At 46.0% G+C, this 69,662-nt stretch overlaps 5 protein-coding genes across 6 annotated transcripts in view; 3 read left to right on the top strand and 2 right to left on the bottom strand.

Moving 5' to 3' along the window:
- The window catches only part of NCF4 (neutrophil cytosolic factor 4), a 17,838-nt gene extending 6,530 nt beyond the window's left edge, over positions 1-11,308 (top strand). Inside the window, exons 5-10 of the mRNA XM_035127722.2 lie at positions 2,777-2,904; positions 3,046-3,103; positions 3,854-3,952; positions 4,434-4,564; positions 6,704-6,769; positions 9,566-11,308. Of these exons, the coding sequence (XP_034983613.1) occupies positions 2,777-2,904; positions 3,046-3,103; positions 3,854-3,952; positions 4,434-4,564; positions 6,704-6,769; positions 9,566-9,794 (711 nt within the window). The 3' untranslated portion in view covers positions 9,795-11,308. The remainder of the gene's footprint in view (positions 1-2,776; positions 2,905-3,045; positions 3,104-3,853; positions 3,953-4,433; positions 4,565-6,703; positions 6,770-9,565) is intronic.
- Positions 11,309-13,810: 2,502 nt separating this feature from the next.
- Positions 13,811-34,354, top strand: CSF2RB (colony stimulating factor 2 receptor subunit beta). Its single transcript, XM_035128313.2, has 14 exons — positions 13,811-14,026; positions 17,877-18,051; positions 20,225-20,351; positions 23,553-23,719; positions 25,949-26,106; positions 26,703-26,883; positions 28,090-28,228; positions 28,322-28,482; positions 29,055-29,197; positions 29,288-29,450; positions 30,109-30,199; positions 31,114-31,183; positions 32,099-32,178; positions 33,289-34,354. Exons 2-14 carry the CDS (start codon positions 17,991-17,993, stop codon positions 34,352-34,354), a joined length of 2,607 nt encoding a protein of 868 aa, XP_034984204.1. The 5' UTR covers positions 13,811-14,026; positions 17,877-17,990.
- A 1,517-nt stretch (positions 34,355-35,871) lies between these two features.
- CIMIP4 (ciliary microtubule inner protein 4) lies at positions 35,872-52,030 on the bottom strand. The gene is made up of 6 exons (XM_035128522.2): positions 48,595-52,030; positions 45,548-45,623; positions 42,843-43,495; positions 41,452-41,602; positions 40,227-40,337; positions 35,872-39,629 (listed from the first exon to the last, which is right to left on the bottom strand). The coding sequence occupies exons 1-6, from the start codon at positions 49,204-49,206 to the stop codon at positions 39,538-39,540; spliced, it is 1,695 nt and encodes a 564-aa protein (XP_034984413.2). The 5' UTR covers positions 49,207-52,030; the 3' UTR covers positions 35,872-39,537.
- A 150-nt stretch (positions 52,031-52,180) lies between these two features.
- TST (thiosulfate sulfurtransferase) lies at positions 52,181-61,352 on the bottom strand. Its single transcript, XM_035128099.2, has 2 exons — positions 60,524-61,352; positions 52,181-52,680 (listed from the first exon to the last, which is right to left on the bottom strand). Exons 1-2 carry the CDS (start codon positions 61,119-61,121, stop codon positions 52,382-52,384), a joined length of 897 nt encoding a protein of 298 aa, XP_034983990.1. The 5' UTR covers positions 61,122-61,352; the 3' UTR covers positions 52,181-52,381.
- Positions 61,353-61,369: 17 nt separating this feature from the next.
- MPST (mercaptopyruvate sulfurtransferase) lies at positions 61,370-68,919 on the top strand. 2 transcript variants are annotated; one of them, XM_035128097.2, is made up of 3 exons: positions 61,370-61,490; positions 65,621-66,273; positions 68,179-68,919. In XM_035128097.2, the coding sequence occupies exons 1-3, from the start codon at positions 61,474-61,476 to the stop codon at positions 68,475-68,477; spliced, it is 969 nt and encodes a 322-aa protein (XP_034983988.1). In that variant the 5' UTR covers positions 61,370-61,473; the 3' UTR covers positions 68,478-68,919. The 2 variants fall into 2 exon arrangements, with proteins under 2 accessions (XP_034983988.1, XP_034983989.1); XM_035128098.2 differs by lacking the exon at positions 61,370-61,490 and adding an exon at positions 62,761-62,905.
- Positions 68,920-69,662: the final 743 nt, after the last annotated feature.

Genomic DNA, 69,662 nt, shown 5'->3' with positions numbered 1-69,662 from the left:
CGGGGGTGGGGGGAAGCGGAGATCGTGCTCCGCTCTCCCCCCACCCCCGCCTGTCACCAAAGATCGGCGGGCGCTGTTTGCTGGGCTTGACAAGCCCGGCAAACAGCGCCCGCCGACCTGTGCTGTGTGACAGGCGGGGGTGGGGGAGAAGCGGAGATCGTTCTCCGCTCTCCCCCCATCCCCGCCTGTCACCGAAGATCGGCGGGCGCTCCTAGCTGGGCTTGACAAGCCCGGCAAACAGCGCCCGCCGACCTGTGCTGTGTGACAGGCGGGGGTGGGGGGAAGCGGAGATCGTTCTCCGCTCTCCGCCCACCCCCGCCTGTCACCGAAGATCGGCGGGCGCTGTTTGCTGGGCTTGACAAGCCCGGCAAACAGCGCCCGCCGACCTGTGCTGTGTGACAGGCGGGGGTGGGGGAGAAGCGGAGATCGTTCTCCGCTCTCCCCCCATCCCCGCCTGTCACCGAAGATCGGCGGGCGCTCCTAGCTGGGCTTGACAAGCCCGGCAAACAGCGCCCGCCGACCTGTGCTGTGTGACAGGCGGGGGGGGGGAAGCGGAGATCGTTCTCCGCTCTCCCCCCCACCCCCGCCTGTCACACAGGACAGGTCCGAAGATCGGCGGGCGCTGTTTGCCGGGCTTGTCAAGCCCAGCAAACTGCGCCCGCCGATCTTCGGTGACAGGCGGGGGTGGGGGGAGAGCGGAGCACGATCTCCGCTTCCCCCCCACCCCCGCCTGTCACACAGGACAGGTCCGAAGATCGGCGGGCGCTGTTTGCCGGGCTTGTCAAGCCCAGCAAACTGCGCCCGCCGATCTTCGGTGACAGGCGGGGGTGGGGGGAGAGCGGAGAACGATCTCCGCTTCCCCCCCACCCCCGCCTGTCACACAGCACAGGTCGGCGGGCGCTGTTTGCCGGGCTTGTCAAGCCCAGCTAGGAGCGCCCGCCGATCTTCGGTGACAGGCGGGGATGGGGGGAGAGCGGAGAACGATCTCCGCTTCTCCCCCACCCCCGCCTGTCACACAGCACAGGTCGGCGGGCGCTGTTTGCCGGGCTTGTCAAGCCCAGCTAGGAGCGCCCGCCGATCTTCGGTGACAGGCGGGGGTGGGCGGAGAGCGGAGAACGATCTCCGCTTCTCCCCCACCCCCGCCTGTCACACAGCACAGGGCCGAAGATCGGCGGGCGCTGTTTGCCGGGCTTGTCAAGCCCAGCAAACAGCGCCCACCGATCTTCGGTGACAGGCGGGGGTGGGGGGAGAGCGGAGAACGATCTCCGCTTCCCCCCCCACCCCCGCCTGTCACACAGCACAGGGCCGAAGATCGGCGGGCGCTGTTTGCCGGGCTTGTCAAGCCCAGCAAGGAGCGCCCGCCGATCTTCGGTGACAGGCGGGGGTGGGGGGAGAGCGGAGAACGATCTCCGCTTCCCCCCACCCCTGCCTGTCACACAGCACAGGTCCGAAGATCGGCGGGCGCTGTTTGCCGGGCTTGTCAAGCCCAGCAAGGAGCGCCCGCCGATCTTCGGCTCTGTCCCCCGATGCGCGACGGCTCGGGGAAGCAGGCAGGGAGCTCCTGCTGTGTCCCGCGCCTTCGCCTCTCGCTCGGTCGGGGCTACACGACATGGCTTATTTTCGGGGTATGTCTTATTTTTCACCAACCCTTAGAAATCCTGTCATGGCTTATTTTTTGGGGATGCCTTAAAATATGAGAAACATGGTATATAGAGAATTTTATTGTATTTTTAATAAAATAATAATAGTAATAGATATAATAACATTTTTAAAAATGTAGATGAAGTCAACAGTTTTCTAAAATATAATGTGGGCAAATATAAGGTAAAGCTAATTTTGCTCTTACATCATCAGATCACATAATTTCAGGTCAGCCGTTATGTGCTAACCTGACAATTTTGGCCTAACTACAACATATCAGGAAAAGGCTAAGGAAACCTGCAAGAACTTGCCTTCTCACCAAGGGGAAATAACTCACAATGAATGGGTTATAGTCCCTGACCTCCCAATCAGACACTTAGGCCCAAAGTGCAACATGAAGCCTGCAGTTGTCCAACTCTGACCTAATTGTTGAGAGGATTCTGCACAGTAGTGGATATTCCTAACATGTTCAGGGATTATGTGAGGGGACTGCATTTGCAGTTCCCATCCCAGGGGTACAGAAGCCTTTCTCCTTAATGTTGTACATATATCAGTGTTTACGAAGTGGGGCCAATACACAAAATCCTACTCCACTCCCACATATTCATTGTAAGGTAAAAGGTAAAAAAAAGGTAAAGGACCCCTGGGTGGTTAAATCCAGTCAAAGGCAACTATGGGGTTGCGGCGCTCGTCTCACTTTCAAGCCAAGGGAGCCGGCGTTTGTCCACAGACAACTTTCCGGGTCATGTGGCCAGCAGGACTAAACCACTTCTAGCACAACGGAACACTGTGACAGAATCCAGAGTGCACAGAAACACTGTTTACCTTCCCGCCGCAGCGGTACCTATTTATCTATTTGCACTGGCATGCTTTTGAACTGCTAGGTTGGCAGGAACTGGGACCGAGCAACGGGAGCTCACCCCGTCGCGGGGATTCGAACCACCGACCTTCTGATCAGCAAGCCTAAGTGGCTTAGTGGTTTAGACCACAGCGCCACCCGCGTTATATTCATTATAGATGGGTGGGGTGGGGGTAAACAGGTCCAGAGAGATCTCCTGTTGCTCTGGAGCAGAATCATATCAGGGGTAATGCCCCCTATTCATATACCCCCCCCTCTCCTTTTCCTTTGACCTAGAAATTGCTTAGCTTTCCAGCCTGGTTGCTGCTAGATGAAGATGTCCGATTGTTTTTCTACCAGTCGGAGTTTGACAGCCAGCAGGTACCTCAGGGGCTGCGCAGGCTTCGGCCACGCACGCGTCGCGTGTGAGTATCTCCTCCCCAGTCTTTCTGCCAAATAAAAGAGACATCCCCCCACATTTGTTTTTTACCTGCCTGGAATTTAATCTCATAGCTTCATGGCCATGCCTCCAAATGACATATTGCTCTCCCTCTTCTTGGTGATAGCAAGAGCGTTTCACCCCAGGAACCTGGCTTTGACCGACTGGCAGCCCCGCGGGCAGAGGTGGGTACCTTATACAGCAAGTCGCAGAGGTGTATAATATTGAATTTCTTTGAATATATGGAATGTAGAGGCTCATCAACACTTCCCTTGTCCTGTGCCTGGAAAGCATGTGTCTGGGCAGTTTTCTGTGTTTCCTAGGTCTGGTTCCAAGCAGTTTTGCCTTTGCCCTGCTGCTTTCCCCCAGAAAACCCACTCTTCAGCACTAAATCGGGACAAACAGCAGTCCACCGAAAACCCGATTGCCATTTCTTCTGGTTCAATATTAAATATCAGGTTTCCTCAGGGGAAAGTGGTGGGGCGTACGGGGTGTGTGGATAAGCTCTATGTTTCTAATACCAAAAAGATTGTTAAAGTAACATAGCCTGAGTTACCCAGCTTGTGCAAAGAACTATTTTGAGAGCATATTGTTTCGATACCATGGGTCACCCTTGTTTGCGATTCATAAACTAAGCTTAAACTCTAGTTTACAATCCTGGCTTGATCCTAGCTTGTTTGGGAGCAACAACCCAGAGTGCTGGGTTTTCACGTTGTGGGAAACCAAGCTTAATTGATAGGAGAAATACAGTTGAAGTCAGTGTGTGTGTGTGTGTGTGTGTGTGTGTAAAATAGAATATTGAACTCTGTAATCTCATTTATTGGACACCCCCTTCAACGATTGGAACTATGGGGATGTGATCTTTATCTTCTGTGAGCGTGGACTCAGTCCATTCCTCCCGTTCTGTTACTTTATTTGTTTGGTTCTTTCAATAGGCACTGTTTGATTTTACTGGGTCCACAAAACTGGAACTGAGCTTCAAGAAGGGAGACTTGATTTATTTGCTCAGCAGGGTCAACAAGGACTGGTTTGAGGTAAATATCAAGGCCTTATCTGATCATATATTACTGGCTTGATTTCTAATGTCTGCCCAGCTTGGGGTGTGCTTTTAATCGGGGGGTGGATTAGCTTTATTGCCATTGCTGGATAGATAAAGCCATCACCAAATTTTGAGGATGGATTTGCGATTCCACCCCAGGTCAGAAGTGTGTGTGTGTTTTAAATGGACACTCCAGACAGCTGTGTTGTCATGCATAGTTTGCTGCTTTTGGGCCAGATTTTTTGTCATTAATGGCGCATCCATATTTGGGCATTTTACTTACTGCCCTAGTCTTCAGCAGCTCATTTCCCAGCCCCCTCATTCCCTCTTATGAAGGTCTCCTTTTCACTGCGCTCATCAGAGGAGATTCTGTGCCACGTCCATAGTCAACCAATTCTTGCCATTGTGCTCTCGCGCAACCATAGAGGCATGCCCCCCTTTTAAAGACATTGCTTGTCCCCACCATCTTGTCCCAGGGAACTGTCCGAGATGCCACTGGAATTTTCCCATGTGCTTTTGTGGATATCATCAAAGAACTCCCACAGGAAGAGGACACCATCAACTGGCTGCGCTGCTATTATCACGATGACAATGTCAGCAGCATCAGGTAATGCAGGGGTGGGAAAACTTTTTCAGACGCGGGGCCACCTTCTGTTCTGGGCAACTTTCTGGGGGCCAATAGTGGGTGGGGCCAGAGGCAAAAATGGGTGGAGCAAAGAATGTAAATTCATTAGGATAGTTCCCACATGCACCTCTTCCTATCCTCCCTCCAGAAAAACAGAAAGGCATTATCAGAGGTCAGTGACACATTTCAGCCAGGCGAAATATTCAAGGAGGGGCATTGTCTGGGGATAAGGGATATGGCTGGGGAAGATGGGTGGTTTGGGGAGAGTGCCGAGGGCTGGATAGAAAGGCCTGGAATTTCTGCTTCTGGGGAGCTATTGCAGCAACCTGGATTGACTATTGATTGATTGATTGATTTATATTAGATTTGTATACCACCCTTCATCTCAGGGCAGTGCACAACATGAAAATACAGGATAAAAACACAAAATACATAATAAAATAAAATACATAATAATAAAAATAAAATACATAATAAAAACAAGATCAACACCCCAGGGCGGGCGGGCTCAGCGCGCAGTGCTACTGCCGAGGGCACTGCTGCGCGGAAGAGCGGCCGGTGGGTGGGCAGGCGCCACCCAGCCTAGCCTGCAACACCCCCACAAACCAATAAAGCTCCCCACTGCTCCCCACAAACATATTTAAAAAGGGTATCAGATATTAATCAGCCCAAGGCCTAGCTGAAGAGGAGACTCTTGCCTCTGCTGTAAATTCAGCAGATGGTTTTAGGAAACTGCTGCCTCTTGAATCCTCCCACCTAACAATATGTGAATTAATAGTTCTGACATAGCTTGCAAGGTAGTTGTTAGAGATACTGGATAATGCACCTGATTCATTGCTCTGAATGTTGTTGTTGCTGCAAAATGATAATCTTTATCATGAGTTGGGGAGAGAACTTGCATATTCAAGAACCCCTGAAGTCCTATATGCCGAGTTTCCACAAAACCCAGCCATTTAAACACACACATGCCTTTCTTACTGGAACATGGGGTGTTTGTGTATTTTTCATTTAATCGCTGATACAATGTCAGGTTGTTTCCAGATGACCTGATTGTCGAGCATTTCTCCTGATTTATTTGCACAAAGTTTGCCACAAGATTCTACAAAATCTGCTGTTTGTTGAGCATCCTTTGTGTTTGGGTTGCGGAGAGGTTATCATACCCTCCAACATAGGGACATGCTAAGGAAAAGTGGGACATTCCGGCATCAAATCAGAAACTGGGATGGCTTCTCTAAATCAGGAGAGACACTTGGAGGGTTTGGGTTATAAGATGTTGTATCAAATAATTGTTATCCCACACTTTCTTGTGCATTTTCCCATTACTGCAGAAAGGCCCGATTTCTTTTTGGAATTGGATTTGTCCCACTAGAGCACCAACTCCACTTTAATGCACAACTTGGTTTTTCTTTTCTTTCTTTCTTTTTTGTTTAAAAAATATTTCTTTATTTTAAAAGAATACAAAAAGAAAACACAAGGGAACTAAAAAAATAATACAGCTCAAGAATCATACCAAGATTATACATAATTATACATAATTTTTTTTTAGAAGCACAAATACACATTTACAAATAATGGAATATAGAAAATAGTAGCAAGAAAAAAAAGAAAAAAGGAAAAGAAAAAAGACAAGAAAATATCACAAGAAAATCATAAGGGAAATTTAAAAATTAAAAAAAAAGAAAATTAACTTCCTATTGTTTGGGCATTGCTTTCCTTTTTATAAATTTTACTTTGTCCTGCTTTATCTTATCTTGTTTAGATTACATAGCTATCTAAATTTATTATCTAATACAAATATTTAAATCTGTCTTTTTCGTCTATATTCTATACTTTGAGGATTTAAAGGGAAAACCATAAAAAATTATAATAATGAATATTTTCTATATGTATTTCAATTGAAGCATAGCACCAAATTTGTATTTATATTTTATTTAATTAAATAATCCTCTACATATTTCCATTCTGCTTTGCATTTTTGCTTTGGGGTATTCCTAATTGCTGCTATCATTTTAGCCAAATTCATGAATTCCACTAGCTTTTCTTGCCAATCTAGGATCATTGGTATTTTCTTTCCCTTCTTTCACTTCTGCTGCAAGCTGTCCTTGTGCCTCTCTCTTTTAGAGACATATCGGTGGAGGAGGACCTGAGCAGCACCCCACTATTCCAAGACCTCATGGAATTAATAAGGTAAAAAACACAGGAAGAAAGAGCTCTCTCAGGCAGAATACACTGAAATCATTTGCTCTTGTGTGCACTTTGCTAAAATTCCAAATGACCTCTGCAATTGTATATGGAAAAGCTTTGCTATATTAGGAGTTGAATTGTTTCCATGGTCCCTTAAACCAAAATAACTTCATTTTTTTCTGTTAACAAGTGGAGGGAGTCTTCTGTTCCTTGAAGTTGTTTGTGCTGCTCTTCTCTTTTGAACTTTGAATGGGGAAATTCATGTCTTTCGTTTGCCATTCCAGTGTAAGTCTCTAGTGTAAAGTACGCTTACACTGCTATTAGTGCATATAGTCCCCTTACCGAATACTACGTACTGTCCTGATTTGCACTCCGCTTCCTTTATTTAGTGCCAAATTTAGCAGCTCATTAAACAGATAAATTGGTAAGTGTGTCCATTAGTGCTAACTTTAGCATAGGATCTTTCTTCCTGCTCATTGCCTTGTCCTTCCTGCTTTGCTTTTATTGGGATGCTTGATATGGCTTTGCGTATGTGCTTGTGAGTTAATCTGATTTTGGGCATGTGCACCTACTCAACTACTTTCACAAAGGAAACCTTAACTTTCAATCCAAAGGGCATAGGTGCCACAACACTAAAGGCCTGGTCCCTATTTTGTGCAGAATGGACATCCCTATAAGATGCTGTCTGCAGCAGGCCCTTACCTAGGGAGTGCAGTGTTGAGTAAAGGTAAATGTAAAGGGACCCCTGACCATTAGGTCCAGTTGTGACTGACTCTGGGGTTGTGGTGCTCATCTCGTGTTATTGGCCAAGGGAGCCAACATACAGCTTCCAGGTCATGTGGCCAGCATGACAAAGCCGTTTCTGGAGAACCAGAGCAGCGCACGGAAACGCCGTTTACCTTCCCGCTGTAGCGGTCCCTATTTATCTAATTGCACTTTGATGTGCTTTCGAACTGCTAGGTTGGCAGGAGCTGGGACTGAGCAATGGGAGCTCACCCCGTTGTGGGGATTCGAACCGCCGACCTTCTGATCAGCAAGCTGATAACCCACAGCGCCACCCACGTCCCTGCAATGTTCAGTACTGTAGTATATATAAAGATTGATAGGCTATTTCAGGTAGCCTGGTCCCAAACTATATAAAGCTTTATACACCCAAACCAGCACCTTGAACTTAGCCCAGAAGCTAATTGGTGACTCATGGTATAAACACGGTGGTGATATCCTTCCCCAAAGACCAACCTCAAGGGCAGCACCATGTAGAGCACATTGCAGCAATCCAACCTGGATGTTACCAGTGCATGGATGACTGTGTTATGAGAACAGATGGAAGAATAAAATGTAACTATTTTGAGAGAAAGAGAAAGAGAAAGAGAAAGAGAGAGAGAGCGCTACAACAAATCAGGAGAGGATGGAATATGTATGTGCTGCAAATCAGTTGCACAGCACACACAACTTCAAAAATGTATATTGTCCAAGGACAGCCAGGACCAATGATCCAGGGACAAATACTGCTTGCAGCTGAAGTTTGCTGATGCAGATGGAGCCTGAGAGCTGAATCAATTCTGTCACCATTTTTAATGTAGTTGACATTTGTGTGGAGGACCACAGGAAACTTTCACATGCATGGAAACTAACTTGGTTTGGCCTACTTGTTTGCATTTGTGTGTATGTGAGTGTGTGTGTGTGTGTTTGTGTGTGAGAGAGAGGGCTGTGGGTGTGGGAATGGCTTTAAAAGATTTAGACAGATTCATGAAGGCAGTGCTTTCAATGGCTACTCACCATTATGGCTACGTTCTTCATCCACTGTCCCTGAATTCCAGCTTCTTGGAGTTCTATGTGGGCAGAGGGTTGTAGCGCTCATGTCTTGCTGGCAGGCTTCTCACAGGCTTTCGGTTGGCCACTGTGAAAACAGGATGCTGGACTATAGGGGCCATTGGCCGGATTCAGCAGGCACTTCTTCCATTCTTAAAATCAGCCACACCCACAGGGCACTGTTTTTATACTTTGCCACCCCAGGTCACACTACAAAGCCTTCACACCTCCCTCCCCCCCCCCAGCTTGCTCTCCTCAGGAGGAGCTGCCAAGGCTAAACTCAGAAACGTTTGCTTTTGTGTATGGCTGCCCCCTGTGGCGAATGATCAGAATTTCATTTCAGAACATTTGCTTTGCAAAAATGTGTATGCTAAGCTCACAATTTACGTGAGGGTTCGGTTCCCTGGAACTGCACACAAACACCCAAAATGTGTATAGCCAGGAAGGCCCCTTAAACCCCTTTAAAAAAAATCCAACGAAGAAAAAAACAGCACTTACCAGCAAATGATGGCTGTGTAACTTAGTCTTCCTCTTCCGAGCTTGGTGTTGCTTCAGGGAATGAAATCACAACGGGGGTGGGGGGTGGGGTTTCACTAGTAGCCAGCTGAAGATGATAAGCTTAGCCGTGGTCCAGTTTCAGAGCTGGGGTCAGCTTCCAGATCACGTCCCCTTGCTCTGAGGCTACTTTTGCTTGTTCTCTGTGCTCTCGCTGGGCCCTATATCAGTCTCCGACTCTCTGACAACACCCAAATACTCTCCCAAGGTGAGTGCAGTTGCTGATAGGACTGTCAACTTCTGATATTTTTCTACTGTGCATTTTGATTTTTCTGGTGTTTTTCCAATTTCTTTACTTTCATTGGTAGCCTTTGAGAGGTCAGGGGTCAGGGGCCAGAGGCAAAACTGGCTAGAGCAGTGGCTTTACCTTTGTGCAGTAGGTTGTGGGTCATCAGGAGAAGCCATAGGATTAAAGTCTTTCTCTTTTTCCAGGCGAGCGTTTGCACGGGACGATATTGCCCTGAATTACCGTGATGCTGAGGGCGATCTGATCCGCTTGCTGTCTGATGAGGATGTTGTACTCATGGTGAAGCAAGGCAGGAGTTGGCCTTATGAGAAGCACATCTTCCCGTGGAAACTGCATGTTACTCAGCAAGATGATTACAGTGTCTATGACCCAGTGGGAGCTAGAGTCGCAGCACAAACAGCAACAGGACCATGATCCTTGTTGCTAGTGCTGCTCAACAGGGGTGGTAGTACAACAGCCTGGAACCCTGCAGGACTTTCTCCATATTTTACTACACATTTTCTTTGGTTAACAATATGCATTGCATTATCACAGAGGGTTATTTTGACTGTACCCATGCACCTCTCTTCTTGTAGGCTTTTTGGCTACTATGTTCTTGATTTAGAACATGTTCATTATTATTATTATTTTATTACTATGTTAACATAAGTTATATGATAACTGTGTTGGTATTAAAGGGTTAAGTTATACTAATCGCTCTAAACACTGAGCAGCTCAGCATCATTAAACATCCAGGAATGTTCGACAGCTTGTATAAATAGTCAGTTCCTTGCATGTGCTCTCTCTCTTAGTAGCGTTTTTTCTCTTAGGAGTGTTTTTTCTCTTGGTTGTTGTAATTATGCCTCAAGCCTGGACGCTGAGGCAAAGCTTTGTTTAAGTTTTTACTTGGCCAGAGATGAAGGTATGCCTGCCTTATCTCCAGGCTACGTTTTTTTTGTAAATAAAGTCTTTTGAGTTTGCAACGTGCTCCAGAGTTCCTGCATTTACAACTCTTGCTGACTAATCCTTACCCTTTGCCGTTGTGCTAAAACGCTCTGCTGAAAAGGAAGATTTACGTCCGGAAGCGCAACTGGACCGGTAACTTTGTTTACTTAAACACTAGCTAATTAAAGCTTATGGACACATTGTATTGTAGTAAAAAAGTTACTATAAGCATGCTCTGGGTTCTGTCAGTCACTTTTAGGTTCTAACAATCTCACGGTAGTATTATATTATGGTTAGCAGCTACAACAGTTTCCTCTAGCTCATTTAAACACGAATTTAAAAAATTCATTTCTCCAGCTATGCTGTCAATAAATGTCTTCACTCGGGTATCCATCTATATGCAAGCTTACATTTACCAAGGCATCTATTTATGTAGAAAGGCTAATTGAAGATGGGCTTTTAAAGAACACTCGTTTACAGCATTGTTGGTTTTGCTGAACTATAGAGCATGCCAAAGCACAATTCTTTTTTGAAACATCATTCCCTCTGCTTCTGATGCTTAGACTGTGAGTGCCAATGCTTATGCTGTCAGAATGGTACTGCCTGCACACAAGAGCAAGGTAGCAGTGGGATTGAGTAGGTGGCCACTACTGACTATGTTTCAACACTCCTGGCTGGTTTTTGTTAGTCTACTGCTTCAATAATCACACTGATGTACTTGGGGAAAGCGGGTTAATTGCTGAGAATTAGTGTGAGTTTACTTTTTATTCTATTCTATTGTATGTGATTAAAAAGAAGAAGAAGTTTATGACCTTAGAATTTGTTGTATGTCACTTTGAGAACTTTGTGGTATTCAGCTAACGGAGAAATCTCTGTGACTTCTTGCGGGACAGATCCCCTGCTCTTCTGAATATCTTGAACCTCTGGGCAGGACTCTGGCCTCTCTGGGGAGACAGAGTTTTGAGCCACAGGGCAGGCATGATAGGAACAGGAGGACGATGAGATACCAGACACATGTGCAGGGATAACATGCCTAGAGAATGGTGGTTGACTCTTGAAGACTGACAATGCTAGCAAATAAGACAAACAAGATTTCAACTAGACACGGAGAAGGGATTTTACAGGGAAAGGGACCTCAAAATATGGGGGCTGTCCCTGATACGTAAGGAGAGTTGAATTTATACCACCAGTGTAAAGCTAGGTGGATGTGGGTAGACAGCTTTCATTTCTTCTGTGTGTTTTTTTTTCATATCAAAATCCCAAAGTACTTTTATTTAGAAATAAAGGGAACTTGGAGCTGATACAAACATGAGTGTACTTCATGGCAGTGTGGGGGTGGGGTGGGGATCCAAAACAATAGCATATTGTGTTTGCAGCTGTGCTAAGCAGTCAGATTGAGAGAGCCAGCATGCATTCAAGGAAAAGGGAAGTTCTAGCCCAGAGGAAGTGGGATTGAGCAATTAATAACAGACCATGCAAACTGCCTCGGCATGGTTTAGGAACCACCCCCATTTTTTTTAAAAAAAATCACCTTACGTTTGAAGTGTGTTTCACTGATACTACCAAAATGCAATTTGAGTGGTGGATTCTCTGCAACAGAAGTACAACCTGGAAAGAAGATGTCTGTAAACAGCTCCCTTTAGGTACTGCATTGGATCACTGTCCTACTACCCATAAGCCTGCTAAATATTTCCTGGATGGAGGATTGAGGGCACTTTCCCCAGGAGGATTTTATTTATTAATTCCACAGCGCCCTCAAGTGTGCTGAGAGAGAGAGAGAGAAGAGAGAGAGAGAGAGAGAGAGAGAGAGAGAGAGAGAGAGAGAGAGAGAGAGAGAGAGAGAGAGAGAGAGAGAAGAAAGCACACAGGTATAAAGAGATATTTTCTTCAGCAGTTTTTAATGTTATGGAAGAGAAGAGGATTTTTTTCTTTTCTTTTTGGTGCCGCTGCTTGAATAACCTTTGGCAAGCACTCTTGCCAGCATGAGTGTGCTGAAAGCTTCCCTCTCCTAACTGCGAAAGCACTGGCACTTATAATCCATGCAAATTTAATTCCGCAACCAATTAGCATTCCTTTCTGGCTTGGACAGAGGCGATGCTTGCTGAAAACCCAAGAGATAAGAGAGAATGCATTCCTTTACAGCTAAATACAACCAAACTCACTTAAGATGCTAGAAAGAGGAAGCTGGCAGGGGCAAAGGACAGCTGGTTGTCATCAAGCCACACTTTGAAGCTGCATTTGCAGGGGAGTAGTGGGGGAGGGGTCAGGAGGTTGTGGTCCCGGTTGCAGAATTTTGAGGGGGTGCTCCCACACAGGCACCAGCTTCCATGGGGATCCCCATCCTTCACTACTTGCTGCCAGGGGTCACTGGGCACCAGAGCCCAGCCCAGCTTAGTCACCATATCCCCAGCAAATGGTGAACCCAGCCCAGCCCAGCCCAGCCCGGTGCTCCTCTCCACAGGCATCAGGTTAATTTGCCCGCCAAGGGCTGCGTTGGCCAGTTGCCCCCCCCCCTGCACAGGCGGGCAGGTGGTGCAGTGCAGCCCTGCTTGGCCCCGGTGAGGGCAGGGGGTGGGTTCGCCCCAGTGGGGTAGACGTCCAGAGCCCAATTCAGCAGAACAAACAGGAGAGCCACAAAACACAGTAGGGCAGGCTTGCCCCATGTTGTAGTAAGGGAAGCATAACACAGCACCGTCTAAAGACCTCCACTGGTCATTCAGCCAACAAGAAAAACCTTTAGGTTTTAGCACATTGTGTTAAGAGCTTTTCAAGTTCATTTAAGCTTTAAAATGCCAATGAAATCACAGCTCTTAAGGGCCACACCATTGATGGATGTGCTATTTAAAAACGTTTGTGTTGCTACGGTGTGGTATCCTATCCTATGGTCACCTAACGGCTGGCAGGATGCGGCTGCTTCCCTGACCTCCCATCATTGACATAGCTGAGGCTTACCAAGAGAGGCAAGGGCAAAACAGCAGCAAGGTCAGCACAGTGCAAATGCATTGGCAGAACCAGTCCAGGGCTCCTGCCAGTATGTTCACACCGCACTGGCCTTGCTGCCACCTCCTTGCCCCTCCTAGTAATGCTGGTGATGCCATGTTGGGTTAGCACCACCATCATCCTGACCTGTCAACCGCTACTGCCTGTGGTTTGTTCCAGCTTCACCCCTACCTTGAATCTGGGTGGCTGTTGGCAGAGTGGCTGGTATGAGCCCTAAATCTGTGTGCTCAGTGGGATGGAGACTATGGAACTGAAGCTGAATGACATCATCTGAGTGGTCCCAGGTCCCCCATCTGTAGTTACTATGCACACACACTTTTATTTCCATTACAGGTAGGTAGCCGTGTTGGTCTGCCTCCCCCCCCCCCCGTTCTCTCCAAGCGGAATGTGATAGGAAGAGAAGAGCGGCAAGATGTGCTCATTTGCCAGCCCCCAAAACATGTCACGCTTTGTCAGAAGAAGCAGGAAAGTTGCGCAATCTGTATAACAATGGAAACAGAAGAACTTCCTCTTCCATCCCAGAACTGATTTTGAAAGGAGGCAGCATATGAGAAAAGGAAACAGAGACGAAATTCTCAAGAACAGCTCTCAGGCACTGAATGTACAATTCACCCAGGCTATTTGAAGACCAAAGAATGGGAGATCTCCTATATCTCTGAAGAAGACCAAGAGGCTTAACCCTCCCTTGGCTCCAGAGGGATCCATTACATCTCTTGCTTCAGGTAAGGAAACTATATCTCTAGAGAGGTGGGGGATTAAATGACAAAATCATTGGATTTTGGGGTGGGAAAGAAAGGGCATTTCCCACGTGTTTGATGAACTGAACATTATTATAGGACAGCCTCCCCAAACCTGCTTCCTTCCAGATGTTTTGGACTACCATTCCCATCAGTGCCAATTGGGGAAGGCTAGGATAGCAGATCATTATACTCGGGAAAATGGAAGCTCCCTGCTTTGCCCTTTCAGGTACAGGAGGCAGGGAAGGAAAAGCAGAAAAACACACACACACTGTCCCGAGGTAAAGCACCGCCTTTCTTTCTCTGAAATGGAAGATGTAGCCTTTCATGGGAGCAACCAGCATACTAGTACTTGGTCCCATTTGTTCCACCCTGAAGCCCTTTCCTTGAGCTGATGATCAGAGGCACCCATGCCCTGCCCTGCCTGGCAATTCTTTGCCCTTGAGAAGTGCTCTTCAGTGGGCTGCTGGTGGGGACAGGCACAACACACATTTTCCAACCTTTTGTTTTGCCCAAATCTGGCAGATGGAAAAAGGTGTCTTAAAAAAAGTATTCTTAAAAAAACAAAACCCAAACACCCTTTTGTTTTGTCTACCATGAAACATACTTGAAACATTGCCTCTGGTTGAAGCTTGCTCTTGCACACGTCCATAGACATTTTTTTAAAAGGTGCATGTGCACAGGTGGAAAATATCTGTGTACATGCCCACAATGAATCTCAAGTTTCTGGAACTCACAAAGGGGTGGGGAAGTATTGGAATATAATATATATAAGATAAGAATAATATTGGAGAAAACTGGATATTGAAACCTGCTTAACCTAAATCATATATCCCAGTTTTACAGCGGCCCTTTAAAGTATGCTTCACGCAGAGTATACGCAGTCAGACGTTGACCTGGCTAAGAAAACACCACCAAGAGCGTAGGGTATTATCTCCCTTATATGAAACCCCTTACTAGCTGCACACTTGTAAAAGTATGCAGATGAAAATACAAACGGTTAGGTTTCTTTAACTGGAAAACAAACCTGACTCTAAAGAGACTTTAAACTAAAGATAAATGCTTTCTCTCTTAGCAATGTCATCTACCCACTTTCCAAACTTCCCACATAACTCCCATTCAACTACCCAATAATTAACAGTAAACTAGCTTTATAACTAAGCAACTCTCATACTAAGATTCAACTTGGAATCTCTTAAACTGAGAACAACTGAGAGAGTGATCTACTTAGAGATGAATCAAACTGAAAGATCTAACTAAGAGATACAGAAGGCTTTCTGACAGAGCCTTATATACAAGAAACAGAGCCCACGCCTGTGGGCAATTAACAGAAACACCGGCACCTGTTTCTCTTAAACAGACAGTATTTACATTAGACCGGCTCTAAAGTAACTTGACTATTCAAAAAATCCAACAGGAAGTCCTTACTGAAGGAGGGGACAACAACACACAGTGCAAATATACCCCATCAAGCACTGCCTGCTAATGTGGATGTGAAATATTGAGATTGATTTTAGAGCCATGAAATTGAAAGCACTCATATGTGTACAATTGGGGGGGGGGATGACACACACATGCATTCCAGCCAGAGAATTGGTACCCTGCCCTAAAAAAGAAAGGGATGGAGAAGAGACATAAAACAGCAGGGGGGTGAGGCAGATGGACCAGAAGATAAGCAGGTGGTGGTGTGTAATGTTGTGAATCCATTCATGTCATGCAGATTTCGGCAACCTTTTTCTAATAAAAGTATCATTCGCCAAATTAGGCCCATTTTACACTCCTATGAAACATATTAGAGAAATGTCTCTTTTCTGGTCCCTCTTTCTTTGGAACATAACTGTGCCCACATACAGGTTTCATACAGATGACTTGTTTGTTCAGCACTCATCCTGATTTCCTTGCTCATAGTTTACACAGTGGTTAGACTGTGTCCAGTCTTTATTGAGCATTGCTTCCGATTTGTTTTCAGGGCAATAAGCATTGATCCTGATAAGCCTGCAGGTCGTTTACATGTCTTCTCATTAGCCATTTGTTGATGCCACACTCCTAATGCACCTTCCAAGCAGCGAGAAGTCCCGTTTTCATTTGTTGTGCTAGGATGACAGAGCACTTTAATCTAGTTTAATCATGCAAAGTAAAATTCCTGCATGTCTTTGAATTCCCCACCCCCACCCCTGCAAAATGCTACAGGCTGGAGGCATCCAGAGTTTTGAAAAGAAGGAAAGTGAAGTCAAGGATAACAAATCTCCATAAACTCACAGTTAAACTGTAGGTCTGAGATAGTAAGTCAAACAAGCCAATTGCTTGAGTTCTGAGAATGGTTTAACAATCGACCCCTCTCCCTCTTCCCAGGGAACACTGGGAATTGTAGTTCCATGTGGGGAAATGGTTCCCCCCCCCAAACAACTCTGAGCACCCTGAACCAGCTACAGTTCCCACGATTCTTTGGGGGAAGCTACTAAAGTGTAGTAAATGTGCTTTAAATGTACGGTGCAGATACAACTAGGCGAATACAATGTCAGCAGGAGATCTGATCATGGGTCACCCACTTCATGACTAATATGATCTTGAGTGATCACAGGATTCTTTCCTCTCATCCCCACCCATGGAAGTTTCTCCATGAGTTGTGGCGAGAGTGAGAGTCCTTGTTTTATCTCCGTAGACCAGTTTCAGTCTGACCTGAAAAGAAACTGGAGCAGTTCTTTCTGGAGGTCATAATGATGAATCAGAGCAGTGGGGGCCCTGAGGCAAAATGCCCTGCTGCCTCTTTGATGGGGGTGCAAACTCCATAAGCAGTTCCCCCTGCCAGGCAAGCTGTACATGCTTCCAGATCTACCAACCCCCCCCCCCCCATGGCAAAGCTGGGTGGCAGAACGTCCCCACCCTCTCGCTGACCTGGCAGGAGGGGAAGTATTCTGCAGAGCTTTGCCACCAGCCCCTCTGCTCCTAGAGGCAGGGGAGACCAGAGTCAAAGCTGGGCAGCGGAATGGGGGTGATGTCATTTGGGGCATGCCTCCTGAGGCAGCTGTCTCATCCAGCCTCATGGGTGAGCCGGCTCTGAATCAGTCTTACATTAGAATGTAAGAATAGCATTGCTGACCAGGCCAGTGGCTCATCTAATCTAGCTGTTCACACAGTGGCCAACCAGATGCCCATGGGGAGCCTTCCAGCAACTGATATTCAGAAGCATAATGCCTCTGATAGCAGAGGAAGAACATAGCCATCATGCTTAGTAGCCCTTGATGAACATGGTTATCCTGCCATTTATTTGTGCTGACTTTGCCGGACAGTTTTAAAAGTCATTGGTGGTTTAGCACCAGGGGGTTTCACAGTGTCTTCTGGGGAATCCTAGCATTCCTTGAAAGCTGATTATGGTTTCTTGATTGAGAAGATCAGTAAAGGCAGACAAGCTTCCCTGACAGGTAACTTTCCTACCACTTTCAAGCTTCACCTATCATACAGTTACAGCAAAGGGTTCTCCGTTTTCTCAGAGAGGGCAAAATGGATGGCAAGTGCTCTACTTGGATTGGGCTGTTTGCTTATTCCAGCAGCCCTTCTCAACCCGGGGCCCTCTAGATATGTGTTATCGACTGCAACTCCCTCCTCCCCTAGTCATTGGCTATGCTGGCTGAGGTTGATGGGAGTTGTTGACCAAGACACCTGGAGAGCAGCAGGTTGGTGAAGTCTGCTCCAAAAACAAATAAGAGTTTGTGGCAGGTGTCAAACAAGGCAATGTAGGCAAGTGAGAGTTCATTGAACGTAACAAATTTGGAACCCCCGAGTTAGGTGGGAAGAGAGAAGTACCCTTGATTTACACTTTTACTCCCACCTTCAGCAGGTGACCCGGGAAGAGTGGCAACGTGAACAGGTACCAGGAAGTCAGACATCAGACAGCACGCAGCCCAAGGAGCGGGGCAAATATTCAGGGATAAACACAGATGAGAGGAACATGAGATGCTGCAGCATTGCCCTGGCTCTGAGCCTCTTCTCTTATGTTGTTGAAGCTCAGCGTGAGTTTTGTATTCATTGTCTCACTCTTCCCTCTCTTCCCCCCCTATTCTCCTTTAATTTCTTTTCTTTTCCCATGCTCCTCTGATGCCCGGTGTTCTGCTACAGTGCAAGGGTCGCAAACCTTTGGAGGCCTCTGAGAACATTTGGAATTTTGAGAGTGAAAGCTGTGAGCACCATCAACTCTGGTTGATTCTTTCCCCTTCCCACCCCCCACCAACAGATAGAAAAAGGGAAAGCACACACGTACACATGAGAGAAGAGAGAGAGAGAGAGAGAGAGAGAGAGAGAGAGAGAGAAAGAGAGAGAAAGAGAGAGAAAGAGAGAGAAAGAGAGAGAAAGAGAGAGAAAGAGAGAGAAAGAGAGAGAAAGAGAGTCTTTACTTTTCTATGAGATCTAGGTAAAAGTTGAATCCAGTAGAATTAAAATGGATCTTTGTGAATTTGCATGATTTTACACAATACCGGTATCCCACTGACCAACACATCAAATTAAAGCAGAGGTCACCAACTTTGGGGGTCTTCTGGGAACATTTGCAAACCAGAGAACCCATTGTGGTTACCACAAAGCAAAGCACATACTCTGTAGGCACATGCATATCTGCAAGCATCATATTGGCAACCACTGTGTTACACCAGGAGATGGAAACAGGGTGGACAAGGCTATGAAAATGAAGGGGTGGGGTTATTCAGACAGTAGATGACTCAGTGGCTCCAATTGATTTCAGTAGACATAGGTGGCTTCTATCTGGTAGAGAGAGGAGGGAGGAGGCAAAACCCAAATCATATCTAGAGACACGGAGGTCACCACGAGGTGATTTAGCTTGGACCCCTCATGTCATTCAAAGCATGCCCCTTTTCTTTCTCCCATACAAGGGAATGGGTGGCATTTACTACAGAGTAGAAATATAAATCATGGGACCCAGGTGGCGCTGTGGTTAAACCACTGAGCCTAGGGCTTGCTGATCAGAAGGTTGGCTGTTCGAATCCCTGTGACGGGGTGAGCTCCCGTTGCTTGGTCCCAGCTCCTGCCAACCTAGCAGTTCGAAAGCATGTCAAAATGCAAGTAGATAAATAGGAACTGCTACAGCGGGAAGGTAAACGGCATTTCCATGTGCTGCTCTGGTTCTCCAGAAGCAGCTTTGTCATGCTGGCCACATGACCTGGAAGCTATACGCCGGCTCCCTCGGCCAATAATGCGAGATGAGCGCGGAACCCCAGAGTCGGTCACGACTGGACCTAATGGTCAGGGGTCCCTTTACCTTTACCTTTAGAAATATAAATCACTGAATTGAGAGAAAACTTTAATTAGGAAGGGAGCAGAAATTCAATGTAGCCCACATTTAAAGTTGAACCTACCTGATCCACATTTTCTTAAACAACACGCAAACTAAAAAACAGCCATTCTTCAAAATCTATACTTCTCCAAATTCTGCAATTGCAATTCTCCAGGAAAGTAGTGTGCACAAAAAAGGGTAAAATCTGTTCAGAGAGAGCTATGTGTAGGTTCTCTTCAAGGATTCCTCTGAATCCACATGCAACATGATAAGAATCCATAGTCCTGAATCAAACCTAAGATGAAAGAAAGAAATTTTCTAATAAAGTGAAATTAATGGTTTTATGCTGGAGTCTCCCTCCAGAGTTCTTGTTTTCAAAGAGGACCATCTTAAGGACAGTTACAGAGTAACCTGATACCAGGGAGATTTATAAAAACAATACAAAAATCCAAGTTGATTACCTGTGGTTTGAATCAAGATTATGAATTTTCATCACATGGCATGTGTTAAATAGCGTACCAATGTCCGGTTGTTTGTGTTCTCAGCAGTAAAAGATCTGCTAGTCACCAATGAAACTATTTTGCTGTCCAGTTCTTTCTCCCGCTCCTCTCCATCTCCACCATCATTTAGGAATTTAGAATTATACTTCATACTTCACATGAAATTGACACTAGTCCCTGGAAGCTCATGCCATAATAAATGTGTGGTTCTTTAAAAGTGCCACAAGACTCTCCATTCTCAAGACTATGAGGCTAAGAGGAACATTTATGTTCCTCAAATCCATGAACAACCACCAAGAGATTAGAGAATGTATTATTCATTAACTGTTTGTTCCCTGCTTCTTTGGCTGTTCCCCAACACCAGTTTATATCCTTATGAATTTTTCCTTTCCTTTGCAGAGAAGTCACCTATGGAAACCCTTGACTGCTTCAGTGACTATGTATCACACACAGCCTGCACCTGGAATGAAAGCCGGGATGCAAGGAACTTTGTCAAGATGAAGCTTCTTCATAGTGACACATATCAGTGAGTGCCTAAGCTCTAATCCCCGAGGATAGGGAACCTGCACCCCTCCAATTATTGTTCAACTCCCATCAGCCCCAGCCAGCATGGCCAATGGCCAGGGATGATGGGAGTTGGTCCAAAATCACCTGGGGTGGGGAACAGGTACCCACACTGGTCTTATCCATTGCAGAATGATGAAAAGATAATGCTGGAGGCTGCTGGGCCTAAGTGCGGAGATGCTTGAGAAATTTGATATTTGCTAATCCCAATATGATCTGTGTCTCCCAGACTAATGTATGGATTCATTCACTTAGTTATCAACCATTTTTTGCACTTTCCAAGTGCTTCTGTGCAGTTCTTGGCTCAAAAACTCTTTAAAAAATTCTATATTTTGAGAGACCGGGGGGGGGGAGAGAGAGAGAGAGAGAGAGAGAGAGAGAGAGAAGTTTCAAAATGAGTATTTTAGATAAATCCAAACTAGGTAAAGGTAAAGGGGCCCCTGACCATCAGGTCCAGTCATGTCCGACTCTGGGGTTGCGGCGCTCATCTCACTCTATAGGCCGAGGGAGCCAGAGTTTGTCCGCAGACAGCTTCCGGGTCATGTGGCCAGCATGACAAAGCTGCTTCTGGCGAACCAGAGCAGCACATGGAAACGCCGCTTACCTTCCTGCCGGAGCGGTCCCTATTTATCTACTTGCACTTTGATGTGCTTTCGAACTGCTAGGTGGGCAGGAGCTGGGACCGAGCAACGGGATCTCACCCCGTTGCAGGGTTTCGAACCGCCGACCTTCTGATCATGGGTTCAAATTGCAAGAAAGGGGGCTGAAACTAAACACTGGGAAGGGATTTCCTTGTGGTGCCCACAGTGGAACAGGCTGACTTGGAAGGTAGCGTGTTCTCCTTCCTTAGATGTTCTAAAGGAGTGGCTGGCTGGATTCCCTGCATCAGCTGGCAGTTGGTCTTGACTCCCTGAGTCCTCTTCCAAATGCAGGATTCCAAAATACATTTCAAAATGTGTAATTCAATACATATTCTTCAAGGAAGGAAGTTGTGGATGAATGCAGAATTGGGATGGGGCAGACCGATGGGTAAATACATGTGAAAATGGCATGGACCAGAAATAGACAGATTCACCCATCCCTCAGGTTGCTCTCAGGGAAAGAGCGTCTCCTCCTTGCCACAGTCTCCTGCCCTGCACCTCATTAAACAAATTGTCTGTTTAATGAACATGCCTTTTAATGAACATGCTGAGACCAGGAGGAGGGGCAACGTATGCAATCATACTCCCCTCTGCACATTCTTTGTAACGTGCAGGAAGGGGCTATGGTCCCTTTATGGGAGAGGAAAAAATAGCAAGAGGATGGTTTTGTTAGGCGTGGGGGGCACTTCTCCAGAAGATGAAGTGGTGATGTTTCTTTCCATTTTCCATCTTCCTCTTCTGTGTTCCTTTGAAAGAGGAACTGAACCTTAACTTAGCCTGACAAGGGGAAGAAAAGGAAGGAGTGGTTGTTAAGAGTAAGAGGAGGTGGAGGCCAGCAGGATATTGAGACATGTAGATGACAGTCGGTATGGTGTAGTGGTTAGAGTAAAGGACTGAGACCTGGGAGTAAAGGTAAAGGTAAAGGGACCCCTGACAGTTAAGTCCAGTCGTGAACAACTCTGGGGTTGTGGCGCTCATCTCGCTTTACAGGCCGTTTGTCTGCAGACAGTTTTTCCGGGTCATGTGGCCAGCATGACTAAGCCGCTTCTGGCGCAACGGAACACCGACACCAGAGCAGTGCACGGAAACGCCATTTACCTTTCTGCCGGAGCGATACCTATTAATCTACTTGCACTTTTTGGCATGCTTTTGAACTGCTAGGTTGACAGGAGCTGGGACCGAGCAACAGAAGCTCACCCTGTTGCGGCGATTCAAACCGCCAACCTTTTGATCGGCAAGCCCAAGGCTCAGTGGTTTAGACCACAGCGCCACCCACGTCCCTTGGGACCTGGGAGACCAGAGCTCAAATCCCCCACTCACCCACAAAGCTAACTGAGTGGCATGGGCGTAGGCAAGATTTATTTTAGGGGGGCAGGCTTTATGTTGTAGGGGCAGATCTGTGATGCAATTGGTCAGTTAGTTAAATATTATTTTTTATTTTCTTGATTTGGAGGGGGTAGCTGCTCTCCTGCACCCCCCTGGCTATGTCCACACTGCGTAGCCTTGGTTCCAGTCATTGTTGCTCAGCCTAACCTACAGTACCTCTCAAGATGGATGGGAGGATAAAACAGGGAGGTGATGAGAGCAATTCACGCCACCTTGAACTCCTTGGGCAAGCACCTTCAGTGTACTCTCTTACCAACCTTTTCCAGCTAAACAATATTTTTCTGGGCAGATCTCACAAGCAGAGAATTGTGCCCCATGTTAATTAAGGACAGGAGCAGAGGTGTAGCGATCTGGAGTCACGGGGGTTTGAAGAAGCATTACTATTTCTGCAGCAGGGGCCCTGAAAGCTCCATGTCTTCAGGGTCCTAGAGCCACCCTATCAGCATGAAAGGGGAAGTTTTTTTGTCACTGAGAAGATGTCTTCTTCTCCTTTGTGCTGATTGGAGACAATAAGAGTGAAAGGAGGTGAGTTTGCCATTGAGTATTGGCTCCAAAGGTCACTCTGGAGAAGGCGAGCAGTAACTCTGTATGTTCGAAAGTCAAGCATTTAGAAACGCGAAAAGCACATGATCCCTTAGTTTCAAGAGAAAGGTGTGCAGGTTTTGTTACACACAATGGAACTTCAAGCAGAACAAAACTTAAGTCTCTCTGAAATAAGATATTGGAACACTCCAAATCATTTGTAGATCTAGCTGAAAGGCACCACATGGACAGCTGCATTGATCATTATAATGAATCCGTAATTATTATTATTGTATAAGTATAAGATTGTTGTATATCTTAGAAGGTTGTATTACCTTAGAATGTGGCATTGCTGTGACTATCATGAAGGAACCCAGCTCTGGGTGGGAGGAAGTGCCTTTTCTATGTTTGAAACACTGGGGCAGGATGTCTATGGTCCCAAGATCCCCCCTCAATCCTGTTAGCTTACATGGCCCATTTTTTTTAATAGAGCTGTAACAAGCATTGTGTATTATCAGACTCATTCTCTGGGACTCTGGGTTGTGAATGAATGCTTGTAGAATTAACAGTTTGCTGTTACCAGCAAATAAAACAAGGCTTTCTGGTGCTTATAGGAATAACCTCACACAGATGACATGTCATTCTGAAGAGGAAGATTCACAGATACATTGGAGCTGCCACAAAAACCAGACAATTTTCAATGTCTGGTTGAATAATATCTTCATTTTCAAACCAGATCAGGAACTGAAAGTCCAGGTGAATGTCAGCCTCTTTGATAATGGTATGTACTCACGTCTCCCAGAAATGTGAAATGTGGACTCATGAATTTGTCTAACAACAACAACAACCATAATTTATTTATACCCCGGCCATCTGGCTGCGTTTCCTCAGCCACTTTGGGCGGCTCCCAACAGACTATTAAAAACATGACAAAACATCAAACATTATGGTATGCACTGAAAAGCACAGGGTGTAGCAACCTTGGGGAAACTAAATAGATCTGTGCCTTGATGGGAGACCACCCAAGAGCTCTTTGTATCAGCCTTAAATCCCATGGAAGAAAGGTGGGAGTGGGAAATAACATTACAACAACATTACATTAAATGTCTAGGTTAATGAATGATAACCCCTCTAGCCCCCACTGTAACCTTTCCACAACCCCATCAGGATGAAACAAAAATAGATTTTGGGAGGCTCATTTTAAATCTGAATGTTCTGAGAGCCCAAGTAGACATTTGATGAAGATATGGCCTTCTGAGTCTCTGCTGAACATTGAAATCAGGGATGGAGAACCTTTAGTGGCAAGGATGTTATTGGACTCCAACTCCCATCAGCCTCGGTCAGAAAGAAAGGGTAGCTTAAATCATAGCTGTCAAGTTTTCCCTTTTCTCGTGAGGAATCCTATTCGGCATAAGGGAATTTTCCCTTTAAAAAGGGGGAGAACTTGACAGCTATGGCTTAAATATTTCCATCCTTCTGATTCTTCTCACCCTGAATTATTTCCTTTCAGTTGTTAAGAACCCACTTCTTCCCACCAAATCATGCCCTCACACTGTTTTGGAGACATTCAGTAGAACTGCAGGCTCCTAGAAGTTGATATCAGTCATATCCTGTTCTGCAGCGTGCCAAATCTCATATGGAGGATGTGGCAGTGGGCTTAATTTAGTAAAAATCTTGGTGGTCTAGGGCAGCCACTGATGGTGATGTGGAAAGGTTAGAGTGGGGTCAGAGGGGTCAGAACAAGCAGTGTCCCATCTAGGCCACAGGTAGCCAATGTAGTCCCATCTAGATGTTAGACTCCAACTCCCATCATCCCTGGCTATTGGCTACGCTGGCTGAGACTGATGAGACTTGGAGTTCAACAACATCTGGCAGGCACCACGTTGGCGACCTCTGAAGCAAGTGGAGTCACTTTCAGGAAATCCTTTGGTTCAGGAAAGTGCAGCAGAGGGCATTCAGGTTCATGTACAGCATGTACCCAGCCTCCCTCCCCAAACCATTAACAGGTCTGCTTAGGCACAAACTCAGTGGCTTGGAAAGAGCAGAATCCAGGCCAGGTGCTATTACAAGGAAAAGGATTAGCAACTATTAGTCCAGTCCAAGAGCAAGGACCAAAGTTCAAGAGATTGAGATTAGCAGTAGGAATTCCAAGGCTGCACAGGAGTTGCAAAGTTGTTGATAACTAAGACACCCTGACACTGGGAAACAAATTAATGCACATAGTGTGCTAGAACTTCTATGTCTTCGTTCATTCCACAGGAGATAACTGAACCTCTCAATTTATTGTAATTTAGCAGTTTCACATTGGCACCTCTTTGTAATGTAAAAATATTTGAAATATCATTAAGTTAGACTTCTAAAGCTGACACAATCAGTGTTTTGTTGGTGAAGACATCGATCAATAGACCTTGGGCCTTGACTGAATGTCAACTAAACCATCTTTATTGCTTTCTTGAATTGATCCACAAGCTGCAATCTTAAGCACACCTCCTGGGTGGGAAATTCCACTGAAACCAATTGCCTTCTGTTCCAGTTATGAAGAAATGAAGATTTATTTATTATACTTTGTTAGATCCTTTATAAAGCAACTTCTCTAAGCATTGTACGGATCAGTTAACATACCTGTACAATGCTTGTAGGACAATTGCAGAGTAAATCTTTAAACTCTGAGAGCCATGCAGAAGACAGGGACTAAAATTAGGTGGTCTTAAAAGACTTGCAGAGAAGGAAAGGTTTGTAGCCTGACATTGAAAGAATAACAACATAGATGGCAAGTGACTTTCCCTATGGGGAGCATTCCATAGCCAGAGGGCCACCACCAAAAAGGCCGTCTCTGAACTTCAGATTGAGGGAATGCGTAGAGAAAGACATTCTTAGGTACAGTTAGCAGTAGGTACGGTAGATATAAGAAGAGGCATTCTGTCAGGTACCAAGCAGGTACCATAGGCAGATCTGGACCTTTCCACCTGAGCAAAGATTAACCTGTGTTTTTCATTATTCACTCTTCCAGTACGACCTCCTCCACCCCATGTTCGAGATGTTGTTGTCACAGAGGATGGTGACTACCTATTGGCTTGGGAAGCAGGAGGTGGAACAAATAAAAGACATTGGCTGGATGGAGCCCTGAACTTTGAAGTGACCTACAAAAGGCGCTGGGAACTCTGGGAGGTACCTATGACCATTTTGAGAGTCATGCCAACATTTCTGTCTGCACTTAGTCATGCAGTGGTTAATACATTATTATTATTATTATTATTATTATTATTATTATTATTATTATTATTATTTTCAGAAAAAGCAATCACAAAATATTATACTACAGTACACAAGAAGTGTATTCAATACCATTAGTAGAAGTGCTGACTGATTTCCAAAAATTAAGAGTTTTAAACGGAGTACAGAAGGTAGCACTATGGAATTCACTACCCCAAGATATAATGACTACCAACTTAGATGGCCTTAAAATGGATTTAAACAAATTCAAAGAGGATGAAGCTATTAGTAGCTTGCTAGGCATGATGTCTCTCTGTACTCCCTCCAGTATCAAAGGTGATAGGCCTCTGAATACCAGTTGCTGGAGAGAACAAGCATTGGGAGTGCTGCTGTGATGAGCTCTCACTTTTGGCTTCCTATAGGCCCCAAAGCTGGCCCTGAGTGGCTGGAGTATAGAGTATATGATATATGGCATCCCCCTGCTTGACAATGGAAATGTATTTATCTTTCTTTCCCCTCCTCTATGCAAATACCTCTCTCTCCCTTGCTAGGACTCCACCTCTATCTTGATGTCAAACACCTCCAAATGCCTTTTCCTCCACGATGACCTTGTGCCTGGGAGCCCCTATGTTGCTCGTGTCCGAAGCATACCAAGACAAGGCGGTGGTCTTGTTGGCCGGTACAGTAAATGGAGCCGCAAAGTCTATTGGGAGACACCGAAAACATGGAAAGGTAATGCTGCAAAGAGATGGTTCTTCCTTGTGGGCATGGGTGTATGTTCTAAGCTGCTGGAAGAGCTGCAAGCCAGTTAGATAAGATTTATGATGGAAGATTACCTCTGGATGAGTTGCACTCGGTTGTTCAAATACTCTGGATGCTCTTGCACATGCATGCCTCATCGCTGTTCTTCTGCCCCAGTGATGTAGGCACCCATGGTGTCGGGCAGCCTTTCCCAGCTTGGTGCCCATCATCAGCTTTGTGTTTGTTATGCCATTAAGCAGCTTGTGAAGAAGCTTCAAGTTTTGCACTGAAATGAAGCTAAGATTTGAGACACACCCAGACATTTTGATCACTCTTGGAAAGAACTCCATGATGCTGGTGGTTCACTTCAAAACATGATGGCACGTCTGTTGGAGTTAACCTGTACCTGTCATGACCCCAGAGTCCAGCAGAAATCAAGACTCAAGGTCATGGGCTGCAAAGTCTACAGCTAAGGAACCTGACCAAGTGCAGAACTCTGAGTCTGCTGCTGGAGATCAGGAGACACCTGAGCCATAAAATCATGTCTCCAGACGATGCTTATAATGACTGGGTCTGCTCTCAACCTTTCTTGGAGCATGTCAGAGGCTGTAAACTCTGATCTGCCTTGTCCATGACATCCAGTATTGGACCAGGAGGTGATGGTACCTTCAGCTGTGCCCACTCTAAATAACAAGGATAGACTTAGCCTATTGCATAGAAGGCTTCCCTCACATTTACGGTACTAACCTACTTCCCATCTTATTGTTCCATGCACCTTAATTCAACAAGTAGTGAGGACTCCAGGGATGCATTGTGTACATAGTTTCTGTTTCCTTTGGAATTAATTCATTGGATGCTCCTTGACCTTTGGCCTTGGTGTCTGGGTCTGGTCTAGCAATATTTGGGGGACCCAGGCTCCCCATTTCTGATCTACTCATTGGTGGCTTTCACAGAGTTAATTTGCACTGGTGCCTTCTCTGCAGGACAGCCCCTATTTCTGTCTTGATCAATGAAGTGTTTTGTGTTATATAGTTTGGTTTGTCTTCTTTGAGAAGCCTGATATTTAATGGATCCTCTTTTTCATTTCTAGCTGCACTTCTTACCAAATCCCTCCTCAATGTTCCTTTCCTGTGTTAGCTTTTGCCAAGCTCTGCATGACCCTAGACAGGACTTATTCTTTCTGGTTTCTCCCATTAGATGGTGCAGAAGCTCAGCCCAAGAACCTCCGCTGTCTATTTAATGGCATTGATCAGCTAAATTGCAGCTGGGAGGTGCGTCAAGAGGTCACCAGCTCAGTCTCATTCACACTCTTCTACAAAGCCAGCCCAGAAACAGGGTGAGATTTTCTGTATGAAGCAAAAATACCTCCAAATATTCTTCCCCTTTTCTAAAACTTAACTCCCTCTTGTTGTATCTTCCTTGTTCCTAGAGAGAAGGAATGCTCTCCAGTCCTTCAAATGGAGCTGCCTTCCACCCGATATGTCCTGCAAAGCTGTGAGATCAATGTCACCAACCCCGAGAGGATAAGCCAATATCTTGTGACTGTGCGGCCAAAAGAGGAAGAGAAAGTGATGGAGGCAGCGAAACACAGTAAGGCCCCTTTAGAGTCCACAAAGCTTAACGCTATGGGGCACATGTGGGCTCCTATGAGGCTTTGCTTTGTGACTTACCTGGGGAATGTCACCGGTATGCAGTCATGAAGAAGCAAATGTGAGGATAAGACAAAGTCACGTGGCCAAACCCAGTGCCTCTTACAGGCAGACCAAGTGAGGGCCAAGACTCTGAAGGGAAAAGGGAACCTTGTGGGAGCTGAGCAAGTCTGGATCTGGTCCATAGCTGAATGGAAGACCCTTGTCCCACCATGGAGGGAACATGGGTTATAATGCCATAAAATGAATTAGCAGCCCCTTGGGGTAGCACAATTCAAGAGACACTCCATAAGGAAAGAAGCACATCAATCTGAGTCTCTGAGGATGCTTTTGGGGTTGCCACTTCTCCAAGGGAGCTGGCTCTGCATCCTCGTCCCTCAGTGAAGTACTAGGGGCTCCTGGGCGGTACACTCCTGCTTTGCTTGGGCTCACCCTGACCTTACCCTCGCAAATACTCTTTAACAGGTTAACAAGAGATAGGTTTCTATTCTTGATGCATCCTTTGTTTCCCAGTCAAGGCAGGCCCACCTTTCAAGCTGTCTGTGTCAACCCAGGACAACCAGGAGCACAGCCTCAAATGGGAAGTCAGGAATTCGACTCTGCGAATTCCAGAGACATATCAAATCTCATACTGGAAAACCGGAAAGCCTTCGGAGGTGAGCAGTAAATAAATTGCGCTGCCCAATAGTTTGAGAAAAGCAAAGTGTTATCTCTTCCCTCATTTTTCTCCTCTTTTCTCTTCTCAGGACCATTTGGGCAACAGTGACGACACATGGTTCACCTTCCCCTCAGAGTTGCTGGAACAGGACACAAGTTACACAGCAAAGGTGCGGGCAAAAGTCCGTGGTTACACGTATGACGGTCCATGGAGTGAATGGAGCAAGGAAATTGAGTGGACAACACTCAGGGGTAAGCCACAAATGGAGTTTCCAAACAAGGGCTCTAGTCCACCTTTCTTCTCTAGGGGAAAAGGTTCTGTTGCTGTCTTCAGAAGGTGATATGCTGAAGGGTTGGTATGGACAGGCACATGCTGAGCAGAGGCGTAGGAAGGGTGGTACGGTGGGTGTGGCCGCCCCCGGTGTCATGACTGAGGGGGGTGGCAAAATGGCAGGTGAGTGGGCGGCACACCTTGTGCCTGGCGGCAGCAGCTCTTCTAACCCGGCAGCAGACAATAGCCCTCCTCAACCGTGGCGAGGCGCACGTGGCCACAGCAGCTATTGCAGAGAGCAGGAGGAGAGTGAGCAGCAGCTTCCCCGCCTCTCTCCTACCCTGAACTGTGGTGTGTGGGAGGGCAGCCTCCATGCCCCACCCCCCTCAGGAGAATGCCCTGCCCTGGGCAGAGCGGGCATAAGCTCTGCCGCTGATGCTGAGGGCACATTGCAGTAGTCCAATCCGGAAGTCTGCTTGGGTGCATCTAATGTTTTCCCTGGGTGTGACTTCTTAAGAACACTTGAAGCGAAGGCAAGGCTGCTTTGATTACAAAGTCAGTTTTCAAATTTGCTTTAACTTTCCTTTCAGTTGATCTCTCAGCATTCTGACGATGTTGCAATCTTCTGTTTGGTTTCAGTTGTGCCTCCTTGGAGCATTATACTGATTGCAGCAGTCTCTGTCATTGTGATGATGGCAGGCATGTGCTTTTGCCATAGTTATCTTCTCAGGTAAGCATGTGTTGCCTGTTGTCTTTGTCCATGGAGTTTTCTTGGCAGGGATACTGGAGTGGCTTGCCAGTTCCTTCTCCAGGTGGATCACGTTTAGTCAAAACTCTCCACTATGACCTGTCCATCTTGGGTGGCCCTGCATGGCATAGCTCATAGCTTCTCTGAGTTATTCAAGCCCCTTCACCACGACAAGGCATTGATCCATGAAGGGGATCAAACCTATCCATTCTTAAGGAAATCAGCCCTGAGTGCTCCCTGGAAGGACAGATCGTGAAGCTGAGGCTCCAATACTTTGGCCACCTCATGAGAAGAGAAGAATCCTTGGAAAAGACCCTGATGTTGGGAAAGATTGAGGGCACTAGGAGAAGGGGACGACAGAGGACGAGATGGTTGGACAGTGTTCTCGAAGCTACGAACATGAGTTTGACCAAACTGCGGGAGGCAGTGCAAGACAGGAGTGCCTGGCGTGCTATGGTCCATGGGGTCACGAAGAGTCGGACACGACTAAACGACTAAACAACAACAACAAGCATGTGTTGCAAATGGGTTGGGCATCTGGATACATTGGCACACAATAGTGGAGGAGAGGGTGGGCCACATGGTGAACAGTCCATAGCATACAGCTGTTCGTTATGTGGACTGGGTATTTTCTTTTAACCACACCTCTGTAAATATTCCAGAATATATATTTGCATTGGTGATGCATTGCACATGGACAGCTCAGAATTTGTTAACATCCACAAAGAGGAGTGTTCTCCACCCTTTCTGCATCTACAGTATGTACGGTATATACGTGCAGGCTATGCTGGGTGGCATAGTGTCATGGCAGTGCTATTATTATTTGTATTGTGCAAAGTGAGCAAGTGGAAACTCTTCTTGGTCTGACTGACGTTGCTTTAATGTCTTCATTACAGGAAGAGCAAGAATTGGAAGGAAGCCATCCCACACCCTCCCAAGACGCTTCTTCTCCCAAACCTTTTCCCGGTGAGAGAGATTTCCTTTGGACTGGTATTAGCATCTCTGCTTCTGCCTTGCAAAAGTGTAGTGGGCTTCTTTGTTTGAAGGCATTCCTTCTGATACTTTTTTTGTATCGAACCATCTTCCATGAGATACTTCAGCACTGTGTGTTTGGCCTTGGTCAAGGTCCAAGGACATTAAGGCTCTCCCATGTGGGTGACCAATTTCAGGTCCATGTCACTTCTGACTGATTCACCCCAAGTCTGCTTCATTCCATTTCCACATGTAAAAAAAATATCCACATGAACAACTGCATTTAAATCCATATTTTCAAAACCATGCATTTAAAACACTCTTATACTACTTTAAACAGTTGTGGCTTACCTCAAAGAATCTTGGGAACTCTAGTTTGGTAATGGTGCTCTTAGGAGAATCTTGGGAACTCTAGTTTGGTAATGGTGCTCTTAGGAGAATTCTCTCAGAGCTATAATTCCCAGCACCTTGAACTAACTACAGTTCCCAGGAGTCTTTGGGGAAAACCATGACTGTTAAAGTGATATAAAAGTGCTTTCAATGTATGGTGTACATGTTGTTTTGAAAAAGCAAAGATATTTTGATACTTTTTTTGAGCCAAGATTTGCACTGGAACAGTCTGGGAATGTGAAACATAGGAAATTCCCTTCTATTAGAGTCAAACCATTGTTCCACCTAACTGATACACAAGGTAGGATCTGAATGAAGATGAGACCAGCTGCGTATGGGCACTAAGCCAGCACACAGGTGCCCATGAGAAAGCAGGAATATGCAGGTGCTCTGTATCACTAAAGCACTTGGGACATGGTCTCACCCGCAAACATCCTGTGTTTAACTTGTACCATGCATAGTGTCACTTTCGTTCCAGCTCTTTCCTTACACTGCTCTTGTGTCCTTGTGTCCTTTCAGAGACTAGAGTTGCTAAATGGCTCACAGGACAGTAGTAGCCAGAGCTCTGGGGAGGAAGTAAACAGCTGTACGTTGGAAAGGTGAGTGCATCTAAAGGAAGGACACACTGCATGTCCAAGGCATTCTCAGGAAACTAGCTGGTATGTTTCCCGGCCATGTATACACTAAGGTAGCAATCCTATACACATTTATCTGGGAGTAAGCTCTGTTTAACTCAGCGGGGTTTCCTCTGAGCAGATAGGCAAAGAATTGTACTGGTTTCGGTCCCTCTAATTAGCTGCTTCATGTTCACTAGCAAGCCAACAACGGCTCAGAAAGTGGGCACATAGAAAGAAGCCACAGACCATTGGTCCATCTAGTTCAGTTTTGTCTAATTGTCAAGCAGCACCCCCTCTATTTCAGGCAGGGGGCAGTCTCAGCCCTACATGGAGATGTTGTGGGCAAGGGTAGATTTAGAGCCATGCGCATGCACTGGCTGCTGAGCCAAGGGGGCAACATCTCAAAGCCTAGTAAGCAAGGTGCTGGGCTGTGGGAAGGAGGTGTTGGGCTCTGACAGGGTCTTAGAGAGTCCTCCCAGCTCCTTCTGAAAGCCTAGTTAGTGTTTTCCCAGCTTTGGGAAGGAGGTAGGAGGGCTCTAGGACCATGCCAGAGCCCTCATGCCTCCTTCCAGAGCCACACACTGCCTTACCCACTTTTGGGAAGGCAATGCAAGGACTGGGTGTGTGCGCACCAAATTTTGGCCTCGCACGGGGTGCCTTAGTACCCAAGTCGGCCACTAGCTGGGGATTGAACTTGGGGCCTTCTGCATGCAAAACAGATGCTCTGGCTCTGAGCTATGGCCTGATAAGACAGGTTTCTTGATCCCAGCATCTTCAGATTAATTCCTCCTCAGGCTTCCCTCTCAAGAGAGTTGGTGCATAGGAGGATGCCATAGCTGTCAAGTTCTCCCTTTTTAAAAAAAGGGAAATTCCCTTATGCTGAATAGGCTTCCTCATGAGAAAAGGGAAAACTTGACAGCTATGGAGGATGCTGAGGTGGGACTTGCATGTATGCCCCTTCCCATTCCCCACATTTAGTGTACACACACTCAGGCAAATGCTTGAGTAGGGGTATTGTCTTGGAGTAACCTGTTTGGGTGGGAAAATCTCCCTTTACTGACTAACATCCTTCACTTATTTCCTCTGCTGCAGCCAGAGGCTGGTTAGTCACCCAGAGCCTCTTGAAGCCTCCAGTTCAGGGAAAACATCGCCACATTCCACTGCCTTCCAGCATGTGAAAGGAACAGAACCTCCTGTGGCCAATGCCGGCCAATTTTTGGATCAGCCCGACAAGCCACCCTGTAGCCACAAGGCTCGGAAGTTTGATTTTGATGGCCCATACTTACTCTTCCCATCAGAGTCCTCTCCGCCTGAGAACCAGAAGGACTCAGAAGTTGCCTCTTTGGAAAGGAAGGAGACGTCTGTGGCTCCGCAATTTGTGGGACTGCCTCGTTGCTCTAGTTTCCAGCAGCTTCCACCTGTGGGGAAAGAGGAAGAGCCACCAGCATCTCCTGTCTTCGTCCGAGAGCAGGAGAAGCAACAACTTCTCCAAAGGCAAGAAAGCCGAGTGGCAAGTGACAGGTTGGAGAAGGAGGCAAATGAAGGTTTGAGGTCACAAAGTCTTACTAGAACGAAGAACCACGGTCGAAACGAGTCCTTAGACTACATTGCCACAGAAGATCTATCACTAACTAAAGAGAGGGACTTCTTGTTCCCCTCACCTCTGTTGGCCTCAAAGGCCAGAAGCCTTCTCTGTTCTGGGATGGCCACAGCTGCCTCACAATTGACCCCAAACAGGGATGATATCTCAAGGTCACAGCTGGTCCAGAAGAAGGAAGCAGGTCCTGGGCACCCAGCTAATGTTCCAGTCATGTCCCAGGACTCATTTAGTGACTACGTCACCAGCATGCCCCAAACCCCAAGATCTGTGCCAAAGGAAGGGCTTCCTTTCTCCCCAGATGAGCCTAAACACAAGGGCTTCCTTTTATTCCACCCTGGTGGCAACAGTAGCCCAGTTTTATTAAGCCAGGTAGGGGAATACTGTTTCTTCCCTGGCTCCATGACCATGGCGGAAGCCTCTAAGAGTCAAACAGGATCAGAAGTTAGTCAGAAAGGCACCAAGCCTCTCTGTGAGGACAAACATTTTGGGAACAAGCTGCAGAGCACCCCTGCCCTCTGCCAAGACTTAAGAGTGGGTCTGCCTCACGCACACGCATGAACATCATTCTGTTGTCTTTCCTTTTGTCACTAGTATTGAGCTTTCCTCCCATTGTGAAAAGCAGAGGGGTGTGTGTGTGCTTGTGTGTGGTCCCTTCCAACTCTACATCGGAATGGCAGTAGGGACAAGAGCCCCCTCCTCTCACAACACAGACCTGTTTGCCCTGAAAAGGGATCTGTCTGTTTCAGTGTCTCCCCAGTTCTCATTTTTTCCCCAGTCTTCAGTTCTCCGCAGCTTCAAATCAACATGTGATTTATTTATGTATTTTTTAAATGTCCTCAGGAAAATTCATCAGCATTTTAGTACAAATCCCCCCCATACAGTATACACATTTTTATGCCATTTTGCCTAATGCATACATTTTTGCAGAGCATTCTGTTTGTCATTTTCAGATAGATAGATAGATAGATAGATAGATAGATAGATAGATAGATAGATAGATAGACAGAAGGATGGCTGTGTTTCAGTTTCCGTATTGCTCTGGAAAGTGTGGATTAAGTACATTTGCCTTCAAAGGTGAATTGAATTGAATCTCTCTCCTCCTCCCCCCACTGCCCCGTCTCCCTCTCCTTTCATGTCAGCTATTTATGTATTTATTTTTAAAAAGCAAGCCTGTCAAGGCTAAATATTAATAGTGCCGTATCTAGTTTGGCAAAATATTATTATGTTTCAGAAAATGTATAGCAAAAATAGCAAAGATAAACATTCAGGGACTCGTCCTGCCCACTGAATTCCCAAACATGCAAACCCCATAGGATAGAAAAGATAAAATGTTTCTCTCTCTCTCTCTCTTCCTGGAGGCCATTGCTCCCCTATCACAAACTGGAGCCTCTCTGGGGAAATTTTTTTTCTTTAATTCTGGCCGCTCAGCTTTATATTGTTGCATGCCACCTCAACTTCTGAGTGGTGAGAGATTCCAGGGGTTCCAGGCACTATGTACCCAGGGCTAAGGCTCTTTGGAATGAGGAACAGTGGAGATTGCAGTGTCGTTAGGACATATGGTTTACTCATAAATATATACAGTGCTCTATTTTTTCAGAAAATAAGGTGCCAGTCCTCATCTGTAGGAGCATTGTGGTTGTTCCCCAAGATGGCAAGTTAGAGCTGGCATTGCAGGACATTGGACCAGATGGGGTCTCTTCCAACTTTACAATTCTATGATCCTATGAGGCTCATTTGCCAAAAGCAAGAATTTAAGCATGTAGTGTCTTCAGCTCAGTGGCATATTATGCCACTGTGGCATATTCTGCGCATAGAGATTCCAAAGGTGTCTTCTGTTTCAACTTTTAAACACCTCCTGAAAACTTTTCTATTTCCTTTGGATTATGCAGGAAGTTAAGAGTACATCTTTCCATAATAGGGATCTGATTTCTGATTTTAATATTTTTCTGTCATTTTTATTGTATGGTTTTATGTATAATTGTTGTAAACCACTCAGGATTTTTTAAATGAATAGTGGTATATATTTTAATGAATAAATAATAAATGCTGGACTAATTCTCTGTCGTCTGCCAGAGCTAACCCTCAGTGTTACCAAACAGAACAATTAAAAGGTCCTTTGGTAAGATCGACCATGTTATTATTTCTGCTTCTTTTATTATTTGTGCCCCAAACTTCTTAAGTTGGGGGACACACCTATAAGATGTGTTGCATCCCATTACTTTATCTCAACTTTTCTGGGGGAAATGTCGATGTCTTTCACTTGAGGGCTTCAATTTTCTTTAAAGTATTTACAAATCTAAATATGTTCAGACATACATTGCCCATATATATATTTATGTGTGTGTGTGTGTGTGTGAAACATGGAATGCTTAGATAAACATTAAACCAAACATTTACTTACCCAGCTATATCAGCTATTAAATGATGGAATATGGGATTAAGCTATTAAGTAATTAAATGATCACTAATTAATCATATTTACGTGAACATTTGGGGAAAGCAAAAAAATATTTGCTTGTAATATTTTTCAAAACAGATTGCAATTTGAAAAGAAGGTCATGTGCCCACCATAGTTAAGCACTTAAAACACATATTGAATAGACTTAAACATGCTTCACTTGGGCTAGGTCATTTTCTGAAGCCAAGGATATGAAAATCACATAATGATAAACATCTGTACCTTCTGATGAACGGAAATTATTTATTGACCAGCTTCATCTACTGGCAAAAGTCATATTGGTGCTGTGAATGCAGACATGGCTGCTCATTTATTTGCTCATCTGAATATTCTGTAGATATGGTAACAACAACAACAACAACAACAACAACAACAACTCTGTATAGTGTGGAGGTCAGCGAGAGACAGCATGGTGTAGTGGTTAAGAGCGGTGGACTCATAATCTGGTAAACCAGGTTCGCTTCCCTGCTCCTCCACATGCAGCTGCTGGGTGACCTTGGGCTATTCACACTTCTCTGAAGTCTCTCAGCCTCACTCACCTCCCAGAGTGTTTGTTGTGGGGGAGGAAGGGAAAGGAGATTGTTAGCCGCTTTGAGACTCCTTAAGGGGAGTGAAAGACGGGATATCAAATCCTCCTCCTCCTCCCCCTTCTTTGCAGGCCAGACCCGCCTGGCAAGCCACAGGAAGTAGCCCACCAGTTCCCACAGCTATTTCCTGATGTCAGCACTGAGCTTGTTCTCCTAATGCCATGGCCTCCTAAAGCTTTAGTTTGCATGCTGCACTCAGCCTCATGGGATCAAATGACTTGGCTGAGCCATAACTGGAAAGCTCTAAATCAGGGCTTGTAAACCTGTCGCCCTGCCCCCCCCACCAGATGCTGTTGGATTACAAGTCCCATCACCCTGATCATTGCATAGCTGCCAAGTTATCCCTTTTTTACAGGGATTTTCCCTTATGCTGAATAGGCTTCCTCGCGAGAAAAGTGAAAACTTGGCAGCTATGGATCATTGGCCATGCTAGCTGGGGGTGATGGACCCTGGAGTCCAGCACTGTGAAAATATGCAAATAGCCAAGCTGGCTAAGAACCATTGGACACTGTTCAAATCACATATGTGCCTCATTCCATGACAGCCAGACTTATAATGAACATAACTTCACCATTACAACTTGGGTCCATAACATATTTGACTGCACAGGCTGCAACCTAACATATTTTACTCTTCAGGATAGTTATTCAGAAGAGGGAGGTGACACAGCTGGTTTATTATCTAGAAGGTATTACTTGACCTAGAATCAACAACCTTGGTCAGTAGCTGCCATTTCAGACAACTCACGCTGGTGGCCAAATGACTCCTTAATGTTCGCCATGTAATGCTGCAACTGGCATGATAAGGTGGTCTAAATCAGCGTTTCTCAACCACTGTTCCGCGGCACACTAGTGTGCCGCGAGACGCTGGCTGGTGTGCCGCGACGTGCGGCGACGAGAAGGGCGATTTGCATTGTCACGTGCCTGGCGGCCGCCAATACACAACACTAACCCACCGGAAAGCAATATTTCTCCTCCTCTTTCCCAAAGCTCAGTGCAGACGAGCCTGGCGGCCGCCAATACACAACGCTAACCCACCGGAAAGCAATATTTGGCAAGTGTTTCTTACAGTCATAATTATAATATAGGGCGGCACAGAGTTAAATTTTTTAACTTTTTTAATGGTGGTGTGCCTCGTGATTTTTTTCACAGAACAAGTGTGCCGTGGCCCAAAAAAGGTTGAGAAACACTGGTCTAAATTCCCTTTTCTATACACCTATTAAAGGTGCAGGAGCTCTGTGTTCTTTTTTCAACTGGAAAAGCTTGACCTGGGCTACTTCCACCACAATGCTATAATAAGCAATCACCCTGAGAATCTAGAGATACTTGAAATACCAACATTTTACATGTGAATGAGGTTGCAGTCCACAAAGCACATCCTTACGCCAAGATTATCCATTGATGTTAATCATTGCTAGAGAGGTTTGTTTAAACAAACAAGGTGCAATGATTATCTCAGGTTTATTGTCCTAGAACAGCAGCCACAATCTACACAAACTAGGAAGTCCAGCCTGGGTTCTTCAACTTTAAAGGGGATCCAGGGCCGGGGAGTCAGACTCTATAAATCTGAGTAAAAAGTCCAGGTTTGGCAAAGTTTGCTGACAGTCCTGATTCTCTTGGTGAAGCAGCTGATGCTCTGCTCTGTGTTCCTCACCGTGTGTGTGTGTGTGTGTGTGTGTGTGTGTTTTGTTTACTCTGTAAGAGTACTAGGAAGCAGGATATCTGCAAGGAAATGGAAGCCTTACAAGCTTGCTTCCAGTATTATGAAAACCTGTCGTCCTTCTGAAGTATAATTCTTGAGCTGACTAGTCCAAGAAAGACAGCTTAGTCATTGGCTTAATGGCATGTTTGTTGAATTGGATTCTGTAGCGCCCAGACTCATCAGGAGTTATGCATGGTTGCTCATAAAACTTCCCCTGCATCCTGCTAGCCCAGAGAAGCACTGGTAAGGTCCTTAGGTCACTCTTCATTCATTCAAGCTGATGGATGAGGGACCCAAAGACCTCAGCAATGCCCCACAGAACATGATAGCATTGCTCACAAATTTTAGGGTAGAGAGAGACACAAGTGTTTCACAGCTGATAGATGGATGTGGTAAAAGTTATATGACTGTAGGAATGCAATTGGCTTAGTACATTTTATCTGCAGAACAGGGGAAGGAGACATTTTCATACTTATTCTGTCTCCTTGCACCAATACTTCTCTGGTAGCCCTCCCCACTATACACAGTAAGCTATTCCATATCCCTCCTTACTGTATTTTCTGCAAAACTCTATTCACTTTCCTAATTTATGGTTGCCATTGTTTGAAATGGACCCATAGGAAGCTGCCTCATACCTAGCTGGACAATTGGTCCATTTAGCTTAGTATTGTTTGCAGTGTAGACTCAACACTAATCGGTGGTGGCAGTTCTACAGTGTTTCAGGTCTTTTCCCAGCACCCTATGGAGATGTTGGGAATTAATGGGGGATCGGGCTTTGTTCCATTCTTTGAAAAGCTGCACCTGCTCATTTCAAGTGACTACTGAAGATACAGAATCAGGCCAGGCTTACTATTCCCAGCAAGTCAGATAACCCAACTTGTTGCTTTATCCATATACAGAGCACATCAAAGATGGAGGCTAGATGGAGGTTTATTCCACTGCTAGGGAGAGCCAGATATTTTTCCAGAAGGTCTTCATCCCTCTTCTATGCCTTCTTAAGATTTGCCGCCTTTGTTCTTGTCCCCATATTTTTGTTCCAAAGCTTTTTGAAGGTTAAGGTTTAGCGCATTTTTCTGGAACCACCTCCCTGTTGAGAAACAAACAAATGCACACAGTTTGCATGTACATATCGTGTACCCTTTAGCAGGCACCAGGATTAAAGGGCTATCTTTGGGAGAGGCTGGAAAAGGGCCAGTAAAGGCAAGAGCTCATGAAGGCATGGAAAGGTGTCTGTGTGTACCTGATGTACAGTATGAGCAAGCTTTCTCTCCTTCTCTCTCTCTATTTCTCTCTCCACCCCCCTCTGTGTGTAATGTGGGTATGGACACTATGATGCTAACTAGCCACAGACACGCCCAAAGTGGCAGAATCTTTATCACCGACACTAATGAGAACAAGATGCCAAAAAATTCCTAGAATATGTGCTCAGCCTTGCAATGTGTGATTTGCAAGCTGTCAACTGGGGGGGGGGGATCCAAATATTTAGATTATAATAATACTTTAGGTATTTATATATAGCTCTTCTTCTAAGTGCTCCACTAGCATAATCTCTGTAATCCTCACAAGAACCCTGTAAAACAGGCTGGCACTGTTATCCCCCATATTGCAGATCTGATGGAAGATGCCTGAGGCAAATCCTTTGTTACTCAGCCATCTTTTTCCTTAAAGTCCTAGGGTTTCTTACCCAGTTCATCGGTTTTTCTTCCATGCCAATGTTTGGGGTCCCGAACTGCCCTCTTTAGTACATCTGGGGTATAGGAATCCTTCATCAGGCTTCTGCTTTCCAATGGTCCTCCTGCAAGAAAGGAGATTCACAAAACTCTTATGCTACTTGCGTCAGAGTCATCTAGGAGCTGGATCATAGGCTAGGGGGAGCTGGCCCCTACAGGAGACAACAAAGGAGTTGTATGACTTGGCTACCTCAAATTGTGAGAGCTGTCCTGAATCAACAGTCGCATGTTCAGCCTGTTTATACAGGAAGAGGTTCCCAAGGGATTTTAGCCACACATGTCTTGCCCGAGTAGGATAGATTTGGTAGCCTGAAGTGTCCAGAAAGCAGAGTGTGGAGAAAGCCTGACTTGAACCCTTCTTGTGCTTTTAGCAGTTTTTCCCATTCTGGTGACAATACTGTACAACAGGCATCCCCAAACTGCGGCCCTCCAGATGTTTTGGCCTACAACTCCCATGATACCTCGCTAGCAGGACCAGTGGTCGGGGAAGATGGGAATTGTAGTCCAAAACATCTGGAGGGCCGAAATTTGGGGATGCCTGCTGTACAATCACCTGCAATTTGCTGCAGATCAAAGGTAGTAGGTAATGGAGACAATAGGAACATGGGCGATCTTACATAAAAGCAAAAACCTCAAAGTAATGGAAGTTACTGACTGGATCTGTCCAAAGATTGTGAGGAAACAGTCTGTTAAAGGTTGGTTGGGTTGGGTTGCAGTTGTGTGATGGTGTTGTGAGAACTTTGGAGTAGGCCCCTTTAGCTCTGCATTAATAGCCCTTAATCTGCAGTGATTAGCGAGTGATAATATTTGTCTACCATACCATAAAGCTTTGCCTGCTGGTCTCTGCATATCAGAGTTCTGTTAAAGGCACAGGAGAGGCATTACTAGGTAGGCTGGGTTTCTTTCCCTGCCCACTTCCAAGTGTTCCTCCCTCCAAGTCTTCTATGTTCTTGCCGTGCCTTCTCCTGATATCTTTCCTATTTCACGCACATACACCCAAAGACTTTTCCAAGTAAACTGACCCCGCAAAAGATCTGTTCTATTTTCGCTGCTCATAAGCAGCACGTAAAAGTGGTGTCAATCGTGGGAGATCTGTGAACTCAGCAATCCAAAATCAGTAAATGCCATAACCGGAGTCAGAACAGGCAGTGTGCAGGTAGGCCTAGGATGTTCCTTTACCTTGGAAAATGTTGGACCTCAAGTTGTATCCTAGTTCATAATAATCAGCATAAGGTGATGATGCCATAGGATTCTCTAGTGTCTTATATGGCCAGTCACTGAGGCGCTTCTGCCCCTGGATCAGCCCAGCCTCACAGAGAGCACGACGTGCCTGGAAAATACAAGACGATGGAGTCAAATTCCACTTAAGGTTCTGAGGTCCTGGCTCCACCAGGTACTGGTGGAACTTTCCCCTCTCAGAGTGAGTCCTCTAATCAGGTACAAACTTGGCTAGAACTAAGGTTACCACCCATACATATTTTTTTTATGGATTGCCCATACCCTGAGCCCCTTTCCATATTACGTAGAAGATTAATCAAGGTCAGCTATTGTCTTATCATCTTCTTGTCATGATTTTTTTTCCTTCATAAAAATGAAATCTCAATGCAGCACAGTCATTTTTTTCCTAAATGATGAGTCACAGGTGATGTGTTTGCCACTCTGACAGATTACCCTGTGAATTAACCAATATGCCCCCTGATCTATGGCATCAGCCTCATATCTATTAAGAAGCTAGGACAGAAGTTTTCCAGAGCTATAACTGTCACCGCGTAACCATGTTCTGTTTTCTAATTTATCGGCTGATGACTGAAATAATATCATGCATTATACTATCATTAGAATAATTCCTTTACAGCACAACTGTATACGTGTCAATTCACGAAGTAAGCCCTATGGCCGATGGTTCTTACTCCTGGGTAATTGTTTACTGAACGGCAGCTTTATATATTTTGCATTGCTGCTTATAGCTACCGTGCTAGTAGCATTCCTATTTATAACAATGTTACTAACAGTGCTACTCAGGGCTTTTTTTTTTTCAGCTGGAACTCAGTTCTGGCACCTCTCAGGTGGGTGCCATTGCTATTATAAAAGAACAAGGGACATGGTGAGTTCTGGCACCTCTTTTTCTAGAGAAATAGCATTGGTGCTATTTCTCTACTGCTGGACTTACTGTAGCTGCTACTATGAGAGTTCCAACTACAGTGGTACCTCTGGTTAAGAACTTAATTCATTCCGGAGGTCCGTTCTTAACCTGAAACTGTTCTTAACCCGAGGTACCACTTTAGCTAATGGGGCCTCCTGCTGCCGCCGTGCTGCCACCACACGATTTCTGTTCTCATCCTGAAGCAAAGTTTTTAACCCGAGGTACTATTTCTGGGTTAGCGGAGTCTGTAACCTGAAGCGTCTGTAACCTGAAGCGTCTGTAAACCCGAGGTACCACTGTATAATGAGTAGCACTGCTGCTTCTGCTACTACTGCTACCGTATTACTTAACAGATATTTCCAGTTTTAAAAAGTATTAGGCATTCCTAGTTAACCCTCTTCAAAGACAAGACCATTACATTCTTTACCTGCTCCTCGGAAACCAGCTTCTCCACCATAGCTGTGCCAAACTTGGCCTTGATATTAGGAGGTATTATTGGGCTGTTTTTCTTCTCCTGGAGGGCCTTCCCCTCTGCTTTGACATCTTGCCCACTTGATGCTAATGGCTCTTTGGCAGTCATGACATCCTGGGCTTCCTTCATATCTTCACAGCTGCCCTTTCCGCTCTTTCGGGGAGATCCATGTGGTCGGGTCACTATAGGCCGGTATTGCCTCCCCGTTAGTTCATCTGAATTACCGTGGCCATCTTCCATTTCTTCTTGGCTAGACTTAGCCGACAGCCTGGAACCTCCAGGTTTCCCCTTTGGGTGATGATTTCCTGTTCCCTTGGAAATGGTACTGTCCAGACTGTCTTTCCTCCCTGCAGCCATGTTAATGCAGAGGGCAGAGGGAGTTTTAGACCTGAGGGACTGTTTGCTGTGGTTTCTGGTTTGGATAGGCTGTGCGGATGGTGATGCCTCAGGCAGGACTGGGGGTTCACCCATAGCTGTTCTGTTCTCGGGGTTCTTGGAGTTTATTGAGGAGGTCCTGCTGGAACACCTTGAGGGGGGTCTTTTGCTGTTGGACTGTTCCCCAGTCAAGTTGTAGGTGGCCTGTTCCTTGTTTCCATATCCAGGCACTACTAGAAGACAGCAAGAAAAGTATAACCCACAGCAAAATGTTGCAGCATAGCCTCAGCTTCTCACAGAAGTGTTTCTGTTCAGGTTGCCAGGCAACCAGCTATGTTCCCCCCCTCCCCCATTTTTATGGTTTTCCTTCCCAGCTGACAGTCCACATTCTGTGACTATTCAGCATGCTCAGGTCTGATAGGGCTCTTCGGAGGTGAGCTTTTAGGGTTGACCCTTTATGTACGTCTGCAAACTTCAGGATAACCAGAAGCTAAGTAGGGTCTGGTATGGTTTCAAATTTGATGGGGAACCCATAGCTGCCAAGTCTCCTGTTTTTCGCGGGAAACCCCCGTAATTAAACCCATTTTCCCGAATAGAGAAAAATCCCGTAAATCCCCCGGATTTCCTACCTGCCAGGGAGGCTCCTTCTGCGCATGTCTGGACATGCGCAGAACCGATTTCGGGTGTCGCTCTGCCCATGTCTGGGCACCGGAAATTGGGCAGCGCCAGCACCGGAGGTTGCTTCTGCGCATGTCCAGATAGTTGAAGTATTGAGGAAAAGCGCTACTCCCCCTGAATGCGACCAGTGTATTTCATGTTTAGATAACCTTTTCTGCTTAGATAACCTCTCCCATTGTTACCTGCTGACCGCCGTGTACATTCTGAAATTAATTTTTAAAATGTCTATGTCACAATATATATTTATATACTGTATATGAGTCCCCTAGAACCATAAGAAATGCAAAAAATCCATTGTTAATAACTCATTCTCGAATTGCCCCCCACCCTGTAAAAATCAAATCCTCCCTGGGAACCATGGGATTAGATGCTCTGACTGGCAGCAGCTCTTCTAGGGTCCAGGTAGGGAACATTCTCACACATAGCTGGAGTTTCTACAGATCTAACCTGGAATCTTCTGCATACAAAGCAGATGTCCTTTCACAAATGCCATTAAAAATAAAATTTAAAAAATCCCCTTAGTTTATTTTTTATTTACATACACTGTATTTATTTATGACATAACAACCGGATACCTTCATCTGCCCTGGCTGCAACAAAACATGTCTCTCCAGGATAGCTCAGTTGGTAGAACGTGAGATTCTTAATCTTGGGTTTGTGTGTTCAAACCCCACGTTGGGTGAAAGACTCCTGCATTGCAGGGGGTTGGACTACATGAGCCTTGTGGTCCTTTCCAGCTCTACAATTCTATAATTCATATTGGTCTCTACAGCCACAGCAGGCGCTGAAACCTTCCAACAGTTTGACTTCACCCCCAAAGGTGCACTCCTCGACTGTCTCCCGAGACAGATAGATCCCAACAACAAAGTATAACAGATATCAAATATAAGTAAAAGAGAGAGAGAGATCTGTTGGAACTAAACATAAAGGGGGTGATTTCCATACCATAGTTGAAAATAATAAATGAATAATTATCCTGTACTTTATTACTCTAGTACATTATTAAAAGACTCCATTTCTCAATAAACACACTATCTTCTTTTCTGCCCTTTCTGGTTCTTACACCATATATGGAAGCTTAACCATGTAGACAATGTTCCAGATTTTAATTATCCATTCTCTCAAGGATGGTGTTGTCATTCCCTCCCCTCCCCCATTCTGACAAATAATAATTCTGGCAGCAGTTAAGAAAGACATGAGAGCAGTGCAGAATATAAAGTACCTAGAGCTCTGGTTCATGGGGTCACGAAGAGTCGGACATGACTAAATGACTAAACAACAAGAGCAAGGACAGAGAAGCTTTGACCCTCCAGATGTTGTGGGACTCCAATTCCCATCGGCACCAGTTAAGGGTGCTAGAACTTGTAGTCTAGCAACATTTCTGAGGCCAAAGGTTCCCCATACCTGACCTAGAATCTTGCACCAGCAAATCATCTTCCTCTAAACTAAGGCCTGAAAACACAGATACGTTTTAACTTGGAAATGGAATCCCAGACCCGTGGCTGCCATATTTAGGTCCAGGAGGAGAGAATTCCATAGGCAGGGTGTCACAATGCAGGAGAATGTGAGCCAATGGAAGAGTTTCCCTTCTTAAAAGTATCTCCTACCTGTTGGACCACTGGCCATTCTGGATTCATGGTATGCGGCGGCAGGAATTGGGAAGGCCGTCGTGTCCATGGGCACCTGTTCCAAACAGAAGTAAAGAGTGGGTTATCTCAGCAGCCTTTGCAGCAGCTTGTAATTTATAATCTGTCCAGCACAAAGGGGAATTGGAGAGGGAAAGTGGATTTGGTGAAATTGTGGCTAAATTGACACTAGAACAAAAACATCCAACTCAATTCATTCTCTTGATCACTGCACTTTATCTGCTGTTCTGTAGATGTCTCCAGATGTACATATTGGATGTACAAATTGGATGTAACTCTAATATATCTTATGAAAATAATAGACTGTGTATAATCTGCTTCATTACATTGGCATTCTGTCTTGTTACTACATTAAATAAAAATACACTCTACAGAGCTTCCGGTATGAAAGTGGATAGAATTTGGGGTTGAGAGTTTCCTAGCCAGTCTCTGTAGCTCTGCCTTTAAGGGCAGCTTGAGCTAGGAATCGGTGAATTTGAATTTCCCTCTGCTTTTTTTGTTTTTACAGACTTATTTTCAGTTCTCCACATTTCCAAATCAGTTTTCAATTTTTTTAAAAAAAAGTCCTTACAAAAATTCATCAGCATTCTAGTGCAAATTCCTCCCAATATTCACATTTTTATATGTAGCTTTGCCATATACATGCACACATACAGTATATGCAAATAATTTCCCCAGTGTAATGCATTTTTGTCTATCTAATGTATGCATTTTTTTTTTACGCAATACTTGGCCAGAGAACTGCACTACAAAATTCAGAGAAGTGCAACATTCTAAGGATGGTTACAGGTAGGTAGCCGTGTTGGTCTGAGTCGAAGCAAAATAATAAAATTCCTTCAGTAGCACCTTAAAGACCAACTAACTTTATATTTTGGTATGAGCTTTCGTGTGCATGCTTCTGAAGAAGTGTGCATGCACACGAAAGCTCATACCAAAATAAAAACTTAGTTGGTCTTTAAGGTGCTACTGAAGGAATTTTTTTATTCTAAGGATGGCTGTGTTTTGGCTCATATAGTGTCACGGGAAATGTAAATATGGTAGGTTTGTCTTTAAATGCAAATCGAGCCAAGTTTGTTTTTCATTCCTTGATCTAGTATTAATTTTATAGTTTAGTATTTGTTGCTCATTTCCATGCTATTTGATTCCAGTAATAATCCATTTGTAAATAACATTGAGATGTGCTCTTACCTTGTGTTATATTCTGCTATATTTTGGGAATTGGCTTTTACATCTGAAAGCTTAAATATAATGAGGAAACTCACAGTTAAGAGGAACATCAGGGAAATGGAATAAACCAGTGATGGCCAAACTTGGCCCTCCAGCTGTTTGGGGACTACAATTCCCATCATCAATGACCCCACTGGTCCTGTTAGCTAGGGATGATGGGAGTTGTAGTCCCAAAACAGCTGGAGGGCCAAGTTTGGCCACCACTAGAATAAACAGCCATGTGAATGCAGTCATGGTTGCCTTGACAATTTTTAAATTTGAAAAAAGAGAGAAATATTTAATTGAGAAATTCTAAAGAATCTGTCAGGTATTCTTTATCTGTAATTCAAGCACTGTAGGGGAGATTGGACTAGGTGACCCTCTGGGTCCCTTCCAACTGCACAGTTCTGATGGAAGGCACTTCACACCACTGAGGCCACCTGAGCCTCAAGCGACAGCAGACTGTAATCCTATCAAGAGCAGGCAGCCTCCCATCCATCTGCCCTAGGGAACCGCCCACTAATAGTGCCTCAGTCGTATCTGGTTTGAGCTTCAGTTTGTTGGCTCTCATCCAGTCCATTACAAAGGCAAGACAACTTCTACACAACTTCTTCACACTTCTACAGGTGTGCTTATATATATGCTTGCTGCTGGTCAAAATCAGAATGTACTTATGACTTTGTCCGCAGCATCACAATATAAAATATAATAATGTCACAAAAAGACAGGGAAACTGAAAGGGAAGAAGAAAGTGTTTGAGCAGATTTGGAAAGGAAAAATAAATAAATTACAGAATAGAATTATTAACCTAGGAATAGAAAGAAATAGAAATCAAATAGTACAGCAATAGTGGAACACAGGAGATAAAAGGCTGGCTTTTAAAAAAATTCTTAAGCGTGAGGCAACAAGGAGGGCAGCAAAATATTTAAAGGGAGTGATTTCCCCGCACATAAGTCATGAGAGGAAAAGCACAAAGATGAAATATTATACATAGAAATGGAGGTTTAATAATACTTGTTGATTTGTGATTTGAGATTATGAGTTTCACATATATTAAGGTATTTAGTCACCTTAGTTGGCCACAAGACAACTCTCCACAGTTCTTAACACCTTTATTGTTACCTTCATAATAATAACAACAAATATATGATATGAAAATTAGCTGTGGCCCTCCAGCTCCTGGTTTTCCTCTGGGGCTGGCAGATCCCTTGTCCCTGTGCTTAATAGATGCATCCCATTTTAAATGGTTGCAAAGACCAGACTTTCTCTCTCTCCATTTTTGTTGGCCTTTGGCTTCCGCAACTGAACCTGTTGCGGAATTCTGGACACCTAATTTTGCTGTCTGCTTTACTAGAGCAATAAAAGGCCCGCAATGCTGCTTCCTGGGCCTGGAGTGAAACCCTTCTATTCTCAGTCAATACTGAGGCTGGTCTGATTCCTTCTCTGCTCAGTATGTATTTGCCACATTCCAATTATTACAGGAATCTGATGGCATCAGAAGGTGGCAAGAGACAGCTGTGGTCCTTGAACATCCCAACCCTCTTTCCCCTCTCTCCAAATCACCACCTAGACCAGGCATCCCCAAACTTCAGCCCTCCAGATGTTCTGGACTACAATTCCCATCCTCCCCGACCACTAGTCCTGTTATAGCTAGGGATCATGGGAGTTGTAGGCCAAAACATCTGGAGGGCCGAAGTTTGAGGATGCCTGACCTAGACTTTCAGAGTCATTCTTGGTTCCCAATAAAGATCCTGAGAAAGTTGTGTTAGATGAGCCTGACCAGCCCCCACATTATTTTTCACCTGAGTCACATCCTCCATTTTGCTGGCATTTCTTGGGCAGGAAGACATGAGGCTGCTGTCCCGTTGGAGCAGGTTAGTACCAATCTCCTCCAGCTGTTGTAGATACTGGAGTACAGGGCTAACTTCTTTCGACTGGTGGACTGAGGGATCAACCTTTTCCTCAAACTGTGGAAGTTGGTGGTGCAAGGCAGCAAACTCTTCAGGATGCTGTAGGTATCGTAGCACAGGGCTAACCTCCTCAGGCTCGTGTATGTAATGGAGCAAGGGACTAGCCATCTTTGGCTCCGGTTGGCACTGGAGCAAGGGGCTAACCTCCTCGAGCTCCTTCTGGCACCGTAGCAAGCCACTAGGCTCCTGAGGCTGGAGATATTGCCTGGCCAGTTTCACAAAACCTCTGGCTGGGAACAGCACAACTATTAGAATGAATGAGCTATATATGTGCCAGGCATGTCCCAGTGTGGCCAACCAGATATGGCTCCAAATCAGTTGCCAGAAGTGGCCAAGGATAGCCTCACATGCCTGCCACATGTGGCCTGGACTGGTATCAAGAAAACAGCAAGGCTCACTGCACTGACCGGTGCTTAAATACCCAAGACTCTTTGTGTAGGTCATAGGGCATCTGAATAGTGTGTGCCTCCCTGCCTGCCTGCCTAGGAGGGGTGATTGTTGTCTCTGAGGGTGCCCAGAAGTTAAGTCCTCCTCATAAACGTGTGCCTCACCTCTTCCATGATCTCAACTGAGGTGCCAAAGTAGTTCTGGTGAATCAAGCAGATCCTTGCCAAGTCTAGAAGTGTCGACAAAGAGGTGGAACTATGAGAAGTCGCCAAGGACAGTTGCTAAGAAACCATCCCCATCTGTGAGCTGTAGTTGTCATGGGAACCAAGTAAACACAGGGACCAGCTGAGAGTTATCTTCAATGCCTTAACTTACTAAGTGGGTCTGCGCCACAGTTTCTTAGCCCTTGCCATGAAATGATAACTTTTAGGAGATAAATTTGGCCTGACTTTCCAAGGGATGCAAGTTATTTCATGCACCTCGATTAGCTGCTCAGGACAAATCCAGATGCAATGGCTCTCATGACTGTGTGTGTGTGTGTGTGTGTGTGTGTGTGTGTGTGTGTGTGTGTGTGTGTGTGTGAAGCAGCCATGCCAGATTGCATTAGAGCAGTGGTGTTTGGGAGAGACTTAACCTTCTCCCCACTTGAAATTGTCCCCTGCTTCTGAAGCTGCCATGAGATTCCCTAAGGACGAAACATGTACAGCTATTGAGCCTGCCTTTATTCTGCAACGAGGCTTACACCAGTTTTTAGGGGAGGGGTGCTTTTCATTCAGGTTATATCCCCTGGCCCTGCTGCCCTGATCCAATTCACCTATCTCTGATGGATGCTTTAAATGGAAAGCATTAGAAGATTCAGTCACATGGGGCTTGCCCCCAATCTCAAACACACTATATGGAAGCACTGGTGGAGCTTCATTCTCCGGCACTGGGGGGGGGGGAGAGCAGGCGCGGTGGGGCTGGCATGCGTTCTGGGAGTGTGGCGCGCTGCCCGTAGGGGTGTGGTGCGCATTCTGGGGGCATGGCGCACTGCCTGTAGGGGCGTGACACACATTCTGGGGGCGGGGCGCCCAGCGCAGGCGGAGGGACAGCCGCCATGGTGCCCTTGGGATCGCACTGCCCGGGGCAGAGCGCCCCATCGCCCCTCCCTTCCTGCGCCCCTGTATGGAAGTCAAATACAGTTCCAAATCTGGTCTTCACTGGGCTGTTTTGAAGAGTTCCTTCAAGCATTCTGGTACTAAATAATAATAATAATAATAATAATAATAATAATAATAATAATAATAATAATAATAATAATTTATTATTTATACCCCGCCCATCTGGCTGGGTTTCCCCAGCCACTCTGGGCGGCTTCCAACAGAAAATTAAAACACAACAATCTATTAAACATTAAAAGCCTCCCTGAACAGGGCTGCCTTCAGATGTCTTCTAAAAGTCTAGTAGTTGTTTTCCTCTTTGACATCTGTTGGGAGGGCGTTCCACAGGGCAGGCGCCACCACCGAGAAGTCCCTCTGCCTAGTTCCCTGCAACTTGGCATCTCGCAACGAGGGAACCGCCAGAAGGCCCTCGGTGCTGGACCTCAGTGTCCGGGCAGAATGATGGAGGTGGAGACGCTCCTTCAGGTATACTGGACCGAGGCCATTTAGGGCTTTAAAGGTAAGCACCAACACTTTGAATTGTGCTCGGAAACGTACTGGGAGCCAATGTAGATCTTTCAAGACCGGTGTTATGTGGTCTCGGCGGCCGCTCCCAGTCACCTGTCTAGCTGCCGCATTCTGGATTAGTTGTAGTTTCCGAGTCACCTTCAAGGGTAGCCCCACGCAGAGCGCATTGCAGTAGTCCAAGCAGGAGATAACCAGAGCATGCACCACTCTTGTGAGACAGTCCGCAGGCAGGGAGGGTCTCAGCCTGCGTACCAGATGGAGCTGATAGACAGCTGCCCTGGACACAGAATTGACCTGCGCCTCCATGGACAGCTGTGAGTCCAAAATGACTCCCAGGCTGCGCACCTGGTCTTTCAGGGGCACAGTTACCCCGTTCAGAACCAGGGAATCCTCCACACCTGCCCACCTCTCGAGTGTGTATGCATGGTGTCAGAATTGTGCCATTCCGGCTACATAAGCTACAGTACTCACACAGTAGAATATCAGAAATAGCCTGACATTTGATAAATCTTGAATAGATTGGGCTATGGCGAACTTTATATAACTGAGACGCGTGCTTTCATATCTGAAGGGGTTAGCACATATTCATTGCACTGCATGTACACATGCTGAAAAACTGCACCCAATTACAGCTCTCTGCCTCACATATATGATGAAAGGCTATTGTAGCTCTTGAAATGTGGCAGTGCACATATGCAATCCTATGCACTGTGCTTGCCGGCAAGGCCAACTGTTGAATTCAGTAGGAATAGCGTGTGTGGGTTAAGAAATCCCCGTTTCATTGGCTTCTTTTTTTAAAAAAGTCTTTTCCCATGGGATTCTCAGTGCAATCTTCATTGAGGGGGGGGGGAGTCCTGTTTAATTAGTCCATCTTGCCATTTGTATGTCTGATGCAAGATTGCATCAAGGTCTGTGTAGAAAGCCACTGAGCAGCTGCATTGTCTTCCAGCACGTACACTCTCTAGTGCTGGCAAAATATGTACCTAGGCCCTAATTGGCTGAAGCAAAATCACCGCTTCTGTGCAAAACCTACCCTTCTTATAGTATAAAAACTGGTCTTTGACCTGGGTCTAACTGCCCCCATTCAGATGAAGGATAGTGAACTGCAACAGCCAAGTGTGCCTGGGTGAAGCTTGCTGGTGGGGGTCTGTGACCCTTAATGGTGGGTATTAGGGTGAGGCAAGCTAGCTTTGTATTCCTATATTCTGCACTCGAATTCCCCAAAGGTGTCTTCACTTTGTTAGCCTTTCTTAACTGTCTTTATTGGTGAGTGGTTCTAATGTTTAGAATTTCCTTCACTTCGGTGTGGCTTATTGAAGTAAGCTTGGCTCCTTAATCGCACACTGCTGAGAAATAACAAAAAGGCCACTTGACCCGAGAGTTTTATTCCATTACCAATTACAAAAAGAGAAACAGGGAAAAAAACCATAGTGTTCAATTAGAAAACTAAAAAAATTATAAAAACTACGGACTTCGCATTTCCCCAGCCCTTGATCTTTGTCAGGAATAATTAAGAACCCAAACCTCGGTGCATGAATCACCGCAGCAGACTGATATTGCTTTGCTTATGCCTTATGGCGTTTCCACTCTGAAATTTTAAGCTCCGGCGGGGCACGCCGAAACCACTCTGACCAAGATCCATCATAGATGGCCACATCTGGTGTGCCACAGAGGTATGCCGCCAGGGCAATGTGGCAGGCCGTGACCCCCTTGCGGCATGTGGCAATCAGTGGCTTTGAGAGATCCACTTTCTTCTCCTGGAACATGCTCCGGATCTCTTCCGTGCTCTTCTCAAACCCTTCTTCCGTCAAGAAATTGAAAAAAGGCATGTTCAGAGTGTGGGGGATGTGGCCTGGTTCAAGCCCTAGAATAGAAGGGAGAGAGAAAAGAGCCTCCATTTAGATATGGTGGCAAAATAAACCAATGCGTACATCTTAAAGTTGATGGAGGCAAAGTATCTCAAGAAAAGGTTAGAGAAAGGGTTTGAAAAGGCTATTACAGAAGGAAGGAAGGAAGGAAGGAAGGAAGGAAGGAAGGAAGGAAGGAAGGAAGGAAGGAAGGAAGGAAGGAAGGAAGGAAGGAAGGAAGCCACCTGCAATTATGTAAAATAAAGTTTATGTAAAATAAAGTTTAAAGATCAAACAACAACAACAATTTATTATTTATACCCCGCCCATCTGGGTGGGTATAAACTACTTCTGATACAAAACAGTTATAATCTGGGACACATCTACAAAACGTGCATTAAGTGATGATCAAGGTAAATGTATTTAGCCATAAATATTCACAAACAGCACTGACTCAGTAAAACTGAACTGGGAGATCAAGAAAGAACCTTCAATTATTTTGTTTGGTCTGCATTTCTAAGTGAACCAGCCTGATCTGCACTTCCCAGACTAATATGTGAATTGGAATGTTGTTACCCTTTGGTTTTGCACTTCTCTGAATTTTGCAATGCAATTCTCAAGCAACATTGCAAAATTGTACTTTTCTTTAATCACTACTTGAATCAACATAAGCTACTTTGGGTTGCTTTAGGTTGCCCTGGGCAAAATAAAGGGACTATGAAATTCAATAAATAGTAATAATAATAATAATAATAATAATATCATGGACAGGACAAATTGATAATACTATACATTTTGAGTATGGTAAAAGTGTTTTTCTCATATTTATATTTAGAATGGAAACCACTGGTATGCAAATTTTGATAGCATGGAAATAATTTAAAAGAAAGGATATTCAGAGTTTAGAGTTTGGGTTTGCAACACTCCACCTGTACTGGAAGTGCTCACTGTCTCACAAATTCCAGAAGTGTCGTGGCTGGTTTTGATAACCTGATGGTAAGGAACAGGCACTCTGCACATGATCAAATGCAATGTCTTAATTGTTGTGTGAAATATCCAGTAACTTAAATGTTTGTAGGCTAAGCTTCGCTAAACTCTGGCTGGGATGACTGCCCAATTGCCACAGATTTAGGATGGGTTCATGTGAAAAATCTGAATAAACCACTAGGCGGCCTGCTCATTTTGTGTATTTTCGTACGTATGATGGATAATTTATTTGACATATCCTGGCAGGCCCGTCTTAACCACATCCAGTGCCGTGGTGCAAAGGTCCCTCCGGTGCCCCCTCCCTTCCCAAAATTTAGCCTGGGGCAGAGGGCGCCGTTGGGGAGGGAGGGAAACGAAGACAGAAGCCGCCACCGCTGCGGGGGCTGGAAGATGGCAGTTGGGATGGGGAGGAGGAGGCGGAGGCGGCAGCAGCAGCTTGGAGAGGTTCTTTGGCGGGAAGGAGGGCAAGGCACCGAGCGGTGGCGAGGACGAGCAGGAGAAGACACTGTTGAGCAGGCTGTGTGCCGACAGCCCAGTGGCGAGGCGGGAGGACTCCTCTCAGCCCGAGGTGCCTCAAGGAGCTGCTGCTGCTGCTGCCACCCTCTCCTACTCCTGGGCTGCCGCGAGGGGCTGCTCCTCGCATGCTCACGCTGAGGTGGTGGGAGAAGAGTTAGCGAGAGGGGAGGGAGGGAGACGCCGCCGACGCCGCTTTTTATTCCGGTGCTGCTGCTGTGGTGCCGACGGGAGCTCACCCTTCCCTCCCTCAGGCACCTCGCCGGCACAAGAGGCGGCTGCTGCTGTTGCTGCTGTTGCCTCGGCGCAGCGCGGCTGTCTGGCAGGTGCAGCGTGGCGCCCCCTGGTGGCCGGGCGCCCTGGCGCATTGCGCCACACAGCCTTGCCTTAGGGCCGGCCCTGTATCCTGGGCAACCTAATTACCAGCTAGCTCACATGCCATTTACAGGTGCTTCCATTGAGGTGATAAGCCACAATCTCACTGTTTGGGTAGAATTATATTTCTCAAATTTGCCTTAAATAACATGCATATACTGAGCACATGTGAGGATGGTGGTTGGTAGAGAAAGCAAATTCCCTTGATTGACTTGTATTGAAAAGGAGGGATTCCTCTGTAGCATATTGAAAGTTGCTGCAGGTAGAGGACACATTTGGAAATCATGTATCATGTCCCACCAAATGAAGAAAAACGCACCAGCCAAGGATGTCAACCACCATTGATAAAGCTTATTGGCTTTGCTGCCTGTCTGGGTCTGCCAGAGCCATGAGACAAGTCACCCAAAATACACAGCTTGGGGTGAACTGTGTTTGGCAGGTCAGCTCAGAACATTTAACCAAGTAATCAAAACATTCACCCAATCCAGTCCAGGCTTCCTTGCCACAGCTGTTCATCCAAATCTCTCCCCCCCCCACCTTCTGAGAAAGTTTAAATCTCGTGGGTCAAGGCTTTATGATGTCAGTGTTGGTCATGACTCAAGTGTCTTACGATGGGACAGCATTTTAGCATCCGCTTGCACTTAGGTAGCACCATAATGTGAAGCTGCAATAAACTATGGCATGCTTGGTTCCCCTCCACCCAGCAAAACACACACACACAAAGTGGAGTGCCATGTTTCTCCGAAAATAAGACACCGTCTTATGTTTATTTTTCCTCAAAAAAACACACTATGGCTTATTTTCAGGGGATGTCTTATTTTTTTCCCTCCTCCTCCTCCTGCCACGGCTGGCATTGCTGCTGCACCTATCACTATGTCTTATTTTCGGGGTATGGCTTATATTCCTTGAATGCTTAAAAATCCTGCTATGGCTTATTTTATGACTACAGTGGAACCTCGGTTTATGAACACCTCTGTTTACGAATTTTTGGTTTACGAACGCCGCGGACCCATCTGGAACGGATTAATCCACTTTCCATTACTTTCAATGGGAAAGTTCACTTCAGTTTATGAACGCTTCAGTTTATGAACAGACTTCCGGAACCAATTGTGTTCATAAACCGAGGTACCACTGTATGTCTAAAAATAGGGGAAACAGGGTAGTTTAGTAATTTTAGACCCTAGATATCATGGTCTTACAGGGGCCCCACTTTTGACTCTGATTGTATGTAATGGTCTTGTGGGGATCCTACTCTTTAGCTCAAGCTTCTTCAACCTTCCAGATGTCTTTGGCCTACAACTCCCATGATCCCTAGCTACCAGGACCAGTGGTCAGGGATGATGGGAATTGTAGTCTCAAAACACCTGAAGGGCCGAGGTTGAGGAAGCTTGCTTTAGATTGCAATATGTGTTGCTTCAAAATGTGGTAGGCCAGAATCTACTGTATTTGGGGGCCCTCCTGCCGCGCTGGTCCCTGGATTTCTGCCCTCCCCACCCACCTGCCCTTGATGGCACCACTGCATTTCTGTCCATGTGCGCGCACACACACGCAGCTCGTGCACATACACTGTACACAAAGAGGAGCGACTGGAACGCTGAACCTGCAGCAATTCTTTTGGAAACGTGCCACGGTTGGTCTCTCTCCACAATTCCAGATGGACATTTTTCGTCTCATTTGATTCTTGATTTGTCTCCTCTGTGCTCTGCAGGAATTGGCTCTGGAACTCATGGCTTCCCCTGGACATCATCTCAACATTAAAGAGCTAAAAATAATAATAAATGAACTGAGTTTTTAATAAAAAAAACAACCCCATCCTTTCCTTATGTCTACTACCGGTATGTTTTGATATTATAGCACATCCAATAGCTTCCTGCTACTCCATCTGCCCAAGCTTTGAATAAAACCAGAAAAGCTGCAGAATATAATAGTAAACAGATCCTCAATGTTTGCCTTCTCAGTAATATCACATAAAAGTTAGGTCCCTGGGACTCTCCACTGGCCATGCCCCCTTCTCAAGTGCTTTTGCTTGGCTGAAAGGTGTCAGGTGGCCAAAATGCAGCTTACTGTACAAACGGAAGAGTTACATCCATCACCCTGCACACCTTGTCTCTGGCCCACCACCAATATGTGGCCTCTGGAAGGTTGCTCCCATTTGACCTGGTGTAAGTGAAGAGTATGCAGAAAGAATCTGGGGCTCCTATCTTTACTAAATGTCCTTCATACAAGCTGCAAGAAGCATGTGTGGGATAAGAACTTCCTACAGTGAAGGACCGGGACTCAGAAAGCCAAAAAAAATCTGCACTCGTCTCCCACAGAGGCTACCCCTATCCAAAATGTTGCATTTTTCAGGTCATGCAGCTGCAGTTAGTACAGGATATAAAAGGGCTATAGCAAGCAGATAATGAGCTGGCAGGGAAAAACTTGCAAACTGACCCTTAATCTGTTCCAAGAAAGATAATAGCTTGTGAACATAGTCATGTGATGACTTCTGCTTCATTGACTATGCAAAAGCATTTCACTGTGTCGACCAAGTTCTTAAAGAAATGGGAGTGCCTGATCATATCATCTGTCTCCTGAGAAATCTCTATGTGGGACAAGAAGCTACAGTTAGAACTGGATATGGGACAACTGATTGGTTCAAAATTGGGAAAGGAGTACGACAAGGTTGTATATTGTCTCCCTGCTTATTTAACTTATATGCAGAATTAACCATGCGAAAGGCTGGACTGGATGAATCCCAAGCCGGAATTAAGATTGCCGGAAGAAATATCAACAACCTCAGATATGCTGATGACACAACCTTGATGGCAGAAAGTGAGGAGGAATTAAAGAACCTTTAAATGAAGGTGAAAGAAGAGAGCGCAAAATATGGTCTGAAGCTCAACATCAAAAAACCCAAGATCATGGCCACTGGTCCCATCACCTCCTGGCAAATAGAAGGGGAAGAAATGGAGGCAGTGAGAGATTTTATTTTCTTGGGTTCCATGATCACTGCAGATGGTGACAGCAGTCACGAAATTAAAAGACGCCTGCTTCTAGGGAGAAAAGCAATGACAAACCTAGACAGCATCTTAAAAAGCAGAGATATCACCTTGCCGACAAAGGTCCATATAGTTAAAGCTATGGTTTTCCCAGTAGTGATGTATGGAAGTGAGAGCTGGACCATAAAGAAGGATGATTGCCGAAGAATTGATACTTTTGAATTATGATGCTGGAGGAGACTCTTGAGAGTCCCATGGACTGCAAGAAGATCAAACCTATCCATTCTGAAGGAAATCAGCCCTGAGTGCTCACTGGAAGGACAGATCGTGAAGCTGAGGCTCCAATACTTTGGCCACCTCATGAGAAGATAAGACTCCCTGGAAAAGACCCTGATGCTGGGAGAGATGGAGGGCACAAGGAGAAGGGGACGACAGAGGACGAGATGGTTGGACTCGATGCCACGAACATGAGTTTGACCAAACTGCGGGAGGCAGTGCAAGACAGGAGTGCCTGGCATGCTCTGGTCCATGGGGTCACGAAGAGTTGGACACGACTAAACAACTAAACAACAACATGTATGTAAGGCTCTCTGAAGCAGGTTGCCTCCCAATGACGAAACATTGCATGAACCTCCCACCCCACATGCAGCTTGTCACACATCCATGCCTATGTGTATTTTACCACGTGTTGCTGGCATCCATCTGCCTCAGAAGACAATGGAGTGTGCCTCTGGGGATGAAGTCAAACTGCTGCATTTGCAGCACCAAAGTGACTTCCCTGGGGCACAAGCCTGGACAGTGTATATGGAGGTCCTGAGCTGCCCAGATAACAAGATGCCCCTCTTGGCCTCATTGATGTGGTCCAAAGGAAAGCAGAGCAATACAATACCATTTTGCACCAACTTGGCTGCGGGAGTTGCCAGAAGGAGGTGTACAAGACTCCATCCAACCATCTTAGGGGACTCCACTCTGGATTTGAGATGGGTTTGCTCCTTAGCCTTTTTTTCTCCTGCAGATGTCCCACAAGGCAGCAGAGGTCCAAGATGAGAGTTTTTCTTCTCCTCGAGAAGCTACCTTCCCCAGGTTGATGAGGCCCATCTGCCCCTCACTTCCCTCTACAGCACGTGCAAAAACCGCCTACTTGACCCTTGGACCCACTATGGTCTTGTCCGTTCAATCTGCTGGAGCTTGTCTTCGCATGCAGGGGAAGTCCCGAACTCACCGAGGGATTGAGATCCATTGGCTAGTCTCACTTGGCTTAGCCGGCCACTGGAAGCCATTTCCCAGGGTGTGGCCGCTGTCACATGCTGACAGCTTCTAGGAGCCACAGGTGATTGCTGACCGCAGGGTAGGGACCAAAGCTTTGGCAAACTGCCCCAGAAGGAGCACAAACCACATGTATGTACAGCTAAATCGCCACATGCATATTCATCTGTATTCAAAGCCAACCACAATGCTGAAGATTATATGAGAAAAACCATTACTAAACTAGCATGAAACTAATATAAGCCTTGTGAACTAGGTAGATTGTGTGTAATCACAGGCTGGGCAGAAGGACTTGGTTTATCACTCAACAAAACAAACCAGGGCTAGGGTCACCACCTGAAATCCCTGGACAGCCACCAAGGCCCCAAAATCTAGGAGGGCCCACCAGTGCTGATCCTCTCACTCAGCCCCCCCCCCTCCCCAAGTCATTCCCCCATCTTGGTTTTACTTAAGGATGGGCTGCTGTGTGCTGCATGCCCACATTTTTAAATGGAAATGTCCTGGGGCATTGTAGAGGATTCAAAATGGTGGGTGGATCTGAGCGGTGCCAGTCTTGATAAGCAGTACAAATGAAAGATATTACACAGTGCATAAATAAAGGGGGGGGGGAATCTAAAGAAACTTGCCATCACCAAGTAGATTACAGGAATGCATGCAAATTCTCTTATCTACATCACCAACCTTCAATTTAAATACTCTTATCTTTTTTGTTGGTGCTTTTGATATATATTTTTTCCTACAGGGAAGTGTTTCCTTCGTAGGAAAACGTGTTAAGAGCTGAGAGATCAGTCCTACAATTTTTCTGCTGGGGATAAAATGCTGGACTGACTGGGGAATAAATGGTTAACTTGGTGCTTATCTCAGGATTCTGTACCATGAGGCTGCCATTCCGACATATGCACAGATGCACACAACTTTCTGCCACTTCTACCCTTTTGGCTTTTGCCCTTTGTCCAGGCTGATCAAAAGTAACAGCTCAGCAATCTCCCATGCATTGCCAGGAAGGGGCAAGAGTATACAAGAATGTGAGGCAGTCATTTCAGACTTTTTGTTTGGACAGGCTGGTTTCTGGACAATGAAGAGGCAAATACTAGTCAAGCCAGTTCTCTGAAATATATAAGGAAGAGCTGCAGAATCATCAAGTTACCGGAGAACCTGTCTTAACTTAACATGCTTCTTATTACGTTCATGCTCCTCCTCCCCATTCTATACTCGCAAAATTATTGGAAACTGTCGGTGGCAAACATAAATGTCAAGAATATAGCTGTTACCAATAGAGATTGTTGGAAATAGACCCAGAGCACAAAAGATAAGTTCATCTGCTGTTTTTCTGGCTACCCATAGTCAATATAACTAACTGCTTTTGCCATATATAGGGGGAGGAGAGGGAATTAGAACTAAAGATCTGCCAACGGGCTATTTTCCAATCATTCCACTCTTCTGATAGATTGTTGGTGGGGAATCCTAAATCTAATTGTGTCCAGACTTTGGAGGATATATAGTTCTGCCAATGTGGACTCCCTATTAGACACCCACTGCGGTCCTGTGCAGGTTTACTCATAAATATCCCGCTTAGCTTTTATGCATGCATGCGCAGGATTGTAGCCCAAGTGTGCAAAGGGGACTAAAGGAATGGATCTACATTAATGGGAAATGAGTGTGGAGAGAGGGTCATATCAGAATGAATGCCAGAAAACACTCCTTTGCAGCTGAAGGTGGTTCCAGATACTGTTCCTACCTTGTGTCCCTGGCTCAGGTTCTGTTCCCCGGTATCTCCCTTCAGATCTGGAATCCACCACTTGGAACCGCTTGGATTCCAGGTTCTCCAACATATCCTCATAGGTCTTCAGGAGCGATCTGTTAAGGCTGGCTTTAAAAACAGCCGGCTCCGGTCTGGTGCTCTCTGATGTCACGGGGTGCCCTTCTTTCACCCAGTTCTTGAACCCCCCATTCAGCACGGAGACAGTTCGGTGCCCAAAGACACGGAACATCCACCAGGCCCGCGGTGCGTAGAAAGTGCCCAGGTCGTCTCCATCGTACACGACGACGTGGGTCTGGTTGCTGATGCCCAGGCGGCCGACGTAGTCCGCAAAGTGCTTCTCGCTGGGAAGCATGACCTCGTAAGGGGATGACTTGTCTTTGCATTCCTCGATGTCGAAAAAGGAGGCTCCGGGGATGTGCCGCTCTCTGAATTCTTTCTGGGCATCTCTCTTGCCACCGGGTTCATACCAGGAGGCATCCAGAACCCGCAGCTCAGGCCCAATCTTATTGGCCCGCACAGCTTCTGCTAGCCATTTGGTGGAGACCAGAGCTCTATACAGCACTTGTTGCACCATGTCAGCTAAGGTGCTTTTGGCTGGATGGAGGCAGACCTCGGCAAGCAGAAGGGAATATGCAGGAGAAAGGGGAGGGTCTCAAACTCACAAGCTCTGGTGTCTGGTTCCCCACCAATAAAGGAGCCAGGGGCGGAGAAACCAGGATGAACTATGTCCATTTGTATGCAGACCCGTCCTTTGAGTGAACACAGGCCCTCCCCCCCCAACAGCTGCCAGTCCCAAAAGTCCTTTTCTCCGTAAACATTTAGTCTGTTTCAAGTACCTGGATCAAGTCCTAGCAGAGAACAAAAAACCTCTCCCAGTTCCTTTCTACACCAGCTGTTACGGGACGTGCTGTAACAAGAAAAAAAATATGTCTGAAGTTCTACAGTAAGTGAGGGTACAAGAGTGTGGTGTGATTGGCTGAACCGGCAGTGGGGCAAAGGGCTAGCCTGAAAGGGGAAACTTACTAGTAAGCTTCCCAAGAAGGCTGAGAATGTGGGGTCCCAAAGGGCAAAGAGGAAAAGTTGAGAGAGAACTCAGGCTATCGATCTGAAACACCCTCCAGCTGTTCAGAACTCTAACCAGATCCGTTACAGGGGCACAGAATGAATGCTTTTGCATTGGAAACTTTTGCTGCCTATGCATGACAGGCCTTTTGGTGCGTATATAGTTGTTCCCAACGAATTTGAGAATTAACCCAGAAGTGAGAGGCAGAGCAAAAAGTTAAAAGTAGCAGACGCTGTTGAGTGTCTTGGCTCTGCTCCAGAGGAACTATCGGGAGGTCTGAAATAAGAACGCTGCAGCCCTAAAGCACACTTACTAGAGAAACGAGGGGGGGACTTTACTTCCAAGAAAGCATATATAAGACACCCGGGTTCCATGGAGTTCAGAGGCTGTGAGAACCCCGATTCCTTTTAAGAACAAGGTGTTGTTTACAGCAGCACACAGTAACGCTTCAAAACTCGCCCAAGTGCACATAGAAAGCCTCTGAACTAAATTCACATGCCCAGGACCTTTAACAAGCAGAAGTGACTACAGTACAGTAATGGACTACTGTATCTTTGTTCCTTGGCACCGCCCATCCCTCCGCCTTCCAGGAGTTCCTCCTTCCTCCTGTCCCTGCCAATGAGAGCGAGATAGCAGGGATTACTCCCCGTTAGTGGATCAGCTGCAATTTCCACAAACGCCGCTTTGTCTGCTTTAAGGAAAAGGGGTTCGATGGGGAGACGGGAGATTTTGATCCCTGTGGTGTAAAACTAGCTGGAAGATCCCGGGCCAATGTACAGCTGGGAACACCCCCTGCAGGCTACTTACCCCCCTTGGCCGCGCTTTAAGAAACTTGGGGCACCCCCAATATATATACAGTATATATATATACGCCTCTTTCTTTTAGGTTCAGCGGCCTGTTGCTGCAGGGAGGCGGCGGGGGGAGCGCGGCTCCTGCTCCCGAGCCGAAAGAGGCTCCCGAGGGTTTCGCGCTTCGCCCAGTCTCCCTTCTCCCTTTTCCAGGGAAGGAAAGCGAGGCCACCTCCGCGGTTCGGTCCCGAAGGGGACCCGGTCTGCTCATCCGGGCCGGAGACGTCGCGCCGGTTTCCCCTCCTTCCCTGCCCCGACTTGGTTTGCCCCGGCAAACTCTTTTCTGCCACTGGTTGGCAAAGTGGGATGTGGCCCTTGTCTCCACCCAAAATGCACGTAACGGCCTAATGGACGGGGAAGGAGGCAGCCCCGGCGGGCGGTAGCGGTGCGGGGCCCTCGGAGCGAGCGCGATCGTCCTCGGCGGGATTTGTCGGAAGGACGAAGAGGTACCTTGGTCGGGGGGGGGGGGGAGGCGGATCCTGTCGGGGGTGCCTGGCTGAATGGGGCGTGAAGCCGTAAAGGCTTTTGCAGAGAGGGGAGTCCCGCCCCATGTGCTCGGGAGAGGCCGTCGGATCCTGCAAGCCTTTCGCCTGCTCAGGAAGAGACGGGAACGCGGGCGCTCGCCTGGCGGAGCGTCCGAGGAGATCGTAGATTTGTGGAGTTGGAAAGGCACCACCGCGGTCATCTAGTCCAACCCCTTGCGATGCATTACTCATTTTCCCAACGTGGGACTCGAACCCACAACCTTGAGTTTAAGAGTCTCATGCTCTCTACTTACCAGCGGTGTCAACTTGAATAAAATATTGGGGTGGGGGTGGGGACACGCACCAGGGAAGCCCCGCCCCACATCATTGATCACATGGCACGGCACATGCACACTGTTTGAATGGCAATGCCCATCAACCCTAGGAATTGGCTTCTATGCTACCTACTAAGGTATCCCAACTGAGATCACCATCACAATTGTGCAGCTCTTTCCACCAGCTGTACATTGGCCCGGGATCTTCCAGCTAGTTTTACACCACAGGGATCAAAATCTCCTGTCTCCCCATCGTGTTTCTCTGAAAATAAGACACCGTCTTATATTTTTTTTTCCTAAAAAAAAAACACTATGGCTTATATTAAGGGGATGTCTTTTTTTCCCTCCTCCTCCTGCCATGGCAGGCATTGCTGCTGTGCCTATCACTATGTCTTATTTTCGGGGTATGGCTTATATTCCTTGAATGCTTATGCTATGGCTTATTTTATGACTATGTCTTAAAATAGGAGAAACAGGGTACATACATACACACACACACACACACACACACACACACAGTATATATATATATATATATACCCGGTATATATAATCACATACATAAGAATTTCTAAAAATTGCAGGTGTTCGCAGCAGACTATAGAAGAGATATTCTCAACTTCTCTTGCCCACAAGATAAGGTTTAACTTATATTTATTTATATATTTAATGAAAAAAGAATTCCACTTCTTCTTTCCACCTATGTGTTTGATGCCGCTCAAAAAACTGCACAGCAGCTTAACACAACCACCTTTAAATCAATAGTGCCTTTAAAAAAAAGTATATTAATTTATACTGGGACCAAATGTGGCTTTTCTGCAATGATGGAAGGCACTCCAATCACTTTTTTAAAAAAATAAAATCGATTCGCATGTGCCAGATGTGAGTCCTGTTATTTGAAGTTGGTTCAAGGACTAAACCCTTCTGAGCTGTGTCTCAGGTTATGCATTGGTTATTAGGAAGATGTGCCGTGGGAAAACCTGGCTGTCCTAAGTCAGGAAATTGGCTTTTAATGGGGAAGACTGTATGGAGATTTTTTTTTTTTTTAGCATCAGGAAGGGTGTGCGTGTGTTCTGCTTAAAGCTTACAGCTTGCTGTGTTGAGGTGGATTTGTGCAACTCAACATGGTCTGCTCTCTGATAGCAATACTGAGTGTGAGACTATTCATGGTTCCTAAAAATTTAGTGAACAAATAGAAAGTAGGTCAATGAGTGTCTACTGCTGTGAACCACAAGTGACAATGTTTACAGCACACATACTCCTTCACCTCTCACAAATAGTCTTTCTGTCTCCTGTATAAAAAAACTTCCGGAGGAGAAAATGGATATGTTTTTCCTGGGCTGCGTGCTCTTTTACTGTATTATCAAAGAAGGTGTTCTGCTGTCCCTTACTAGCCAACCTAAATTTCCCTTTCTCCTTGAACTTAATTCTTATTGACTTCCCTCTCCCAGCATATCTTGCAGACAGCAGTTCACCTAATTCTTTGAGACAACATTTTAGACCGAGCAGATAACTGAAGACTGCTGTAGTGGTCCTTCTAAATCTTTATTTGCTTCCTGCAACTAACCAGGGAAATGTTCCCATGATTCGAGAGAGAGAGTCCTTTCAGGTGTCCAATTTAGCATAAGCTTCTAACCATATTTAATCTACGAAAGAAACAATAGCTCTCTGATTCTGGTAAACACACAAGACAGTGTTCACACAAACTCATTCACCCCCTTGCCATTTTTGTTGCTTTCTACAAGTTGGCGAGTTTGTTGGATCAAGAACACACTGCATCTAACTCAACCACATAATAGGCTAAATTTGTCTTTCTATTTGTCTACATTAAGGTCGGGGAACTTTTAGGTCCAATGGGCCAGTTTTTCTATCTCCACCCACCCCACGGACCCAACTTTGATAGGTGGGTGGGCAGTGCACCTGTCACTCATCTGGTGTCATGATAACGTCAGGTGACTGATAGGTGGGCAGTCCCAACCTCCTGTCACAGTTGACCCGTGGAGGGCCACAGAGACCACAGAGAGAATGCACTGGCAGAGCAGCACCCAGCAGGATTGAACTCAAGTGGTGGGTCCAGTTCTGCCCTCTGCAGGGATCTGCTTCCCCTGTTGGGAACATGCTGGCAAAGCAGCACCCAGAAGCAGTGACACATTTACACCCACCGATCAGCTGACACAACCCAGAACTTATGGACAGGTGGGCATGGTTTGGAGGAAAATGGCTTTGTGGGCCAAATTGGAACTTTGCTGGGCCAAGACTAGCTCATAAGGTGGAGCTCCCCCCCCACACACCATGGGAGGTGAACTCCTCCCTATTCTTGTGGGGATGACAATGTTTGTTGCTTCATCTTCTTTCGCCATAGTGCGGACAGTCCAGCAGAATCCCAGATACCTCCTGAACCCGAACAGGACTTGAGCGCCATGTCTCAGCAGCTTCTCTACCGGGCTCTGGTGTCGGCCAAATGGGTCTCAGAAGCCATCAAATCCCCTCAAGCTGGGCTGGCTGTGCGGCTCCTGGACGCCTCCTGGTACCTCCCCAAAATGAAGCGCAACCCCCGGAGCGAGTTTGAGGAGCGCCACATCCCCGGAGCGTCTTTCTTCGACATTGACCAGTGCAGCGACCGCACTTCGCCGTACGACCACATGCTCCCCGGCCCAGCGGCTTTTGCAGAGTACGTGAGCAAACTGGGGGTTGGCAGCGACTCCCATGTCGTGGTCTATGACGCAAGTGACCAGGGCTCTTTCTCTGCCCCTCGCGTCTGGTGGATGTTCCGGGCCTTTGGGCATGACGCCGTTTCCGTCCTAGATGGCGGGCTGAAGAACTGGCTGCGCGAGGGGCATCCCGTCAGCTCTGGGAAGAGCCGGCCTGTCCCCGCAGAATTCCATGCCTCTCTGGACAGATTGCTAGTGAAAGCCCACGAGGATGTTAAGGAGAACATTGAGGCCCAACGCTTCCAGGTGGTGGATGCTCGGTCAGCTGGGAGGTTCACTGGGACGGAGGCAGAACCTCGGGAAGGTAACACATCTCTTTAGACCTTGAGGACAGAAGAGTTGGCTTCCTTTAGCTCAGCGACTGAGAAGGAAAGAAGCAAGGGAGAGGCATCAGTGCAGGATACGAAGCCTCTAGATCAGGGATGAGGGAAGTGCAGCCCTCCTGATGGACTACAAATCCCATCATCCCTGACCACTGGCAATGCTGGCTGGAACAATTCTTGTTACCATATATACTCGAGTATAAGCCTACTTTTTCAGCACCAAAAATGTGCTGAAAAAGCCACCCTCGGCTTATATTTGAGTGAGGTGGGTGGCAGCGGAGAAAGGCACAGGACTGGGGGTTTGGAGAAGCGCTGCGCTGCGACTCTCCGAATCCCCGTCCTATTTTTGCTCCGTGCAAGGCGGCGGGGAGGGAGAAGCGGCGAGGAAGGGATCCTTCCTCGCCGCTTCTCCCCCCACCCCGCCGCCGACAGCTGGGAAAGGCATAGGATGGTATTTATTTTTATTTTTGAAATTTACCAGTAGGTGCTGCATTTCCCACCCTCAGCTTATACTCGAGTCAATAAGTTTCCCCAGTTTTTTGAGGCTTATATTCGGGTCGGCTTATACTCAAGTATATACAGCATTTATTACATTTATATACCACCACCACCCCACTTCATCAAAGCACCACAGGGTGTTTTGCAACAGACAACACAAATGTCAGGGTGTTAACATAGTATCTGTGCAATATAAAAATTGGAACAGTTATGTAAATACAATTGATATGAAATCCATAACAGAATACATTTTCCTCATGAAATACAGATTCTCGCAACAGCAGGGGAGGAGAAAATCAGCCGCAGGGTATCTAAAATAACAAAAATGTTGCACAAATTCAGAATCTTCTCTCTAGTCAAAGTAGCTCTCCATCCTGGCAGTCCACAGAAAATGGCGGACCCTCCCATCTCTCACCTGGGAGTGCCTCCCTACCTCTCAATCAGGGTCCTTCTGTCACCTATCAGCCACTTTTCTGTGGGTGTGGTCCTTGGCCCCCGATGACATCCCAGAGGGGGGACATCCAGGGGTGATTCCCTATGGATCCCCCCTTTGAGGTGTCTCCCCCTGAAATTTGCCCATCACTGGGCAACCTGCTGTGTGCAGCATCCCTGACTTTTCTCCCCATCCTGAAACACAGCCATAAGGAGCTTAAGTCCAGCAGCATCTGAAGGGACACTTTCCCCACCTCTAAGAACCTCTCTAGGTGCTTTCATTCAAGGCCTGGTCAACCGCTTGATAGGCATGAGTGCAATGTCTTGGTTCTGGAGATCAAGGGGTTTTTTCCTACCTCAAGTCACATGTATTCAATGGATGAGGTCTGTAGGGTTGTACTGGAGAACTTTGTGCCCTCCAGATATCGTTGGGTTAAAATTCCCACCATCCCTGACCATTGGCCATGCTGACCAGGGCTGAAGGGAGTTGGAATCCAACAACATCTGGAGGGTTGCAGACTCTCGATGCAGAAAGATTTACCTTACTGCGCCCGATGCACAGATCTTTGCTGGGGACACTGTAAAAAAACCAAAATTGTTTTCTCAAGTGCTCTGTTGCAAAATGATTCCTGGAACACACTTTAAGCTTAAAGCGTTTCCTCTCCACTTGCTAGCTCAGTGATCAAGCAGGTGCAAGTTTGCAGCTATGTCTCACTGTCTTAGGTGAGATCCTGCTTATATATAGGCCAAGTTCTGCAGAGGATGCTCACACACTGTTGCTCACATGGGTTGATTTAAATGAAGGCGATTTGAATTTCAAGGAAGAAGAAAACGAGCATTGTAAATAGAGTTTCCCATTTTCAAACCAATCTGCTTCTTGAGCAAGTGTGTGTCCTATGTGGTTGGTATAACTGTTTTTTTTTAAATACTTTTTATTTTGTTTTAACTTTCTCCAGGAATTGAACCTGGTCACATCCCTGGCTCGGTGAACATCCCTTTCACTGACTTCCTGACCGAGTCTGGCTTGGAGAAGAGTCCAGAGGACATCCGCAGCTTGTTTCAGGAGAAGAAAGTGGATCTCTCCAAGCCCCTGGTGGCCACTTGCGGTTCAGGGGTCACAGCCTGCCACGTGGCTCTGGGGGCGTATCTGTGTGGCAAGGCTGACGTGGCCATTTATGATGGCGCTTGGGTGGAGTGGTTCATGCGGGCACAGCCTGAGCACATCATCTCACAAGGGAAGGGGAAGAGCCTGTGAGTTTTTGGCCTCTCACCTCAACAAGGGGCAGAAACATTGCCTTGTACAAGGGAAGGGGCTGGCCTTCAAAAATCCTGTCTTAAGATGTTCTTGCCAATGTGTGAAGCATTTCAACAGGAAATATGGGGTTCCGCTGTCCCTTTTTTGGGCATGAATGATGTCCTTTGTTCACTGCTGCTTGTCTGGGTGGAAGAATGCACTGATCATGGTATGGCAAAATAAGGGTTTCAGGTTGCACAAATGAGTTGTGGAAGTCCAGTCACATTGGCCAAACCACAGGAAAGGGTTACTTACGGAATCCAGCGAGCACTTTGACCGTGGCAAATTATTTCATCTGACTACACAGTACCAATCATTTCTCCCTTGTGAACTGAAATCTGTTTTACTTTTTTTAAAAAAAGTGAATTCTGATTTTTTTTAAAATTAAAAGCATCTTAAGGTACTTTAATTGTTCAGTGTGTTTGTTTGTCCTGATGTAGTGGCTTCTAAAGCATTTTGTTCAGGACACCATATGTTGTAGATCACAACTTGAGTTACCACAGGTCTGCCCTTGACCACAGCGGCATAAATATCAGAAGGGCATCGTCACCCATTGAATGAAGCTGCACCCAGGGAAATACACAAGCTTCCTGGCTACACAGAGCTCTTAAATCAGGAATAGGCAAACTCGGCCCTCCAGATGTTTTGGGACTACAATTCCCATCATCCCTGACCACAGGTCCTGTTAGCTAGAGATCATGGGAGTTGTAGTCCCAAAACATCTGGAGGGCTGAGTTTGTCTATGCCTGTCTTAAATCTTTCTGTGGCCAAGGTGGGAAGGTGGTTTGATCATGGAAGGTGTTATAGAAGGGCAGGAGCATCTTATGGTGAGGGAAAACCCTGTAGGTTTCAGGTAACTTGCTATTATCTATCTGGAGATGATCATTAAAAGTCAGTTTCCTAGTTCCACTTTTTGATGAATAAATACAGGTAAGCATGCCAACGCCACAAATTCCTTCACTTTAAAAAGTGGTGTACGTTTGTTCTGCCCAAGGCAACAGTCTCAGTTGGAGAATGGGGTTCTGGCTCAAATGTGGGGTTTAGGTTGGACACAAAGTTCAGGGATGCTGGCGCAAAGATTGCTAGCACCAATCCCAGATCCAGGAAGCAAAGTTGGTCAAGTGTAGGTCAAGCCCAAGCAAGGCA

The sequence above is a fragment of the Zootoca vivipara genome, chromosome 10, assembly GCF_963506605.1.
Source record: "Zootoca vivipara chromosome 10, rZooViv1.1, whole genome shotgun sequence".
NCBI lineage: Eukaryota > Metazoa > Chordata > Lepidosauria > Squamata > Lacertidae > Zootoca > Zootoca vivipara.
The sequence above is the reverse complement of the archived record's forward strand: the minus strand, read 5'-3'. Positions and strand labels throughout refer to the sequence as shown.

What these genes read in the sequence shown, in the direction of transcription:
- CSF2RB (XM_035128313.2), top strand. Translation starts at nt 17,991, where the DNA reads ATGAGATGCTGCAGCATTGCCCTGGCTCTGAGCCTCTTCTCTTATGTT. An exon ending in GGCGCTGGGAACTCTGGGAG is followed by an intron (nt 26,107 to 26,702) that starts GTACCTATGACC and finishes CTCCCTTGCTAG; the next exon opens with GACTCCACCTCTATCTTGAT. An exon ending in TGAGTGGACAACACTCAGGG is followed by an intron (nt 29,451 to 30,108) that starts GTAAGCCACAAA and finishes GTTTGGTTTCAG; the next exon opens with TTGTGCCTCCTTGGAGCATT.
- CIMIP4 (XM_035128522.2), bottom strand. Translation starts at nt 49,206, where the DNA reads ATGACCTACACAAAGAGTCTTGGGTATTTAAGCACCGGTCAGTGCAGT. An exon ending in AGCTGGTTTCCGAGGAGCAG is followed by an intron (nt 41,603 to 42,842) that starts GTAAAGAATGTA and finishes TGTATTTTCCAG; the next exon opens with GCACGTCGTGCTCTCTGTGA. An exon ending in GAGGTCCAACATTTTCCAAG is followed by an intron (nt 40,338 to 41,451) that starts GTAAAGGAACAT and finishes CCTTTCTTGCAG; the next exon opens with GAGGACCATTGGAAAGCAGA.
- TST (XM_035128099.2), bottom strand. Translation starts at nt 61,121, where the DNA reads ATGGTGCAACAAGTGCTGTATAGAGCTCTGGTCTCCACCAAATGGCTA. An exon ending in ACCTGAGCCAGGGACACAAG is followed by an intron (nt 52,681 to 60,523) that starts GTAGGAACAGTA and finishes CTTCTATTCTAG; the next exon opens with GGCTTGAACCAGGCCACATC.
- MPST (XM_035128097.2), top strand. An exon ending in GGAGGCAGAACCTCGGGAAG is followed by an intron (nt 66,274 to 68,178) that starts GTAACACATCTC and finishes AACTTTCTCCAG; the next exon opens with GAATTGAACCTGGTCACATC.